This window comes from Agelaius tricolor, unplaced genomic scaffold (assembly GCF_023055355.1).
Source record: "Agelaius tricolor isolate 1412-34295 unplaced genomic scaffold, bAgeTri1.0.p SCAF_2, whole genome shotgun sequence".
In the NCBI taxonomy this organism is placed as follows: domain Eukaryota; kingdom Metazoa; phylum Chordata; class Aves; order Passeriformes; family Icteridae; genus Agelaius; species Agelaius tricolor.
This window is the reverse complement of record NW_027269262.1, coordinates 61,031,327-61,099,637: the sequence shown is the minus strand read 5'-3', so window position 1 is coordinate 61,099,637 and position 68,311 is coordinate 61,031,327. Positions and strand designations below refer to the sequence as shown.

Here is a 68,311-nt window from a genome sequence, read left to right as displayed (position 1 = left end):
GGGGGAGTTTCTCTTCAAGTTCTCCCATCTCATGCATATAGTGAATGGCACTCAGCCATGTGTCCGTAAATAGCTGCAGAATTTGAATCCTCTGGAAATCATGTTCACTAAAACTTTGAGGTTTGGAGCCTCAGTTCAGTTCATGACAGACACTGTCAGCAGTTTTATGGATGGTCCTGTGCAGGGCTGAAAGTTGGAATTAATGATCCTTGTGGGACCCTTTCAACTCAGCATATTCTGTGATTCTGTAATGTTTCCTGCTGGTAAACATTTGCCCAGGAGTCATCAGGGCCTGTGTTTATAACCCAGCATTGTGTTCCTTGCCCTTGGGGAAAGCAGGAGTAAGCGTGCAGGTTTCTCTCTTTTCCAGGTTTAAATGAGCAGGTAACAGCAAGGTAAGAAGAGAAATATTGCCCTGAAGAGAATCAGTGGTTGTAAGCACAATTTCAGGGAAGAAGCACCTGCAGCATCTAATCCTGTTCATCTTTCCCGAGGTTTGGTGCCAGGTTCTGGGATAAGGGAGGTGTGAGCACCCCAGTTCCAGCCCAGCCCCCTGCCCCACAGCAGCTCAGCTCTGCAGGTGGACAGGCACTGGATCTGGCTGTCAGCAGCAGTCCTTGTCTACCTCATCCTTCTACATCCTTTAAACCCTAGTGCTAGACACTGCTTCCATTCATAGCAAAGGCATGGTCTGCAAAGGTGCTTGGAGCCACCTCTGCTAAAACAGTCAAAAATGCAAATAATTAAAAATGTTGGAAAAATTCACCATGATTCTGCACGGTCTGACTATGGCAGGATGGGAGAAAAAGATAATGCTGATTTAGGTAAAATTTGTAGAGCTAAGCAAGCAAGACCAGCTCAGGTGTTGGCACATTTGTTTGTCTACTGAGTGTTAATACTAGGTGTCATGAAATTTGAAGCTGAACCCTCAGGCACACACACTGCTACAGTTCAGGTGGTGGCTGGACCAAAGCACTTCTCGTTGTACCCTGGTAACTTTTTTTTCCTATTAGGCATTATTTTTATTTTTTAATTTCATTTTTAAAATTTTGTTTAATTTTTAATTTAAAATCAGATAAATCATTTGGGAGGTGTTTTTATGTGTAGTGACTGGGGACAGAATATTTTCAGGCAGAGTTTTTTTTCAATTTTTTGTCTCACAAGGAGTGTGATGGCAGGATAGAAATGACTACTTTGTAGCATAATACTTATGGACCACAGTTTTTCTTCTGTGCATAACCCAGAACAAAAAGCCTTTCTGGCTCTTTATAGAGCATGAATGAAGCTATTAGCTATTGATTTACTTAAGCAATATGACAGCTGCAAAGCAGGCAGAACACAGATCTTGGAGGGAAGAAAGAACTTCAGACACCTCAATAGATTTACTCTATAGCAGTGACCTTCATTTGCTCCGTTAGCTGCTGGACTTGTTTCCTTGCTGTGACCTCATACCCAGCAGCAGCCAGCCAGTGATGCTAAAAACTCTGGGTTTGAGTGAGAAAGGAGGGGTTTGAAAGTCTGGTGAAGGTTTGAAATGAGCAGGGAGGTGAGGGACACAGGCACTGCCCTGACTGTGCTGCTCAGTCTGTCCCTGCAGTGCTCAGGGGCACACAGGTGCTCTGACAGACCTGGCCTGGAGCCTGTGCAGGGGGAAACTCAAAAACATTTAGTTTTTACTTTTAAAGTGGCTTAAATCCACACCTGGATGCCTTTTAGCACTGGAAGATGTTGATGCATTTGCAGGAATATTTTTCTTAGCACATTGCACTGTGTGAAGTGTTATCCGTGAGGAATTTTAGTTGCTGGACCACGCACTGAGAACAAGCTGAGGTTTATTGCCACCTAAATGAAACCTAATCAGAGACTCAGAGCTGGCTGCTCACGAGGGTGCAGACACAAGGGCTGTTTGTGGCAAGCTGTCCCTGCCTTGCAGCATGTGGTGCACAAGCAACCCCTGTGTCCTGAGGGGCAGTGCTGCCCACTGTCACAGTGCACAACCAGCCTGGGATCTTGGTGGCAGGCAGCCTCCTCCTCAGCTGTGTGCTGCCCAAGGTGTCCAGCTATCCTGGATGTTTATGGAACAGCAATAGAATAACTTTGCATAATGCTGTTTCCAACATATGATGGAGATCCTTTCGTTTCCCAGTGTGTGACGTCAGCCAGGACTCTGTGCCTGTGCTGGTTATCAAGATGCAGGAACTTGGATAAAGCTGTGTGCATCTACCCTGATTAGATGGACTTTGTGCTGTCTCCTCATGGGAAATGAAAGGAAATAAAGCAGTGCTTCTGCAGTGGGTGATGCAGATGGGCTGTGGTAGAGTTGCTGGCTGGGAGAGGGTGAAGCCAGATGTCCCCTGGCTCAGTGCCCCAGCAGGACACTGCTGAGCTGTCATTTGGGAGCGGGTGCTGAGCCACAGGGAAAGTGTGTGTGTGTGTCAGAGGGTGGTTTTGTACAACACCTACCCTCAGTGCAGCAAGTGTGAGGCAAGAACTCCTGGATCATGTGAAATGTTTCTCTGTAAGGCAGCTGTTGTGTCCTGTGTCGCAGAGGGCTGTTGCAGGGCTCATGCATGTGCTACTTTCTCTCTGAAATAATCTGCTTAAACTAACAGCTCTCCAGCTGGGAGCACAACTAGATGCTGAGGAGGTCACTTGGGAGTTTTCCTTCTGTTGTGGGTTCTGTGGCAGAACTACTAAAAGGGTTTTGGTGCTGACCTGATGATTTCTAGGGACAAAAGTGATTGCTGTAACTGAGTGACTTGACTGTTGCATAAAACTGGCTCCATAATCTCATTTGTCTCTAACTTCACCCCAAACATCTGTTGAATAGTCTGTTATGGTGCATCAAAAAAGAGATTAGAGGACAGAGGGCTTTCTAGCATTTATCAGATCCTGGGAAAAGGAAGTGTTCAAATTTCCTTGAGTTCTTTGCAAAAATATTGCTCCTCGTGGAAAGTATCAGGTCCAAAACTGTGAGCAACTAAACCCAGACTGTGCTGAAGCTTGCACTGCTGGGTCCCTTTTGTGAAGGCAAGTGTTCTCCTCTGGTGTGAAGTGAGCCCCCTCCTCTGGAGCCTGTGTAGAGGGCTTCCATGGCAGCAGGGCACAGTCCCAGAGCTCAGGGCTGGTCAGAGCCTGCTTCAGCATTTTGATGACTGCATCATGTGCTGGCTTTGTGTTTCAGGTGAACTACTGGGAACTGAGCCGTCCATGGGCTTTCAGGAGCTGTGTGCTTTATGCTTGCTCTGTCTGAGTTTTGAAACCTACTTTTCCCCATCTTATATTAACAGTTATTGTTGAAGTTTTCAGCTCAGTGGCTGTGATGCAATTCTGTGGCTTTATAAATACACGTAGGTTTATCACAGCAGAGCAGTTTTGTATCCTATTTTTAGGCACCTGGATTAGCTGGAGTAGATTTTTATTTTGTTGATGTCTGCTATTACTGAGGCTTTAAATGTCTTGCAGAACAGCAATTTGCAAGCTTGCTAATACCAACATTCTCCTGAGAGAACTGCAGGCACCTATGAGTTAGAGGATAATGGTGTCAGCCAGGTTAGCTGGTGGCACAGGGAGAGATGTGAAGATGGAGCCTGTGTCTAAGCAAACCAAAGCATTTACCTCTACACATCTGAGTGCTTGCCTGCCTCTCTTCTCCATTGGAAGATATCCAGAAAGGAAGGGCAGGGATTTCCCACCCTCTGGGAAGAGCATCCACCACCCTCCCACATCAAGTAGTTTCTGAAGGGTGAGGCACTCCCAAAATCTGGTGCTGGACCTGGACAACCCAGTGGGGGGACCTGAAGGCTGAGAAAATCTGTGAAGCTGACTTGGTGTCAGAGCTGTGCTCTGTGTCAGGACAATGCTGGTGTGTGATGTTTGCACTGGTAATTCCTACAACACTCCAGGTGCCTGCTGGGGGCTGCTGTGTAGAGGCAGGGCTGCTGTAAGCCAGCTGTTCATGGCTAAAACCAGCAGTTGTGTTAATAAGACATTTCTCTTGCTTTTGCACAAGGGTTGTTACCAGCTGGAATGTGCAGTCTTCTTTACCTTGCTCTCTGTACAGAGCTGCTGGTGCCAGCTTCAGCAACTGGACTGGGTGGGGAATGGTTTACCTGACCCTTTATTGATGGGGCTGAGGCTGCTGACCCCCACAGTGCTGGGATTCAGAGTGTTTCCACCCTCACTGATTGCTGTATTGCACTGACACACCTATGCCTGACCCAAGTCCCAAATCAATCACACACAAGCACTCCATATCCACCAGAGGTGAGCTGTAATGATTAGGAACCCCAGAGAAGAGTGGCTGCCAGAGATACCCAGAACTGCTCAGGAGCCCCAAGAGTTAGACTGCTGGGCTCCTCCCCTGCACCATACTGCCTACACTTCTTCTTCATCCCACTTTCCAACACCAAACCTTTTAACAACATCACAGAGTATCTAGAGGAATTCACTGCCAGAAGGTGGTGTGAGGTTTTAAACCATGTCACAGCAGATAATCCACATCACTCACATCCCAAAAGCCTCTCTAAAGGTTTGTTTTAATTTGTGGGGATCAGGCATGGGCAGGAATCCCTTCTTGGCTTTTAGTAGGGCCATGTACCATAGGGCAGTTGTCCCTGTTGGCACCCAACCAAACCATGATTGGTGAATAAATTCGAAAGAACAATTCAGTCATTCTAATTTGGTCAAAATTCAAAAGAGAAGCATTGACCATTTGGACCCAAATTGTGATGCAGAAATTTTCTGGGCCAAGTCAAAAAGAGTTGCTGTATCCCTGTTCCTTCTGAGACAATGTCTTACAACTGATCATGCTGGTTAGGCTTTCCTTACACAAGTGTCTCTAGCCCAGAGCAGGAAGGTGTTTGTAACCCTGGGAGCTCAAGCTGAGGGCATGGGCTGCAGAGAGGCCCCTGATGTGTTCAGCTGCTGTGGCTGGTGTGCAAATGGGGCCAGAACCTGTTCCACATGTTTGCTACAACATTTGTGCAAGCATTGACCTGCCCTCCCTGGCCTGAGGAGATGTGGGCACTGGCTGTGACATGGCTGGGAATGTCATGAGCCACAGAGGAAGGCAGAATGGGCTGAGTCCTGCTGCTCCATGGGGTCCCAAGGCAGGGACTGCATGGCTGATTCCCACTCCTCACCCACAGGGAGGGTTGATGTGAGCAGGGTGGGTGCTGGAGCGCTGGTAACCAGAGTTTTGCACAGCTGGGGTGACTCCTCTGTCACCAGAGCTGAGCTGTCTCATTTCTTCAGGTGGTGAAGGGCAGGGAAGGAAGGGCATTCCCTGAGGCACTGCACAGCCATGGAGCATCTCTGCTTTCCACATGGAGACTCTGTGTCTGGGGAGAGCCTCGTGCCTGCCTCCAAAACACAGCCAGAGCTGTGCATCAGCCAGGTGTCAGCTGAGGTGTGTGCAGCACTCACAAACAAATGTCCCCTTGCAGCCCTGCATGAGGGATCACAGCAACCTTCCTTCACAGCCTTGCCTGCACAGACCTTTATCTGTGCTGCATGTGGCTGGTGCACTGAGGCACAAAAAGCCAGTGTGTCAGCCACTGGGAATGTCCACGTCAAAGGGTTTGTCCATGGAGGAAATTATTTGAGGCTTATTTCTTATTCCTTTTTTCCCACTTAGAATATTTGTGTCTCTTCAGCTAAAGGATGACCCACTTGCAGTGTGTTGTTGTCAGCTAAATAACTTGGTACTTCTATCTGTAAATTATTTTTAAAATTTGTTATCCAGGCTTGGATTTTTTAATATATTGCAATTGAGACTAAATGAGTAGACACTGTAAGAACCTGAATGCTGATGAACACAATTTCCAGGAATTCATTATAGATAAGTAATGGGAAAACTGATGTGGACTATAGTGTCCAGTTCTGGGGCCCTGCAACATAAGGAAGATTTGGATGTGCTGAAGCAAGTCCAGAGGAGGGTCATGAAGATGCTCAGAGGGCTGGAGCACCTCTCCTATGGAGAGAGGCTGAGAGAGTTGGGGCTGCTCAGCCTGGAGAAGAGAAGGCTCCTGGGAAACCCTAGAGCAGCATTCTAGTACCAAAAGGGAGCTACAAGAGAGCTGGAGAGGCACTTTTGTCAAGGGTAAGTACAGATAGCACAATGGGGAGTGACTTTAAACTGAAATAGGCTAGGTTTAGATTAGATATTAGGAAGAAATTCTTTGCCATGGGGTAGTGAGGCACAGAACAGGTTGCTCAGAGAGGTTGTGGATGCCCCATCCCTGGAAGAGTTCAAAGTCAGGCTGATTTTTAGCAAGCTGGTCTAGTGGAAAGTGTCCCTGGCCATGATAGGGACTTGGAACTAGGTGATCTTTAAGGTCACTGCTGAAGTGGGCTGTAATTGCTGAAGTTTTTAGTTTTGTGTTTAATGTGGTCCTTGTTACTAAGGACACACCTTTGGTGAGGGGACTGTTGTTTCCTGAGCCCCAGCTCTGCTGGCGCTGGCTCAGCACAGGCAGTGTCTGGTTTCGCAGCATCAGCTCCCGACAGGGCTGCCCCAGGGCTCACTTCACCCAAAAGTGCCTTGTCAGACACAGGGGTGAAGAACTCTGCAGGGGCCTTTGCATGTCTCTTCTGCTTTATGGTCCAGTGAACCCCACCCTCCCCCCAAAAGGAGCATCAGACAAACAGATTGTGTGCCACCTCTTGCTGTTTCGCTGCTATGCAAAACGTGACGGCTCAGTAGGGAAATATCGTCTAAAATAAAGCAGAGTCAGATGTTAGGCAGGTGAATCTGCAGGATAGGAGGTCTGATGTGGTGAAACACCTGGCTGGGACTGGGGGCTGCCAGCAAGTGTCTGCATTGATCTACCTCCTTTAGAACAGCTCTGAGGCCCTGTACTACTCCACAGGGCTTATTAATTAAAGGCTGTTAAATATGATGTCTCTTCTAGTAGGGACTTCAACCTGATGGCTAAGAAGAGATGCATCATTCATACTGCTTCCATTTCATCCTGAATTGTCCCCCTTTGATCTAAATTCCTGGGGTTTTCTGGACCTTCATCTCACTGAATTGAATATTAAAATCTTTTTTTTCCTTCTAAATACTTCAGTTTTTATATTAGTGATATGTGTGCTCATATATTTAAATAAAGAGTTCTGCCACTTAAAAAAAGTCTTGAATACCACATAGTTTAGGGATAGGGTCGAGAGAGTCAAAGAGCTCCAGGAACACTGGGGCTGGAAAAGACATGTCAAGGTGATCCCAGCAGGGTCACAGCATTACATCTTTCTTATCTGGACCACCCATGGGGATGGGGACCTCAGTCCCCTCTCTTGTCCCCAAACAAGATGCCCTGAGGGTTAGGTTTAGGCTTCAGAGATCTACAGAGCCTACAGCTCCAGGGACATTGGCACTTGAAAAGGCATGACAAGGGCATCAGGGCAGAGTGCCACCATTGCCACAGTCTTTAATCTGTGCTCCACAGTCTTTAATCTGTGCCACCTATGGCAGTGAGGACCTCTGGCCCAGGGTCAAGCTGCCATTGGGGTTGGGGTTGGGGTTAGGGTTAAGAGAGGCAAAGAGCCTACACCTCCAGGAGCACTGGGGCTGGAAAAGGCATGCCAAAATGATCATGGCAGTACCTCAATATTGCTGCTCATATTTCTTTCTGATTTATTCTGAGGATTTCCCACAGGATTCTTCCCCGTGCCAATCAGGCTGGGTGGGAGTGCCCACTCATGAGAGGCAATTTGGTCACAAGGCTGGCAGAAGGGAATCTCTAAAGAGTAATGGATGGTTTCCCCTGGACAAGTTGGAAGAGGTGGTGTTACAATGGCTGGACAAAATGTCTGAGAAGCCAAGGGCAGAGAAATGTAATCTGAGCCTGAGCACACCCCCTTTAATCGACACAGGCAGGGAAGAAAATGTGCTAAACAAAATAGGGAAAGCTCCTCTCCCTTGAGGTGTGCAAGGGAAAAGCAGCTGTGTTGATTTATGCTGGACAGCTCACTGGTAATGGAAACTGAGACATCTATTGATGGTAGCTCCTGGACCCCAAAACAAAATGCTAACATTCTTAGTGGACACTGGGGCTCAGCTATCAGCCCTGACTAAACAAGATGTCACTGTCACCACCTGAGGAGCTGTCCCACCCTTGCTTGTAGTGAATGTGCTGGGGTGTCACAACCAGTAACTACCACTGCAGGTATTCTGATGTTACTGGGAGAAGAAGCTACCAAAACTGTTACCATGGCAACAGGGAACTTCCTTTTAAGTTTACTGGGACTGGATGTTTTGGAAGGGAGAGCTTGGCATGACAATGTGGGGTGCCAGTGGTCCTTTGGAACCACCAACCACCAAGTTAGACTTGCTGATGGCCCCAAATCTTCCCCCTTCAAAATTTACAAATGTCAAACCCTAATGACTGCCCTTGGGGGCCTGGGAGGAAATTGCCCCAGCCCTAGAGGATGTGAAAAAATGGGAAATTGTTATCCTCACTCACTCAGCTTCCAGTTCCCAGTATGGCCAGTGAAAACCAAATGGTAAGTGGAGATTAACTGTAGACTGCTGCCAGCTCAGTGCTGACACAGACCCCTTAGCAGCAGAGGTACCAAACATCTCTGAGCTCACAGCCCCCATCCAGGAGCAGGCACACGGGCTCATCACTACCACTGATATTAAAGACATGTTTTGTATGGTGCCATGGCAGCAATGGGGTCAACATCAGTTTGCCTTTGTGTATGGGGCAACCATGTTCCTTCACAGGGCTTCCTCAGGGCTACCTACAAACATTCACCCACCTTAGCTCACCATGTGTTGGCAAAAGAATTGGAAAAGATACCGGTGGAATGAAAGTCTACCAGGACACTGATGATATACTCACAGGAGGTAATCATAAGTAGGAGACTGGGACTACCCAGAATAACTCACCTCAAAAGTTTAGGGTTTAGCTGCTCACTTGTGAATCATCTCTAGAATTAATGCTGAGATTCTGAAAACTTTGCATAGATCATAGTGTCTATTTGACATCTGTATTGTTTGTAGAGTTTCCTATCAGGGGTCTCATCTGAGAAATCTGATTCTTTCAAAAATTCTTTCAATTTTTGTGTGTGCAAGTTCTGACATTGCAACTTTTCTGACTGGGTAACTTGCAGAAGTAAAATTATTCTGCTGACGTCAATGTTTGAGTTTAAATATTTTCTGTATAAAGTGTGTGGTATTCCCTCAAATAGTGATGTGTCTGTGATTGACTCTTCTGGCAATCCTGCTTGCTACAGGACCTGTAAAATGAGAGCAAAAGGGGAAGAAAGGCGAGTAAGGCATATCTGAGGTGGTTTTTTCATGCATCAATAGGAATTATTTTATATATTAGCCCAACCTAAATTCACTACAGTTTATTTAAATAAAGTGGTATGCAAAGTAATTCTGCATCTTTTAGTGAGTAGCTCTATCACAAAGATGGTTTTGAAATGGTGGGGAGAAATTAGAAATCTTTTTTTTGGGGGGGCAAATGAATTATAAATGGCAGTAAATGGGATGGACTGCCATCATGCAGTCTCTTTCTTTCAGATCAGTGCCCTGGTCAGTCTGTAGTTTGGGGAACACCAAATTATAAATTGGCATGAAACAGGTCTGAAAAATGCAACTTCTCACAGATGTTATAAATTATGACAACAGGCTTGTGTCTGGTAGTGCCAGAGGCAATGCCTTTGGCTGCACAGTTAATAGCTTGTGCCTTTGGTGGAAAAATGGTAAAGTTCACTTATTTTTGTAATTACTCTTTCACATTTTTCTGACAGTGTGCTGGAGTCAACCTAATGCAGCTTTCTGTACAACTTCATCTGGAAAATATGTTGCACATCCACATCCTCTTCCATACTCATGCTGGTATTTTTAATGCCCAGCTAAAGATCAGGTATTCCCAGACAAGTTCCCAGCAGAGGCCAGGTCCTGGAAAAAATCTGTGGCAGCTCCTGTGGTGTGGACACTCACCAAGAGGACACTCCCTGGCTGCTCATACTAAACATAGTCTGTAATGGAAGAGCCAGAAATGTGGCAGCTTTTCACCAGAGCTGTGTGCCTATGGGCAGTGTGGCAGGCAGGGAATAAGTCGTCCTCTAACGGGGAGCTGTGAAGTCTGGGTTGATGGACCATTCCCACACCAAAAGCTTTTTTCCTTGTGTCCTGAATTCTTTCCACTTGCAGTCCTGAGTCACCTTCCCTGGGCTGGGCTCCTGTGGTCCTGTGCCACCCACCTCAGGCTGGGCCGTGGTTCAGCAGGGGCTCTCCAAAGCCAGGGTTGTGTTTGAGGTAAGTTCAGTGGCTTTGTTGACAACTCCATTGGCTTTATTCTCTACCAGAGCCTTAAATCCCTTTCAGGAGTCTCTGTCTTGGCACTCTTATTTGAAGGGAGGGATGTAACACCAATGTTGTGTCTGGGATGTGCTTGAGGTCAGGTGTGTAAAGGTGGATCTGATTTCTAGCTGCTGACAATGCCTGGGCTTTTCTCTGCACATCTGATAACAAAATGGCTCTATCACCTGTACAACACTGGAGCTGCTCACAAATACACTTTCAGGCTCTGGAGAACAACCTTCATGTTCTTTGCTATCAGAGATTCACCTTTTTTCAGTATCATACTCCCTCTTTTACTTGCCACTAAATGCTTCCAAAAAACTCCTAAGTCTCTGAGATCTGTATGTAACCACATGCTACTTATTTTATTGTTTGTTTGGTTTTTTTTAAAGAATAGAACATAGTTTTAAATCAAGAAAATAAATACTACAATACAAAAAATCTTCACAGCAGTTCCTGGAATACAAGGAAATTAAATATGCTTCTTGTAAATAGCTCCTTCTCTTGTGGATCCAAATTATAAATAAATAAATAAGAAAAGCATAAATACACATGTCAAAATACAGCAATTATTAAGAAGAAATATTAATAATCTCCACCTCCATCCTCATACTGCTCAAAGCTATTAATTAATAAATTGAATACTACTACTACTACAATGCAACTTCCTCAACAAGCAAAACTCTTGCTGCCCTGGACTGTGTTTGAGTACTTTTTGGGCCATGTTAACTACAAGGACAGGTACCACAAATGTTCACTCTCTTAATTACACCTAATTCAGTAAATGGACTTTTCCCAGTGTCTGTCCATCACCCTTATTTTTCCTTTGTTTAGGAAATGAGACCAAAAAAAAAAGGACTCAGTGATTGGTCTTCTCCCAATTTTTTGAATGTATGTACTGCAATGCAGGGGAGCAGTCCCACTGAATTTACTAGGTTTACCTATGTGTGCAAAAATACATATATGGATTTCTGGCAGGAGTTCTGTGGGCTGGGGAGGGGGCTGAAGTGTGGTTAGTGATATTTGTAAAAAGTGTTTCAGGAAACTCTTGACCATGGCTCCAGCTTGGCTCAGTTGATGTTGGCAGGGTCAGGGGTGCTCAGACTTTTGCACAGGATCGGTGTGCCAGGCTCTAATTGGAAGGTGAGGTGGGCCCCTGTCTCACAGGGACCTGTTCAGGTGAGAGCCTTCAGTGGGTGTCAGCATTGCTCTCCCATGCCAGGGCAGAGAACACATGGTCAGCACTGGGTCACCACTGCCAGCACGTGGTTCACAAGGAATTCTGTTCTCCTTCTTTGCCAGGAGCAAGAAATAAAAGCTGGAGAGCAGATCATCCCTGTCTTAGGCTGCTGGGCCAGAGAAGGACTTTCACCTTTGCTAATGAGGAGGGAGAGTCTGTGTGGTTTTGAGGTGCAAAGTTTTCCTCTGGCCAGTTGAGCAGCTCTGCTGGAGGAGCCTGTGACGGGAGCAGTGACAGAGAGCTGAACGGGAGGGCTAGCAGAGGTATTTCATGAAGGTCTCTCTCCTTGGCACACTCTGGACTGACTTGGCTCTAGCAGTATGAAAAGCCACAGTACCTTTTTAAGTAAGAACTTCCATCCCCATCCTACTACCACTCCCACCGTGTCCAGCCCTCAATAAGTTTTTGCTGTTGCCCTCCTTGCAGCCATCAGGACCATATGCTCTGTAAAGCTACTGGCCTGCTCCATTTGTTTTCCCATTCCATGAACTTTGGTCGCTCAGGCTGTCAAGCTGCAAACCTCTCCTGTGTCCAGCTCCAGCCAAAGCCACAAGTCCTGGCTGTCTTTCCCTCCCACCCAGGTGGTGCCTTGGTACTCCTGAGGTGGTGACCCTGACCAGGGCCAGCTGCCCCTCACTACCATGGCCTTGCCTGTGATGGATCTCAGTGCATTTCACTGCACTGGCTGCAGGCAGGTAAGGTGCAGATGGGAGCTCCTTCCCCCTGCTGCTGTCACAGAGTCAGACCTTTATTTTTAATTTACGCCTCGGTGCATGGGCGGTTAGATCAGAGGTCATCACTACTACAAACAACAGGAGATACGCCTCCTCTGACTTTATATTTAAAGTTCTGTATTTAGGGAAACCAGTGGTTTTTTTATAATAACTAGGAGAACACTCACAGAAGGCAAGTACTGCTCATGGCTAATAATAATATTGTCCATAACAGTGGCAAAAACTTTTTTTATAAAACTGTTTCATTCTTTTTTGAGAGAAAAACTAAAGAGGACCCAATCAGCAATTTCTAAATTGAAAAAAAGAGAGAAAATTTTTTAAAGCAAATCCCATTAAATCCACCTATTCATAAGCACAGGTCTCTTACATGCAAATATCTTATACTTAGTCACTTAGTTGCATGATTTACATATTTTCCTTCCTCCTAGTATTTTGTGCACTTATTAATGTAATATCCTTTCCACATGGGTGGAGGGTAAATTGCTGACTACCATTTCACTTATAAGCAGGTTCTACAGCAAAAAGTATCCCTTGAGGGTATCCTGTTGCTAATAGTTTGATCTGGCAGGACAACTTGAAACACAAATCATTCATCACATAGCAAAGTTTGGTACATATGTTTGCAAACTTGCTCAGTTCTGGCCCATTGTTTTAGAATTTTTGCTATCTTTTATTCCTGCCTTGAAACATCAAAACTGAAGGAAAAGAGATATTTAGCATGTGTCATTCAGCCAAGCATATCGCAAGATGAGGTTTTTATCTCATGATATGAGAGGGGAAGGACGACAGGCAGTGGTGCACGAGCAGATCCTGGGATTTAATGGCACTCTGTAATCAGTCTGCTGCCTTGCAGGAATGCACAAACCTCTTCGTAGGCTTCTCTTGTTGCAAGTCCAAGCTCATTCAGACAGGACATGGGAAATGGTGACCCACAGGTGAGTGGGTCAGCAGTAGTCTCAGCATTGAGTCAAGAGGTAAATTTAGCAGCATAGCTGGGATTTTAGTGTAATGCAACAAGGAAAGGCCATTGAGTTGCATCATATTCACCATTTTTACCTTTGTTAGCCTTTCTCCCACTGTTCTGAGGCAATGGCATCAAGTAATAAAAAAGGATATAATTTTCCTGGATGAGCTGTTCTGTGTCTGTTCCCTCATTGATCCTAAAGCACCTTGTCCTGCTAAAGGACCTTCTGCCTTTCCAAGGGATGCTGAGCCTTATCAGTCCGCCTCAAAGGCACTGTTTGTTGCCCCCAGGTACTCTGACTTCTTCTTGTGCTTCATCCACATCTTCCTCAGGAGGCTGGGTGTCCCACACAGGTTGCCTCCTGTCAGTGGCAGGGAAGCTTCTGCTCCTGGTGGCAGGGACAAGTCATACTCTGTTGTCTTCCTCCAGTGCTGCCTGTGGCTAACAAATAAAACACAAAGTGTGTGCAGAGTGCTTCTCCCTGGCCCTTCCTCCCTTGCTTATGGCAACCAGCCCCTCAGAACCAAGGGCTCCTGGCTGAAAAGGTGGGCCCATGTGTAGAGGAATAGAGTATAGGTAAATAAAGGTAATATAGAAAGTAATCTTATCCCCTAAAGAGTTGCAGCTGGGTTAATTACTAAAGATTAGGACCAGGCCTGATGTTAACAGGCCACAGCTGTAGCCAATCAGGAGAGTGTTATAAAAGAGTGGATTGGGTGGTTGAGGGATCTGGAGTCAGTTGGCTGCTGTGAGGACAAGAAGAGTCAGTGCCTAGAGGAGCTACCTACAAGAAATGTCAAGGAGGTAGGAAACTCTGGCAATATGGAACCCTTGCAATGTAACGACAATAGAACTCTTGCACTAGAATGACAATACCTGTGCCTGGCTGCAAAGGTGTGCCCATGCCTGGCCCATCCCTGGGACCAGCAGGTCTGGAATGAGCAGGGGCTCTGTGGGTCGGGGGGCTGGGATACTGCAGCTGCCACACTCAGCTTGGTGCCCTTGTTCCCTCACTGTCAGAGGGGACACTGACACAAGGGGACAGGCTACAAGTGGGACCACTCCAAGTGCATCCTCTCTAGCAGTTGCCACCCAAAAAGGAGTGGAGAGATTGCCCGAGGAGAGAGCTGGGCCATTCCACCAAAGCCCCAGGGACCACATGGCAGTGATGAGCTCCATTAGAACTGCCATCTCTGTGAATGGAGTGCAAGGACACTGTGACAATGAACTAGTTACTGTCCCTCAGGTGACAACAGTGGCATCTCAAATCCCACCCAGATCCATGTCTGGGTTAACTGCCTGGTGATGAGTGCATTTGTACTATGATCAAGCTGTTCCTTAATTAGACTTTGTGACATAAATTTTTTTCTTCAATTAATTACATTTTCTAATCACATTTTAGTGTAAATATTACAGACTTCTTAGGGGGAAAATACTTTTATTTTGAATTATGATGATTTTTTTCCCAGTGATAAAGTAGAGCTGTAATGGGCACTGAGATAGCTGTATAAATGGCCATGGCTGTTAATAAAATCTGCATAACTTTTAGCAATCTGTCCCTGCCTTTGGGAAGCAAGAGGCATGTCTGGAGGGTGGGAAGTGAGAGGAATGGCAGATTTGTCTTCACACACAAGCTGTGGGTTTGCTGGTAGATAAAACTAGCACTGGGAGATAAAAGAAACGTTGGGAAGGATTCCGTTGATTGATGAATGGAAAAATATATTTGCTTTTACAAATGAATTTTAGGTTTTCTGATAAACAAAATTAGACATTGAAAGATGAAAGTAACAATGGGGAAGAAAAACCCCTAAATTCCATATGAATTAAAAATTAAAAGATATACATTAGAAGAAAATCTCTGATATGAGGTGTCTGTACCTCTCAATACCTCAGCTAATGGGGAAAGAGAGAAGGGAAACAGAGCTGGGAAATTGGGATAAAAAGGGAGGCTGTGTCCTCCAAAAATTGGAGAGATCCCAGGGGAATGCCCCATGGCCTCTCCCTTTATTCTAATAAAGTAAAAGGACTCTTCTGTCTCCTTTTTGGCCATAAACCTCTGGTGTTTGTGGATTAATTTTCCCAACAGAAGGCACTTACTCTTCTGTAGAAGCGCGGTCGCGTGTGGGCGAGCCCGTGACAGCCACAGCTTTCACCGTGATATGGGCAACTGGAGATGGAGGAATCTGGGGGAGGATAGAGCACATCATTAGGAAATGCCACTGATGAGTGGGGACAGCAGTTCATCTGAGGAAAGAGGCTGTTTTAAGAAAATCAGTAAATGCTGTAAGTCTCTTAACAAGAGAAAGCAGGTTAAGGATTTGACGGCCCAACTCTCACCCACACAATCACCAGTTGCTCACGTGAATATTCTCACTGAGCTCAGCACAGGACTTGAGTGAGCCACAGCTACACCTCCCATCCAAGAAGGGGCACTTCAGAGCTTTTTATTCCCTAGTTTTTGTGTTTAGCTTCGTGAGGCAGTGAGGTTTGGTGCAGAGTGAGCAGCCTGCCTCTTGCTGCTCCCCACCTCCAGGGCTGCCTGGGAAGCTGATGTCTCAGCCATCACAGCTCCTTCAGCATTCAGAGGAGTTTCCCTGTTTTGTTGTGAGCTGCTCTGTGGTGTGGGGGCACCCTGGTTATGCTCCAGTTCTGCCATGGCCCCAAAAGTGCTGAATCATCCACTTCCTCCTTGTCTGACTTGACCATAAATTGCCCTCCAGAGCTGAGTCTCTGAGAACAGCATATCCTCCAAGACAGCAAGTTTAAGTGTGAGTTGCCCAGAAATAAAAAAAAAAGTCAAATTGTGAGGTGATCTCATTATTTCAGGCGATAAGCATACTTATTGAGTTTACTGGCAACTCTGAAAAAAAAGTTCATATAATTGTTGCTACCATAACTGGTCTTAAGCTTTCTAGGGCTACTACTGCTAGGATTAATCTGAGACTGGGTACATTTAAATGTGTTTTTCAAGTATCCTAAGACTTAGAGATGTTTGAAATCAGTATTTCAAGCATCCTTTGAAATTTAATTAAGTTAATTATTAGTAGGTTCAATTGTATTCATTACACTGAATAACATTAGTTTTAACCATCTTTAAGTATTGTACTGTCATTTTTCTTAAGTGTAGCCCAGTTATCAGCAAGCAAGCGTGCTTCAGCCATCCAAAAGAGCCTCTGAAACCATAAAGTTTCAACAGCATGGTCTAGTGTTGGCCAGAAAATATTCAAAATATTTTTTTTCTTTGAAAAAAAAATGTATTATTAAATGTAAAGGCTATGAAAATTAGCGGGGCTCTGTAAGACAAAGAAGGGAGGGAGAACATTTTAGTAAAGGTGAGTCATTTTTAACCATAATATTTTTTCTGCCTATTAGAGAACACATTTTGGGGGTTTGTATGATAATTTTCCCATCAACTCTTTATTTATGTTTCTGACTTTGGAGATTATTGTGTCAGGATGGCACTCTGGAGAAAACAAATTATTTGATGCTTGTTCCACTTGAGAAATTATTTTTTTCCCAATTTGTGCAATTCCCTGAGAGACAAGAGGCTGATTTCTCCCAGCCCTTGCAGGTGGCTGAGCATCCAGAGCAGGAGCCTGCCTGTTTCCATCCCACCACTCTTCCTGGTCACTGAGGGGCAGTTCTCTGTCCTGTGCCAGTCTCTGCTCCCAGCTAAGGGATCCTCTGGCATAAGTCATGTTTCAAGCTTTAACCAGGGCTGTGGAATCTGCAGGCTCTGCAGCAGACTGACATGCTGTTACTGTGGGACACGCTGATGGGTACAAGGTTTTAAGATGCATTGGTACTTGGTCTTGCTCTGTTTGCTTACCAAAGATTTTCCATCCAACAGGTGATTATAGGATTTAGATGACTCTTGTTCAGGAATTCCTACTGTAAAGCATAAGAAACATGATATTAGGTGCAATTATTCCATTGGCACAGCTTCTATGAAAAACCTCCTTCTGTGCAGTGAAACCCAGATATGGACAGAGCCCAGACACAGGTTACAGTCCCACCAGATTTGATTATAGCCAAAAGAGCAGAGTGATCATCTATTGTGATGTCATCTATAAGTGATTGTGGAGCTGCTTAAGTCATTCTGGAAAGTCTCTCAGCTTGCTCCTGGACTTGTCAAATGAGACGACAAGCTGCCCTTAGCAGACCAAGCTAAGTGGGAACCTTTCCCCCTCTGTAAACACTCACATATTTCTACAAGCAAAGAGCCCAAATGCTGCTCCTCAGCCCCCACTGCAGCTTTGTCCTGCCTAGGAGATCATTCTCTCCTTTCTGTATTGCTCTGGGGAGTTATTTTAACCTGGGCAGAGATGTGTGCTATGTCAACCCTGTCACAGGGAGGGATTTCCACCTTTCTGCCTGTGGCTGAGTGACATCTCTCTCTCTGCTGTCCTCAGCTCTGAAGGTTACCCTTCAGTTTCAAGTAATTGCTCATCCGATAGCTTATCCATGGATAAATGCTCACTGACATTCCTGCCCACTGTGCCAAGGAAATCTATGAGTGAGGGATGACAGATTTTTTTCATGTGGCCAAATCCTCCTATTTGGCTGGGGGAACATGGACCTCTCTACTGCTTTGACCAATGGAATATAAATAACAACAGCAAATTTGGAAATAGCCAGGGTGCTGCTTACAGTGCTGTCTCCAGCATGACTTAGCAACTGGAGCTGTCTCCTTCTGGGGGCAATATTTGACTGTGATAAATATCCTAACCAGCTTCCTTCTTCCTGCTCCACCCCCCTCCACTAATTCCATTAGGTACCTTACTGTATCCCCTCACGTCAAAGTTAATGCAATTACCTCCTCTCATCATGCATATTAGGTACTGACAGTATCCAGCAAGTGGATCAGCAGTGCTTCAGCTCGTGCCCATGGTTTTTCTTTTTATTTGGTTTTGTTTCTCTTATTTTGCCTGATTCTTCCCTTCAGCCCGTCCCTCTTATTAGATACAGAAAATACTCTTGCAAACTTTTAGCAAAATATGTAAGCAAAGGAAAGTCCTCCTGGCTTCATAAGGTTTGTAGCTGCTGCCCTCAGGGCAGTGGTGGGTGGATGCAATGTGAATTCCTTCCAGAATGCTGGAATGGACTGTCCTTCTGCTTTGCTGTTTGTGCAGGATTTCTGATGGTAGCAATAAACATGCTAATGGCCTCATCTCTGTTCTTTTGTTTGTTTGGTGGTGGTTCTAATTTAAGCTTAATTTCTAAGTTTTGCCTACTCATTTCCCTTTCTCCCTTTATGAGACCTTCCTCCTCCTCCTTCCTCCTTTCCTGCCCTTGTTTTAGATTCCTACAGCTTTTCTCTTGCTTGCATCTATGTGTCATCCTTCACTCTCATCTCCCCTAACAGCAGAGACCAGCAGTCCCTCCTTTCTGCCTCTCTGCCATCCTTTACCCTGAGCCAGTCCCAGCCACTCCTCCTGTCCCTGCTCTAGTCCTGAAGCTCCTGTTCTTTTTTCATCCACATCTTGGCTCTGGTCATGAGATCTTTTTGAGGTCCTTTCCTATGGTCCCAGGCTTAGTTTCTTCCTTTCCAGTTTCCCAGGCCCCACTCTTGTCTGGTTTGTTTCTTAATGGGATGGCTTATGTGCAGTGTGGTTGCAGACCAGGGATGTGAGGAACATGCACCTTTGTGGACCTACTTTAGAGATTTAGCGCATTTTAACACCCAAATGTCCAATTTATCTTGGAAAAACATGCCTTGTGGGAGGTCTTTAAAGAACTACAACTTGACTGCATCTTGGTGATTTTTCATAGCAGAGCAAAAGATGTGGTTTTGGATAGAAGGCCATCCTATATGAAACTGCACAGCCCTGCTCCAGCTTCAGTTCTCCAAACATAACACACCAGTGTTGGAGGAGCTGAACGGCCACTCTGTTTGTGTTTACTCATCTCCTTGGTTTTGTATTGGCAAGCTCTATTTTTCCTTCACGGTTTCTCACAAATATGCTGAACAAGCTTTGGTTGCCAAAAAATCAGGTCTGTGGCTGACATCCAGCATCTGAAAATCCATCCCTGATGATTACCTTCTAGCTGATCCAAAGCAACTGAATCTTCTATAATAAGATGACTCAGGCAAACTCAGTAATTCAAAATTTATCATCTCTAAAACATTGTCAGGGACTGTTACGACTCTGAATTGTTTATGATTCTGAATAAATTGAGCAATGCCATGGTCATTATCTCATTAATTCCACTGGATATTTTAAGTGTGAAAAATGTGTATTTTATGATTGGCTTTTTGCAAATATTAAAATGAATGCTATATGTGTTATGTTAGAAAGTTATGCTGTATTAATTTTCTTAAGTAGTGTGTTAAATATACTTTTAGGTTATAACATAATGTTAAAATAGAAACTATGCTATGTAAGATACTTTTTTTAAAGAGAGAACTCACATTGAGATAGCAGCCACAGGACACCTAAATCTTTCAGAGAAAATGAATTAATTGCTCCATTATCAGAAGAAATGAACTTCTTCCCACCTTGCTTAGCCCTGAGGATGCCATTAGGATTAATAGGAAGAAGTTGACGCTCACCAGACAGAATCCTTTGTTTGAATGGAATTTATGCATCATGTATGAGGTGTTTGAATATGCAACAGGCTATTGCTTTTAAGGGTTAATCCTCTGTTAATGTGTGTCCTTTTTCGGGCTTATTTTACCCAGAAAGAGGTACCTGGACTGTCCGTAACTCTTTGTTTTTATTGTCTCGTGTTGTTCTAAATCCTAATTGTCCAAATGTTTATTACTCTAATTAAATTCCTATCTTTATAACCATTTTATTACTATTCAACTTTTAAAATTTTAAAAATGAGTGATTGGCATTTTTCACATCAGCACGGAATTATCCTCCAGGTACACGATAAAGAGCCTGCTTCTCTGCGCAAGCGGCAGACTGTGATATCCAAAAACATTCTGGAGCCAGGGAGGAACGAAGGGCTTTGGTTCTGGTTCTGGCCAGCCTCAAGAGTCCATGTCTGGATGGGCTGTTTGGGTCCAGTCTGGCTAGCTATGAACCCCAGCCCACACAATCTTACATGGACAAAGGCAAAAGACCAGAAGGGCTCTTCTCCCTGTGGGGACCAACGTCCCATGTTTATTTCCAAGGTGGGAAGGAGACCATCCCCTTCTTGTGGGGGACTTTTATACCCAGGGAGTGGGGGGTGGAGGAAGAGGACCACATCCAGTGGGATACAAGTAAGGAGGGGCGAGGGGAGGGACTGACCAGGGAGACACCACCACCACTGCCAGGGGTACTGGGGTTGTAGTGGGATAGAATATAAGAAAATAAAGATAGTGTAGAAAGTAATCTTACCCCTAAGGAGTTGCAGCTGGGCCAATTATCAAAGATTAGGAATAGGCCTGACTTTAACAGGCCACAGCTGTAGCCAATGAGAAGAAGAGTGCTATAAAAGAGTGGGGTGGCTGGGTGAGTGGGGAACTGGAGTCAGTTGGCTGCTTTGTGAAGAAGAAAGGGTCAGTGCTCTGAGGAGATGCCCATGAGAAAACACCAAGAAGGTGTGAAACTTTTGCAATAAGGAGATAACAGTATGGAACCCCTGTAATAAGATGACAACAGGGAGTGAGGGAAAAACCATGCAATGGCAGAGTGGAATAACAAACCATGTGATGCAACATAAACTATTCATTGTGCTATAAAGACTACTCAGTGCAAACCTTCAATCACCAAGTGCAAAACAACAGCTAGGTAAACTGTTTAGTGCCATACAGCATTTGTGGACTCACCAGGGTGCTGGGCAGTGCCTTTGCTGGGGCCGGTTCTGCGCTGCCCGGGGCTGCCCCGCGCCTCCTCCTCGTACAGCACACGCAGGAGATGCTCACCCTGCTGGGGCCGGCGCTCCGAGAGGGCCACCACCTGCAGGGGACAGGCAAACACCCCGTCACACCTGGCCCCGGGGATCAGGTGTGACAGGAATGGCAGATTTGGCTTTACAAATGAGCTGGGCTGGTGGATAAAACTAGCACTGGGAGATAAAAGAAACAATGAGAAGGATTCCACTGATTGATGAATGGAAAAAGATATTTGCTTTTTACGAATGAACTTTAGGTTTGCTGATAAATGAAATTAGACATTGAGAGATGAAAGAAACAATGGGGAAGAAAAACCCCCTAAATTCCATATCAATTAAAAATTAAAAGGGAGGGTTATACAGTAGAAGGAAATCTCTGGTATGAGGTGTATCGGGGAGTCTGTACCTCTCAAGTACCTCAGCCAATGGGGAAAGAGAGAAGGGAAACAGAGCTGGGAAATTAGGATAAAAAGGGAGGCTGTGTCCTCCAAAAATTGGAGAGATCCCAGGGGAATGCCCCATGGCCTCTCCCTTTATTCGAATAAAGCCAGAAAGGACTCTTCTGTCTCTTTTTTGGCCATAAACCTCTGGTGTTTGTGGATTAATTTTCCTAACAGGTGCTCTCTCAAGGTCATGGGGGAGCTGAAAGGCTGCTTGTTCTTCTTGCTGCTTTGCTGTCATCCAAAGGGGATTTTGTCAGGTGGGGACTGTGGGATTTGTGGGATTTTGTTTGGCTCCAGCTTCTGTGCTGTGTACAGAAGTATGGGAAAATCCTGCTGGGTCTTTCTGGGACCCAGCTACTTAGTTGTACCTTTCTGTACTCTCCTCAGGAGGCTGAAATGTGCTCTTCTCCAAGCTCTACTGAATAGGATTTGCCTCTGATAGAGCCCAGATTTATTATTGCATCACATCTTGGGCAACCAGTCAAACTTATGCCATGCGAGCTACAAATGTTGTTTCCTTATGGTCTCTCCTGTCTTTTGAACTTACTTACATATTGTACCTGATTAAAAACTACAGAGACTATGAGGCAGAGGGGAATTGTGCTGCTAGAGATTAATTTTCACAAACATTGGCTCACACAGACAAAACTCACTGACAGCTGCAACTTTGCGGATCACCCCCCACTCCCTCCATCTCCCACAGTCCCTGAAAACAAGCATGAACAAAATCAAGCTCTTTTCTAACCAGTTATGACTAAGCCATGGCACTCACTGTCCTGCCACAGGCAGCTGGGGATGCCAGAGCTAATGTGAGTTTGGAAAAACAGGGATACACCTCAAAAAAGTGGATTGGTCAGGACTGGTTCCTGGATGGTCTGGAAAGAGTTTTCTCAAGAAGATCAAAGTTCCAACAGCAGGGACAGAGTGTTTCATACTTTGTTGTTTTTTTTAGTCTTCCCTAAAGACTTGCTGCTGTCATACAGAGAGCCACTTAATGAGGGTGAAGATCCAAACCAGCCAGGAAACAAGACATGTGGCAACTATTCAGACTATTTCCTATTAGACTAACTTATGTTGGAAGCCCATGAGAAAAGCAGTTAGTTGCATCTAGCTGATGACTGGCAGCTGCTGTCTACGTGTTTTAGATATAAATATAGTTATTTTGCCTCAAGACTGAGACCAAAAACTGGCAGCTCAGTATTGACATAGAAATAGCCTTAATTCTGTCTATTGCTCTGCCTTCTAACACACACTCAGGATAAAAACAAGAACCTATTCAAGCATGTCCCCTCACACTAAATTGTTCATTTCCTCTAATTATGTTTTAATTCAATTTGCCAATAATCTGCAATGTTCTGTGTATATGATTTTTTACACAGACTTAACAACATATGCAAACCCATGTTTTCCAAAACAGGAAAGAAGAAAAATCCCAATCTAACCACTTTTAATTCTTTTGTCTCCATGTACCCTCAGGAGTCTGGACAAGCCTACATTACCTGAATCCTACTGACTAGTAGGATGAGGAGCAGAAACTGCCCAACTGTCACATTAGGACATGAAAGAACACAGGCTCACACTGCTGTTCTCAAGGTGAAGAAAAAAGGGAAGTTTACTTTCTGACTCTAACATTTATAGTTTTCTAAAAGTGACAGCGGATTGGAGGGTGACAGTGACACCTCTCCAATGACACTGGTTAAACCAACAGTTTATCAACTCTTTCTTCTTCCATAAAGGAATGCAAAACAATGAGTTATTTACAGAAAGTGTGTGAGAAAGTTCATTACAAGAATGTTAACATCAGAAGGTTTAGAAAATCTTAAAAAACCAAGGTAACACGCAACAACTGGCAAAAATACTTCTGGAAAAGGCAGGTAAGGCAACCAAAGCCTTATCCACAGCTGGATAGGGGTTTCCCCCTATTTCTGCAGATTTTGACACACAGCCTATCATGCTCCATGTGCTGTAAAACTACCTTAAGACATGCCCAGTGTTCAGTTAAAGGAACTACTGATGTCCTTGAAGACAAGCACATGCTAAAGGAGGCTGCCGCTGGCTCCCAGCTCCACAAATTTGGAGCTGCCAACAGAGCTGAGCCTCAGCATTGCTCCGATGCTTCAGAACGGGGGTGATGCTGGTTGTGAGAGGCCTCCTGTTGTTGTTTAAGCCGTTGGCACTGTCTCCCTCCCTCCCTGCTGCCCCTGGAGCAGCTCCAGCACCTCCCCATCCCTCTGCAGCAGCTCCTGCAGGCTCCTGTGTCCACACACCCCCTGACCACACAAACCTTACAAGCTGCTCACCAGGGCATCACCCCCTGCACCACGGGCACACCAGTGGAGACTCCCATCCCCGGGACTAATATGATGGACTGTGGCCGGCAGGGGTCTCTAATGACAGCCCTTGGAGTCTGCCTCGTGTGAACCAAGCTCTTCCAGCTTTCAAGGAATGCCACAAAGCTCAGCTTTTCCCACCATCTCTGGAAAAATGTCCAGTGCTCTTGGTCGCACTCCGTCTTTGCAGGTGTGTGACAGAAAATGTCATCAACCCTCTGCTCCTGAGACAGCTGCGGTCACTTGTTTTGCATTGTCATGGAAAGAGCATTTTTGGTAAGTAGGATGCTGGCTGCAGTCACCTCTGACCCTGAAAGTGGCTTATTTGATCAGTGTAAACCACCATGGACTTGAAACTTAACATTCTGCCTACGTGTTGCACAGTTTGGGGAAAAGAAGAGGGTTTTTATCTTGATTAATAGCAAGAATTATTTAGGTACATTGTCTGTGTTTTTGAGATTCCTTGTTGCGTATGATATCAGTAATGCCAAAACACCTTAAAGCAGCAGAACCTGTATAAATAAGTTACAGTGCCATTTTCCATTACAGCTGGGGACAACAGTGCAATATCTAGAACATATTTCCAGCAGCATTTTTTTGGCAGCATTTGTTTGTAGCACATTTTGGGAGTTCCTTATCTCCTAATTCAAGATTTCACAGTGACTTTGGCTACCTCACCCATTACTGTAATATGTAAAGACTTATCTAGGTCAGGAAACTAAACCTGCTGTAGCTTGGTTTTGATCTAAAGTGGAGCTGACATTTCTCTAGGGTACCTAGGGTAAAGCAGAAGGATCAACTTGGAGTCACTTTTCTTTTCTAGACATACCAGGAAATTTAAATCTGTGCAAATGGCAGAGTCAGCCAAACTATGCAGAATTAGCAAGCTGCTCTCTAAAAACCTACTGTTTTTAGAATCTGTAAATCCTTTGGCTGGACCAGTCTGTTTGCAGGACTCTGACTCTGAAATCAGAGCCTAGCAAACTCTCTTTTTCTGGACTTTGCCATGCACATGAGAGGACTGAGGCCTGCCATACCCCCTGCTGGAATTAGCTGTGTTCAGAGGGAAGGGGCACAGAGGACACAGGGCAGTCACAGAGAGGCTCTTCCAACCATCCTGATCCTGGACTTAAAATCCCACTGCCAACCAACAACCATCCAGAAAAGGTGAGAATTAAATACCTGGCTTTGGATAAAACTTTGAAAGTTAGAGTCTGAACAACAATGTGCTTGTTAGTGGAGAAAATTCCAGATTTGTAGAGTTAAGTTATTTTGATGGCCTAATGCTGAGCTGATTTTTAATGTGGCAGCTCTAGCATGCACAGGGGTATTTTCTACTTTCTTGCAAAGTAGACAGGTACTGGTGTCCAGACAGTTCTACCCAGGGGATTTTGGGGCTAGAAGAAGAAGAGAAGGGAAGGATCTACTACCACTGGAAATAACTCTTAGTAGGGCAATAGGAACTGCAAATATACATATTGGTGAAACACTCAGCTGAAAAAGAAAAGGTGCTTCCTCCTTTCTGTCACCCTTCCACAGTCATTATCATGCTTTTGGGATGAATTCTTGTATGCGATGGAAGCTACCCCCCACAGTCAGTAATTTGAATGTTAAATCACCTAATGCTACACTGCTTGAGTATTTCTGCTGTGAAAAAAAGGTCTGGCAGATGTCCACGTTGGTTGCTATTTTTGTCCTTGCTGAGGATTAAAGTTGTGCATCCACTGCAATCACCAGAGCAGAAGATTTCATGTTAGCTGAGGCATTTCTACAGCTCTGACTGCAGGTGCAGATGTAAAAGTGAAAAATAAACAATCATTCTGCGACTCTTCTGTGGGTCCAGAAATTGGCAATCACGGCTTCCTCACAAGCACGTCTATTCCAGTACGTGCAATTTCCTTCAATGCTTGCTTACCAGCTGCTAGCAGCTGCATCCCACTGGGGAAGGGGAATGTCTAAGAGTTGGCTGTGCTCAGTCAAACACTTTGGTTTGAGAGCCATCCTTGTTTTTGTAGCTGGAGCTGCAGACCATTCCTCAGGCTTGGTGTTCCCACTGCTAATATGATGCTGCCTGCATCATGACTAAGAGCCAATCAAAGGACATCCTTAATTGGGGTCAGGAAAGCCCCAAAGGGAAAAAAACCCCAATCCTCTTAAAATATACCAACAAAACAGGGACTTTCTTATCTTATTTTCTTAGGCTTTTATGAGTACAGTGCTGCCACAGCAGCTGATCCAATCCAAATTAAATATTAGGTGCTTCCATTTAGTAGAAACAACTGTCTTCTGAGATTTGGGACAAGATAACAGGCATAGAACTTCCTTTGATTTTGATGTAAACCAGCTGAATTTTTTCAGCTGAATAGTTCTATGAGAAATATTGTCCAAAAAAAAAGGGTAAATTATCCAAGTATTTTATTTCATCAATTCAGAATTGTTCACTTTTGGTTTGGACTTACCTCTTTTTATATGGCATGGAAAACAAAACATACCAAAGGTTTAACAAATGAAAGTGGAGTATCTCAAAATGGCTTATTTTGAGTAACACTCCAGCAGTCTGACTCATCTTTCTTTTGGAATGAAGAGTAATTTTGAAATCTCAGCCTGAGCTATGGGACAAGACCAACCAAACCAAGACTGTCACAGTTTGGGAAAATATACACATGCAGAGTTTTTACCCAAAAAATGACAGACATGTTTCTGACTCTTCCTGGGGACCACTTCAGGTGTCCTGTGATGCACTGGGATCCTGTGATCTGCTTTGATAACCAAAAGAAAGGGTGGGAGTGAATGTGAGGTTTTTTTCCAGTGCACAGGTAAGTGTGGTAAGCAGGAGGACCTACAGTTCTGTGGGGAGATCAGGGAATCAGGAATACAAAGAAAAGGCTCTTGGAAAATGAGGATGGATCTGGGAAGCAGGAAAGGGCATGGAAAAAGGGAAGGTCATGGAGCAAAATACTTCAGCAAAGTGCTAGATAAGAGACAGGTCTGTGGTGAGAAGAAATGCTTTGGCAGAAGAGTCTCAAACTTGTAAGAAGTGCTTTGATATGCAGAAGAGACTGTCATTCCTGCAGATCAGCTAAAAGGATTGTGCAAGGGGTTGTGAATGGGTCAAGTGGATTTCAGGAGTGAAAACTGTCTCTGAAGACAAGAAACCTCACACCCATGTGTGAAAGCAGCTGAACTTGCAAGACATTTACTCAGAGCATGAAAAATGCTCAGTTATTTTAATATGGGGGGTTCCTCTGTGCCCTCTGCACCGAGGCTGAGGCAAGGGCAGGCAAGAACTGCTGGGACCAGGGGACAAACATGAATATTATTATTATTACTACTTGATTAACACTGCTATGATTTGGTGTGATTTGCTTACTTTTCATTCCTGCAGGTGTCTCTGGGCTTACTGTGAAGGCTCTGTGGACAATAATGAAGTCTGTGATTCCCTCAGATGGCCAGTGTTAGTAAGCCACTATGTTCATTTTGACTGGCTCTGCATGGCAAGGCCTTTTTTGAGTTGTTTTTTTGTTTGTTTGGTTTTTGCTGGTTTTGTTTGTTTGTTTTTTGGTATTTTTTTTCAAAGCCCTTCTGTAAATAAACTGCAGCTTTACAGGAACTCCCCCTTCTGTTTCCCACCCCACTCCCTGCATCAGACATGGATGCACTTCTTTACCCTGGAAGATCTGCTTCCCATTTACCCACAGCACTTTTGAGGGTATGGATAGCCAACTAGAATGTGAAAAAAATAAAATAGGGAGAGGAAAGGAGATTTTTCTTACGCTCTTTGCAAGGATGTGCTGTGAAGCTTTGGCTCGTCTTCGGGCAGGACTACATGCTGCAAAGAAGAACAGAACATGGTCAGGATGCTGTGGAGATGCACATGTGCCCCCCAAAGTCCTCTGTAAGAATTCATGGTGGGCATGGTGGGAAGAGGGGGGAGAAGAAAGGGTTTAAGGAAGATTCCAGCTGAAACAATTGGAAAGTCCCTTTTGATGAGATCCCAGAGACCATGCTCTGGCTGCACAATACAGAAATCCATGGCCACAGGACCACAGCCCATCCCAAGTTTCTGCACCTCTCCCACAGGCTTCCAGAAGGAGCAATCCTCCTCCTTTCTCAGTTTTGATCTGGCCTCCCACCTGCCAGTACTTCAGGAGGAAATGAGTAGTGTATACATCAACTTGGAGATGATGATTTTATCTAGTTAGAGACTTTATCAATAAGCTCAAGCTCCCACATGACATTGTTTCACTTTCACTGCATGATGTCCAAAGCACAACATTTGCACTGAGCCTAATATTTTCTTTTTCAATTCTCAAAATTACCTGTTCTGTTCTTTGGCTTGGGACAATTTCCTTAAAGTCTTTGTCTCACTTTTTATTTCTTAGACCCACAAGGACACCAAAAGCATAGAACCACTAACCAATAGACACACAGGGTGCCAGGGCCACAAGCCAAGCTTTCGTCTGGACTGAAAGAGCTGGTTTTGGGTGATGGTTTTACTGGACTAAGTGAAGGCTCTTTAAACTGTTGTTGTTTGAATTAGGCTTGAAACTGGCCAGAAAGACTCTGTGATCCTCCCAGCTCCTCCTCTCATCATATCTACCCTGCCTTGTGTTCAGGCTACCAGAGCTACAGGATTTAACCACCAGTGACAGAAACAGGCTTGCAGAAAGCTGCCAAATGTGGAGAATTAACTCCAATTCTAAAGGCTGACCCTGGGGCAAGGCATGTGAATGGGGGTTTCCTATTCAGGCTGTGTGTATAATCCCAAGGCTTTGAGGAGCCAGGAAGGTTTGTCACAGGATGATGGGTGATTCCTACTCCCCAGGTGAGCTTTCCTTTACGTTGTTGGCATACATTTCACTTGCAGTGCTTATTACTGCTGTGTATTACTATGTGCAGAGTTTTGGAGCTGTGGAAGCAGCTGGAGGTCATCCAAGGCTGCTCCTTGCTGGAGCCAAACTCCTCTCCTCAGATGGCAGCAATAACAAGTGCCTGGGCTTTCCAGGGCTCTGGTACAAGCAGAGCTGGCACTGAGACCAAAGTCACTCTTCCTAGACAGCTTGTGAGTGTCTAACAGCCATCCCTCCACTTCCCCACTGAGGATGTAAGTCCTGAGCATGGGGAGCACACTGGAGAGGAAATTCTGGCCTGTGCTCTGCTGTAGTGAAACAGGACAGGAAAAAGGGAGGGTCCCTGTGAGCTGTGAGCTGCCCATTGCAGTGCAGGGCACTTCCACACTGAGCTTGTCACAAGGAAGTTGTCTGCCTACCTGGAGTGTGCTAAGCTGTCAGTGTGATTACAGTCTGCTCTGCACAGTGTGATATCCTCAGGGATCCTCACTGTCTTCTCCTGCAGGACATGTTTTATATTTTAAACCATGTTGAGTGTGGGATGAAAGCCAGACAAACATAATGAAGGTGGTTTGGGTTTTTTTAAACCTAGGAATACGCTGTAAGTTGTTTTTGAAGCTGCATCCATCACCTTTACTTCTGGAATTTCACTGTCTGAGGACTAAACTAATTGCTTCTAAGCAAAACACTCAAGTGCAGAAAAGTTTAGTGATGCAAGGAATTATCTTCTTGTCTCTCTGGCACTTTAAGTATTTTACCACACAGTGTAAGGAGTACAGATTTTTAGAGATTTCTACCAGAAGCAAGTGCTCTCGTACTGTTATAGCTGCTACCCAGGCTAGTGCAAAAGGAAAAACACATAAATGTGCCTAACAGTAATAAATTTGCCTACTTTCAGAATACATATGATCCACAGTCCCTCATCCCCTGTTGTCTGCCAGAATGAGTGGCAAAAGGTTTACAGGGCTGAAGAAAGGCAAGGCATGAAAGGAAAATCACAGCACCAGCAAACATGCAATTACTTGAATAGGCATTGAAAGGAGGGTGAATCACAGAAGTAGCCAGAAGTGACCCACTTGGGTGGGAATACAATGGCAGCAATGCAAACAGTGGGGCTGCAAGGCTGTCCCTGCAAACACCAATTTCTGCAGAGCTGGAGAAGGGAGAGAAGAAGGAATCCTTGCAGATGATTTATGTGGATTTGCCTGCAAAAGGATGTTTGTACGTATTTGCTGCCCAGATTTCGGGCAGCAAATACAATTACAGTGATGGTTCACTTTGTCATTTCCACTTATATTCCAAAATGAAGCAGCTGAGAGCTCATGCTCGCAGCTTGCAAGTAAAGATCTGATCTGGCCCCACAATTTGTTTTCCCTGCTTTTCCCTGCTTTCTTGTTGCTGAAATATGCAGCCATTGAGTTTAAACTAATTTGTTCAATCAAATGCAGGCTGGGCTTTGTCCGGTTCTTACTCTTCATTAGAAGCAATTAATGTTAATCATGCATTCATTTCCAGGGCATGGCTTTGGAAATGTTCCACTTATTGAGCCAGCAGACTTAAATTCAACATTCATGCACTTCACCCACTTCTAACTGCTCGCAGAACTTCATTCTCTTTTCTATTACACAGAAAAGCCACACAGTTGCAAGCTGTCACTTTAGCAGTTACCTCATAGGTACAGCAACACCGATTCCAGAGCTCCCAATTTTGCCAGAGTAAAGATTTTACAGAGCCACAATATTGAAGCACCTGCAGGGATTAGGTCGAGAAAGCAGCAGCAAGGGCTGGGCTGCAGGCAGAGCGCGGCACAGCAGAGCAGATGAGCTGCTCCCTTCAAATATTTCCCCGTTGCTAAACATCCCACCCCTCTAAAAGACAACACCACAGCCGTTGTTAGATTTGGATGTACTCACATTTGGAAGAAATCACAGTGAAAACTTCTAAATTTTCATCGCTGCAGCTGTAAATCTGGTGCATTTTCCACCTCTCCCTACTGACTGCCTTTCAGCTTCATGCAACCGCTCTGAACTTCTGGTAAATAGGTTTCACTAATCCAATCTGGCTCTGTGATCATTGTCCAGATCTACAAAGGACAGACTGATGCTGTGATCTCATCTCATTCCATATTCTTCATTGCAACATTTTCTGCTCCCATCTGCCTTTCTATGAATAATATTAACACAAAGATTTAATTTAGCTCTTGCTTAAGCCTCTACTCAGATAGGAGCATTTTATTTTACATTTGCTTTTACCAGTGTAGAGAATCCTCTGCAATAAATAGCTAATAATTAAACTCTAACCTATTGGCAAATGTTCACAGAAGTACTGCAAAGATATTTGAAATAAGTTGGGTTAAATGTGTACTTTAACACATTTACCATAAAAATTTGCTCCTTACACATAATGAGAAGATGACTCTAGTATATTAAGAAAAGCATTTTGTGCTTTATGCTTTACCTTTTAATTTCATAAACAAATACTGAAATCTTGTGTTTTTCAAAGTAAAATTTCAAAAGCAGATGCCTAAGAAAGGCAGATGTGCATAGATCTCCATGTCCCCTGCACATCTGTGGTTGCAAGGGGAGGAAAGGTGGCTCAGTCATGGATGGGTTCCTGACTTGATGGCTCTGGGGTCTAATCCCATATTTATGCATTTCAATAAAGTGTCTTCTTGCCAAAGCTTTTAATTTCTTAATACTCTCATCAGAAATTGTTCCTTTCCACCTCTATAAATATCAGCCCCCTCAACTTCTGGTGACTCAATGCTGCCATGGACACCCAAGACAGAAAATTTTGGCTTGCAGGCTCCAACAACTGATGTAGTTGGAGCACTTTCAAGTGTGAATAATGATATTAAATTATATCAGTCTAATGAATAGCCTTCATTACTACCACGTGTATGTCTAATTAGCACAAAAACAAGTGCTGTCTTCTCCTATAGATGTCTGCCACCAACAGTCCCAGATGGAAAGTGCCAGTGAACATGGGATGTCACTGTCATATTGATGAACGTTTCTTATTGGAAATAATAAATATTGGTCAGATAGACACCCTGAGCCTGGAAGCCTTTTGGTTGAGTGGAAGGTGTCGCTGTTTCAAGAGAGCAGCGAGCGAAGAGAAGCTGCTGTCACTTGTCACCTCCCAGGGCAGGCTCCTGCTGTCCAGGGGCAGCAAAGCCTTTGCAGGGCTGGGGGCATTGTCCCAGGAAACCGTGCCGTGCTCGAAGCAGGCAGTGGGACGGCAATATAATCAACCAAAAGTTCAATTAGTTTTTGATTTATTGCGCCACATGTTCTGCTTGTATGACTGATGTCATTAACATCAGGCTGGGCTGGCGCATTCATCTGTGCCCGCCCGGCTGCCTCTGAAGGCGCAGGCACTCAACAGATGGGGAGCTGCACGGGTGCGAGGCAATTGTTTACCCCCCTATTGTCCCCGTGTCAAGCAATCAACCCAAATCCATTACCCACCGAGAAAAAGATCAGCGCACCGTCCATTCAGCACTGAATGGGGCAGAGGCGGTTATGCAGGAGGCTCTAAAAGCTTTCAAAAGGATAAAAAAAAATAATGAAGACCAACACTGAATAGTCCATTAAAAAAAAAAAAAGCTATAACAAATCTAACCCACCCTTTATTTCACCTTCAGATAGTCAGAGTCCGATGAGAAGACAGGCACTTTTGGACATAAGTCATTGTTTCCCAAATTCTAGGTATGACCTACAGATATTTTAAAATCATAGATGGGGTTTAACATTAGAACAAGAATTGGATTCTTCATCCTTTGAGGATTGGTGGGATGTGGAGACTGAAGTGAGACTCTAGAGCTGGTCACCAGCTGGCATTCACAAGGCAGGTAGGACTTGGACACACCTTTACAAGGCACAGGATGTTCTGGGGACAAATCACTGTACATAGAGCTGCTGAAAGGCACTCACATCACTTTCAGACAGAAAAATAGGGCTCAGGAGGACAGATACAATATGTCTGGGATTGAATGAAAAGGAGTGTCCTTGTCCATGAAAAGGAGTTTCCTTCATTTTGTCCAGATCTTGCAGAGCAGTTGAGCACTATGAATGCTCAGGGTTTTGTATGAAATCTTAATGTGGCTTCAAGAGAAGACCTGCACATATTGGGCTACTTTTTTCTACCTCTGTGGGAGATATTTTGGGCAAATGTCCAATGTTGGGATTAGCTATGAAATAAGTGTAATTATATCTGCAGGAAGTGTAGTGCAAAAGCTTTACTGCATGCTACCTGATAAAGAAATGTAGGCAGTAATTTTAGACTTGGAGGAGAAACTCTCCACAATGTCCAACCCAGGAACTGCAGAGCCACATCAGACAATCTCACATGGTATCTCCTTCCAGCTCCCTACTCACCTAGTAAGAGTCCACTCTGTGGTGGGAGGAGAAAACCAAACAGTTTTTGAGTCTGTGAATCTTTTTTGGGGTTTTTTTTTTGTCTCCCAAACTCCATAAAATGTCTGGAGACCAGGCTCAAATTTCTTCTTCTCTACTAAAGGGAGGAATAAGGTATTAACTTAGTTCACATGGTGCCACTGCAGCCATGAGAAGGCCCTAAGAAGTTTTTGCCCTGGGGTAAAGCTTTGACCTAAGACTCCCAAGTGAACACCTTGAATCCAAATTCCTCCCTGTGGGCTGTGATACAGCAGTTTGCCAAACACCCACTCTCAGTGTTGATTGTAAAGGATCAAAACGTTTCCTAGTGCCAGAACAAGGTTACCAAAGGTGAACAGGGACAACTGAGAAGGAGGAGGAGGAGGTGGAGAAGGAGGAGGAGAACTCCAGACACAAGAACTGACACATGCTGTCTGACAAAACACACATCTAACCTTATCTGCAGGCCTGGGACAGGGAAACTATTTGAGTCTTGGGAGCGGAGGTAGAAAGGAGGGAAAGGCAGAGAAGAAAGAATGCTTGCTGAGGCTGAAAGGAAAAAAAAAAACAAACTTCAAAACTGCAGAAGACTCAGCAAACCTTATAAAAATGGCAGAAAAATCCAATAAACTGGTGAGATGTCCCTCTGGGGAGTTGGCAAGGGTGCTTGTTCCAAAGCCTGAATCTGTTAAGACATATTTTGAAGAAACAAATGTAGATGCTTGTCCTGTTTACCAAGTATGCCAGAGCTGGTAAACTTGAAAGGAATCCAATTTTCAAAATATGGTTACAAAAACTGTAATTAAAACTTTGAGTTATTTAAGATAAGAATCAGAAACCTCTAGACCTTATTTATCCTGGCTTCTGTGAACAAAGGAATCCCTTTTCAGTGCAGATTTCTTCCAGTGAAGTTGCTGGGAAGCAATCTGATACTCTCAACATGTGCAAGGGGTATTGCCAAGGGATTCCCTGGCCCACAGAGGACAAAGCTCTTCCCAAGACAGGTCTCTGGCTTCTCCCTGGATCTTGTACCTTGTTGCATAAGAGGTAAATCTACTCTGTACTGAGCCACTTGAGCCTATTTCTTACTGTTAGCTGGGCAATATGATAAGGATAAACCCCAGGTATTTTTGGAATAGGATTGTGAACCAGAGGGATGCACAGATAACCATTTAAAAATAAGATGGGATAAAACTGCACATGCATACTGCAGGCATCTACTCTAAACCACTTCTGCATGATGCAATGCCAGCAGCCTTTTTTGTGGAAGGAAAATCACTTTGTTTTGGTTTAGGGCCACAGAATTACAACTGCAAATAACTGAAAAGGAAAACCAACCAAAAAATGCAAACTATACAGTGAGTTTCTCATACATAATCTGTTGTTTTTCTCTGAATGAAAGGAATAGAGAGACAGATACACTGTCAGTAACTTCACCTCACACTTGTAGCAGACAGCAAAACTCCTTCAAAATTGAAGTAGCACTGCACAGCTTAAAGGTGAATTTTCAAAAGTAATGTGTGAATTTGCATCTGTCTAGAAGCTGCTGTAACAGATTTTTTCTTAATTGGAATAAGATTGAGGCATTCAAAAAACATTTTGAACTTTAAATTCTCTACAGGGAACCAGGAGAGAGAGATGCAAGAGCTCTGCAGTTTGAAAAGATGAGTGCACAGGCTTCTCTGCTAATCAGGAAAGGAAATACCAGCCAGACCTGGAAGCCAGGCTGAAAGCACCCCCCTCTAGTTACAGAAAGTTAATGCAGAATTCTGGAAAAAAAGAAGAGAAAGACAGAAAAAGGGAAAAAAAAAATCACCCCTGGTTGGCTTCTCTTATAAAAGTTACATATAGATAATTGGGCATTCACAAATTTGCCCTAAGCTTGTAAAACACACTTGAGTAGGTCCATATGATGATTAGGTAGAAACACAATGCCCAGCACCACAAGGTTCCAGTCCCACAGAGCTTGTGCCAACAGCAGGGATTGCACTAAGCCAGTATTAAAGCTAGGGCCAGGTTGAGCACGTGGAGGCTTAACAAGCTTTCATATACTGGTCATGTACTGGTAATCCACAGAAAGCATTAAAAATGTCAACAAAGGAGCGATATGTCCAAACCAGGCTGGGACAACAATAGCTCATTAAGATGCTAATCTGGAACTACATTTGTCCTGGATTTATTAATTTTTCAAGCTAATTGATCACTGAGGTCTTTATTCCCCTGATAAGCCACAATGATTTTTAGACAGGGTTTTTTCACTCCCAGTTTTTTCCTTTAAAACATTTAAGGATTATCTTGACTATTGGCTCCGGCTAGAAATATAACCAGTTTTGGGCAAACAAGCACATTAATCAAAGCTTGTCCTGTGGTTCCTGGATTTAGGCAGTGGTAACCCTCTTGCTGCAACTGCATCCTGAGTCCTGCACCATATGCAGTACAATCCACTCTTGGGTAACCAGGCACAAAATACTTAGGATTTCTCCAATGGATAAGTCTAAAGAGTAAGGCAAGCTGAACTGTCACCTTACATATCTCGTGTGTCCTTACACAGCCATCAAGCTCCTTTTGCCACATGCAATACATGTGCTCCAGTGGGGATGAAAGGTCTTTGGAGGGTATCAGATGGCATTGCCTCCTCTGGCTTAAGCTCTGTGTGAAAATGAGATTAAATTTTAAACAAGGACCATCGTTATTTGGGCTAGAGACCATAGAACTAGCAACTTAGAAAACAGGAAGTAGAAGCTGCACTAAAAGCTCAAAAGCAGATCAGTTTTATGAGTCCCTTTTTGATTCAGACTCAAGTTATCTGAGTCAAGAAGTAAAGTAGCACAGGAGCTGGCACTGTGACAGACGAGGCTTCAGAATTGCTGTGCCTTTGAAATGTGATTATTTTGAGGTACCTTTTGTTCAACCAGTACATCAAATGACCATAGAGCATACAGGTGAGAGCCTGGAGGGGGGGAACTCTGATGCCAATTATCCTGAAACAGTTTTTGCTGAGATGAGGCGATTGATCTGATCTCCCTGCTGGTTTGGTCTTTGTCCTCTCCACTGATGCTGCCAGTAGGGGTGTCAAAGATCTTCTGCTGTAAGCACTCGACTTGTTTGTAGGAATCTGATTAAAGTAGATCACCTCAGATAACAAGGGGAATTAATGCTGCAAATACATAGGAGAGGATTTTCAAGCTTATAAGCTACAGAGAGGTCAGTACTTTTAAAGTCACGCAGCAGCCTCTGAGTTCTTTGATTTTCGGAGAACTCATGATCTTTACATGTCCTTTTCCTTTATCCTGTTAGCCTTTACACTTAAGCACTTCCCTTTATTACTTCAGTTTTATCTGTAATCTGTTCATTTGCTCTGTCCACTACTAGGAAAATACTGTACAGAGCTTACCCCAGGAGAAAATCTCAAAAGAGAACAGGAAAGAGTTTTTGTGGGCCTTGCTGTGGACATGGCACCTAATAACTACACAAGTCTAGATTCCTCATCCTTCAAGTTTTTACAATATTTTTAAAATGCTTATTCTTGTTGTCTTAGATGTCCCCCTGAAGTGTGATCCTCTCAACTCCTAGACTCCTACATCCTAGCACTCCAACTTTTTCTCTCTGCAATGTGTAACCACGTTATATACTCAGGCTCAACATCTCAGCTGTGAACAACTGCACTCATATGTCTGTCAGTTTTTCCCAAAGCCTGCTTTGCTGTGTGCATGCTGATGTCCCTGCTGAAGGACACACTCAGACCTTTAGTGCCTGTCAGCCAAACCCCTGCTGCCTCTGTTGGGCACCTTGGTGTTTTTAGCTCATCTCTGCTGGGTAGGCCCCTGAATTGGGCTTTAGGGTTGGTGACATTATAATTTCTGACATGAGAAGTCACAAAGAATTACTTTACAATCAGAACCTGCCTGCCAGCTCTCTGCTCAGTTTTACTAACTGAGGAGTCCTAACCTCAGGTCTTCCATTTAAAATACAAGTACAGTAGGTGTGAAGTGCATCAGCTTGACCATACCAAGAACTAAACCTGGGAGATGACTACAGGAAAGCTGTGGGACATGGCATTCCAGGACGTCCTAAATGCAAGTGGTGACACTGTGGGTGTGCCTGAATGAGACCTGTGTGCTCCAGAGGCTGCCTCCAGAAGGGAACACAGAGGTGCCCCCACTCACAGAACAGCACCAGCCAGCTTCAACCCTTCCTGGAGAGAGCCTGATCCCCTGAAACACAGAGGTTCTGAGATTTTAGCAGTGCAAGGCAAATGTAATGCAGGCTGTTGATGTTAATTCACATTTTTTGCTGCTTGGATAAGCACACAGTGACAGCTTTCACAAGGCAGGAACTTGGCCATTGGAAAATGGATTATGACCACCAACTCCTGCCCATGAATTACTGAGCAATCATCCAGTGGCCACTGGTGAGACACCATAGGTCTGTGCTGGTGACCTAGGGGTGAAATGACTTTCTTTGTCTGTCTGAATCCCCAAAGCTTTCAGACTCTGATCAGGGGGGATGCTCTGATCTAAACCGCCATTAATCTTCTTTAAGGTGAAAAGGTCAGAAGAGCAAGTTATTCAATGTTAATTGTAGCCTTTTTTTTTTTTAATGCCAGCAAAAGGGCTTTTTTATTCCCAATGCTGTCTTAAAACATACAGCCACACTTAAACATCCAAATTTTCACAGTCATTTTCTGAAAGTGATGTCAGCTTTTAGATAAATGACAAAGACCATACCCAGTGTCAGCCCCCCACAGCTGTGTCCATAGCCATAACAACAATGCCACACAATGTTGTCCTTAAATCCCATAAAAGGAAGAAACAATGCCAGAGAATGAAGCCACAGCGTATTGGAGCTGCTGACAATCAGTCTTTAACATGTGTTATCCATTTGACTGCAGGTGTAAATCAGCATTTCAATGTCAACTTGCTAATTTAAGGCTCTATGGTCAAACACCCAGAAAAAGCACAAGTGCACTGTTAAAGTAGGTCAAAGTCACTGCAAGTCAGGGAACACAGAGGAAAGGCTCCCCTTCAAGAAACCATTCTGGGCTATGAGATATATATTTCATGATGAAGTAGTGTTAGATTAAATTAAACATTTAATGGGAGCTCAGACTACAGTGTCAGCACACCCAATATTCCTTTGCTGCTCAGTTGACCTTGGTGGTGAATGTGCTGCCAGTGTTTGTGGCTGAGGAGCCAAGCTGTGTGGCTCTACAGGGTGACACAAATTGACACCTGAATTATCTCCAGAGGATACAAGTCTCATTTCCTCTGCCTTCACTTAACTATGCCACCACATGGATGTAAATTAATTTTCCCCTTTAGCTTCCATGTTCAGAGAAATAAGGAAAATATCTGCTGCCATTTGTTGTACTTAGGAGTTCTCTGAAAATGAGGTACATGTGATTTTTCAATAGAAACCAAAGTCTGAAAGTATTTTTTTCATCTTCCTCACTATTACTAGGAAAGCAGTTAACTTAAGAACCTGATTAACATTCTATTGAGCTGTGTCAAATGGTTCTTCCTCTTTTTTTTTGGCTGGACAGCATTTTCTACCCACTCATTTGTGGCAGCTGTTTCAATACTCTGGGGAAAAAAAGAAACTGAATGACATTTTAGTGGGTTAGTGGAAGGCTGGATCTGGCAAAGTATAAAACTGCATTCAGAAATGTTGCATCTACGGGAATTGTAGCCTCCTAATGATGACCCAGGTGTGGAGCTTTTCTTTGGTCTCACTTTCTTTGAGATATTCAGAGCAAAAAGTAGAAGCTTCTGCTTATTTTCATGGACCATTACACTTAAAAATTCTGCACTAAGCATTTTTTGACCCACTGACCCTGTGTGGTTTCTCATACATACAGTGCAGGTAAACAGGCTGAAAAACAGACATGTGCAAAGAGAGCTGAGACCTCTGCAAATTTCGTTGCTGACAGTCTCTGAACACCATTGTTCAGAGGAATCTCTTCTCCTACAGGTGGCCAGGTGGTGTGTCAGAGATTAACTCAGATCTTGAGGCAGGATTAGCAGAGATGGCTAGGTGTGGGAGACCCTCTCCTCACTGCAGCAGGCAAGCAGCTTGTGCAACACTGTGTGAGCCAGGGCTGCTGGAGACATCAGGAAAATGGTGGCATCACTTCCTGCATTCACTAGCTGGTGCTTGGATTTAAATCAAGTTCATTTTTATTTAGGAAGCACACAGGGATGGTTTGAGGAAAAATGGAGACCCTACCTTTAGGTCCTCTGCACAGAGATGTTTAATGTGGCAATGGATTTATTTGGTTGGAGCTGTTGAATCCCAGGCACACTGCACGTGTCCTGGAGTGCAGTGATGCCTAAGCAGATTTACTCAGGGGTTATGGAAAGGACCTAGACAGAGCTTGGCTGTGTCCCTTAACCATTGCTCTTCTCATCCATTTTTTCAGGTCTCAGGGAGATGGAAAGCCAACCACAAGACAGAAGATGACAGCCACGGCACAAGACAGTGCAACAGGAATGATCATACAGCCTAACCTACATGTAGTTTCTTCCAAGTTTATTCACACAGGATGATGGTGAGAGTTTTTGAAGATTTAGCTATGTTAAGTACTTTTTTTTTTTCTCTTTTTAACTGCTGAGAAAATCAGCCTGGTATGGAAAGAGGCAAGGCAAATGAGGGGATGGACCAATGACTGTAACTACTGTAAATCCCAAGCAGCAATCCTGCAGGCTCTGCTTGTGAAATGAGTGAGTTTTTCATTTGGTACTCCAGATAACACTACACCTGCTGGTAAACTATTTTCACCAGCACTACATATGCACTTGTTCATACTTGCTCTCCAAAACTAATCTAATAAATGCAAATGGACTGAGTGAGTGATCACAAGGGCCAGGTTTTGGGTTGTGTTTACCTGCACAGAGCTCAGAGAATACAGAGTTAAATGCTGCTCTAAAACAAGCTTTATTTTTGTTATTTGCCTTTCAGCACAATCTAAACTAACAGATCCATCACAGAAGGTTTGAGTAGCACAGCAGTAACAGAAGCCACAAGAACAAGCCTCCCAGATTTCACACACATGCCCAACCACCACTGGGCACTCACAATTACAGTGTCACCCCAACTCCCTACAGAAATACCAGTACAGAGTAATTTGGTGAGATAATACATGAAAAACCCCATGTAGCTCTTTAGCTGTGAAAACTACCACTGCCCAGGAGCCAGGATGTGACACCCTGTCACATCATCACTATTTGAATGACAGCATTCTGGGGTAACCTGAGCTCTCTTGATTTTTCCTCAGAAAATCCCTACTAGTAACCAATAATTGGTGGTGGAGACTGAGACAGATTTTCACATGTAGCTGATGTCTGTGGGAGAGATTCCACAACCAGTTTAAGGCAGTTGAAGACCTTGATGCAGCCAAAAGGTGAGGAAAACAGAAATGTCCCTTCTTACAGCACCATCTGCTTATGTTAGGTATAACATAAACCTCTTTGTCTCATCTGTAAAAATATGGGTATCAAGGGGGGTAGGAGGTTTATTTTATAAACCACCAGGAGCTGCAGGTTATCTGGTATAGGAAGTTGTGTGAGCTTCTGTCAGTTGAAAATGCAACCTGACAACTGCCATACTGGCATAAAAGGCAGATAAAAAGTGTCCTGGAAGAAGTTATCCTACTTCCCAAAGAATTCCCATCAAAGTGCTCTGCTGCAGTGATGAAATCACATGCTGCTCAGTTCCCCAGAGAGTATATTCCCCCCAAAACATCAGGACTGCCATGAGTTAGGCTCCTGGACAAAAAGATTGTCTCTTCATGAATCTGTATTGCTACCACAGATTGGAGAGAGGCAGGAGTGGAAAGACAAAACAGGCCAAAAGTTTATACAGAAACATAGAATGGTTTGGGCTGGAAGAGATCTTCAAGATCTAGTTCTAACCTCCCTGCCATGGGCAGGAACATCTTTCACTAGACTGGGTTCAGAGCCTCATCCAGCCTGACTCTGAACAACAGGGTAGGACAAAAGGTTTTGACAATTTTTTTTTCTAAATATGTCAGCTTTGCACAATATAATGAAATAAATCCCTTGCTATTACAATATCAGCCTTCATGACAGAGGTACTTGTGGGCAATTTCAGCAGAGGGGAAGGTTCAGAAGGACATGGAAATGACATGTGTATCACACAGTGGCAGTGCAGTCCCATGGCTGCCAAACCCCTTCTGATGCTAAAAACAGCCAGTATCCATCCACCTGCTTTAACAGCCCTGGAATGGATCCAGTGTCAATATCCAGCACACATCTGTCCTCAGATGCTAGGACAGCACTAGTTTGATCTGACAAATACACAAATGCAAAGGTGCAAGCATAGAGCCTCCTACTTCAACAGGGTGACTGAAAAGTTCTCCCTCCCCAGCAGAAAGAAATATGCACCCTAGAAGTCACAGGGCTCTTCCCTCATTTGTCTTGTGCTGTGGTAGCAGCATGAAATCATATGCTGAAAGAGTCCAACATGAAGCAGAATCTGATTTAAACAAACTGTACACACAACCACGTGGACTTTTTAAATAAAGGAAAATACTATTAAAATATAGTTTCCTTTCTCCCTGCCCCACTTCCCTTTCTCAGTTGACAGCCAACCAGCTGGTTAACTGCTCGGAAGGTGCACGCTCCTTCCCACATTTAACCAGTGCTCCCCGTGGGGCTCTGTGCAGCCAAATGCTCACCACCTCTTTTTAATACTGAACCACAGCACACAGCCACTTCCTCAAGCTGGTGGCTGCACTCTGAGGGACAGCACCTGCAGGAGCTCAGCAGAAGCAATTGATGCTCAGCAGAAGCAACTGATTCACAGCAAAGCAAGATACAGTTGAGAGCTTCCTTCCACAGAACACAGCAGGAAAGGGGGGATGTTGCCTTCAGATAGACAGAATGACCATGATGGATGCTGTCTTGCTATTATATGGTTCCTGTTGAGTGTGTGACCACGCTTTACTCTGGTTTTGCTCCTCTGATGAGCACCTCATATAAAGCATAACAGGAAAGATAAATATATGACAATTATAGAGATTATAAGAGGAAAGATAAATGTATGACAATATCTGTCAGAATTTTAACCCAAACCAAATTTCCAAGCAGTCTTTTACAGACAGCTATGAAGTGTCCAGATTTTTCCTAATCAAACAATGAAAAAGCACCCCAGTTCAACAGCCTTCTTAGCAACGCCAGATGGTAAAAAGATGATAAAGCAGAACAGAATACAGTAAGCTGATATTTTCTGCAGGGGACATCCCCTCCCTAATTAAAAATGACCTTCATTATTTCTTAGCTAGCATGACTTTTTAAAACAAAACATGGATAATTTAAATAGAAGCATAATTTGCAAAATGGCTTGCAATATCCCTTAGAACATTTTTCCACCTTTGACCACCTCTGAAGCACAAAAAAGCCTTCAGTAATGCAAGAAATCTGCTCCAACTTTTATGCAAGTCAATGTCACTGACAACTGAGCAAGAAAGAAACCACAGTCAAGTCCTCACTTCAAAGCAGTGTTTAGTTAAAGATGAATTATGTGACCTTTTGGCAGTGTACAATGGAACAGAAGTCAAAGTTACCCAAATTCTTCCATGCTCTAAACAAATTCAGTCCCGTATCTATGAGAAACTACCTCTGTGTTAGAATAGACCACATTTTCCAAAACATGTTTAAGCTAATAAAGTTTCATGGAAGCCTCAAAGAGAGCAGATAAGTCTTCTTCTGTTTGGGGACGTGGTGATAGTTTAGTCACTCTCTCCTGCAAGATGAAAGAAAAACTGGATTATAAAAGGATACCAATAAAATTAATCAAACAGTAGGTGAACTATGTGTCTCTGTACTAATATCCTTCACAGAGAATAACAAAGTTTTGCAAAATAAGTCATCAAGTAATTAAATTGAAGCATCATCAACTGTACAGTACTTTCAAGAATATATAAGCTAAAATTCCCTGTAATTAAATACACAGAAGCAAGATCAGAATGCTGTTCAGTTTCTGAGACAAGCACAGCAAACATGGGCCTTCTCCATCACAGATGTCAGTACACCGGAGGACATTATCCTGAGAATATAGTCCATTTTAAAATTAATTTGCCAGCACTGAACTAGGAGTTGGAGTTTTAGGGACCAAGACTCAAAATACTACACCTCTCAAGGCCCAAGAGCTGCTGTAAATGGGGAGAATAAACTGCACCTGTAAGTCAGACTCTGAAAAAGAGACACAGCAAAGGCAAAGTATGAAACTGCTTAATAAACAGCCCCACACCTCAGAGTCAGAATACAAAGGAATTGTGGTCAGTCTTCATTTGGACACTGATTCAACAGAATGTTCAGGTGCTAAAGCCCCAGTGACTGCAATGAAACTCAGGTATGTGCTTTAGTGCTCTGCTTGACAAAATAAGCACAAAGGCAGGGGATGCAATTCAGAAAAGCCCTGTGCTACTGAGGATGAGGAGCTGCATTAGTGTAGGTACCCAGTTACTGCAGGAACATTCAGCTGAAAGGGCTCAACATCAGTGTACTCATCCTGGTCATGATTAGAACTTTCATGTTTTCAACAACCAATGATTTTAACTTTTACTGAAATACTGGGGAGAGTTAGAGATGTCTGCAAAGACAGAGTCCAGGCCCACACTAGGAACACATTATCTTTAGATGAGGTCTGTTTGGGCAAGAAAGAGTTTCTTCTGCTGCAGCCTGTTTCAACATCTCCCTTGTGGAAGATGCTGCCCTCCAGCTGTAAGTTCCCCCTTTTTTCACATGTGAACAGTGGCTATCATTTGCTGAGGTCCTTGCCTGAGGCATGGAGTGGGATGCAGGGGAAGGGGCTCCCCAGTGCCCTGCCTGGGCAGGAGGCTCAGCTGAGGCCCCTGGAAGCAGGGTGATGCCACAGTACAGGTTCGCACCCGCGCGCTTCCCCTGGCACGCGGGACGCAACTGTGGATGTGGTCACACGGCAAGCCAGGCCACCACACTGCCAAATCAACGTGAAACAGTGGTGAGAAGTCAGCTGTGAGGTATTCACAGCTCATAATCATGGTTAGCATGGCTTGTGAGAAGTCTGAGAAGTGCAGCTCTGTGTGCATAATTTTACCTGCAGAAGATTCACTGGTGCATAAGTGGCAATCAAATGGTACCTCTCTCCCCAATGCTGACACCAGTGCTGCTACTCACAGAGATACAGCCAAAGAGAAGACTAAGATTCTTCTATGCAGTTTTGAAACCAAATGGAAAATTCAAACAGCACTAGGGCAATAGTGTGTTGTTTTTTTCAGACTCATAATATGCAAAATATGACAACACAGTGCTCAAACATTCATAAATTCATCATATTAGGACTGTCTGGGCCAAAGCCAGTTTTGCAGCTCTGAGCACTGAGATGTCCAGATTTATCTGTAAAATCACACTGGGTGACAGGAGACAGCCAGCCTGACAGCCTGACCGACTGGAACATTTCCCAGCTCTGGAGACAGAAGGCTGCAAACGGGTGCTCCTCCCGTGTGCCTGGACACAGAGGCACCATCACTACCTCTGCACAAGCTTGCTGATCTTTGCTGCTGCCCAGACAGCGAGGCCCTGGCTCCCTCAGTCTGACTCAGTGCATCCTGGTCCCGTGCCAAACCCAGCAGCTCCGGACTCATCACTGCCTCAGCCCCACTGTAGCTGCCTCTGGGATGTCTGCATGGGGTGGGTGGACGGAGAACAGCCCTTCCACAATCTCTTCTTTTCAGTGCCCCCATCTCCTCTCAAACACCACCACCCAGCCACCTTGAACTTTGAGACAGCATCTTCTTTGCTAGAATAACTGCTGTCTGTAAACAAGATCAATTTCAACAGCCTCACTTAGGAAGGGAAATAAAATTCTGTTTGAACTTCAAGTCTGTCCCAACAGAGCTCCCACCCCAAATCCCAACAGTCAGATTACATTCTGCCCTGCAGCCTGCACTTCATGGTGTGGAATATACTTGGCAAACTTTTTAGTGCTATCACCACTGCACCACATTGTTTTCTTGATGTGAATGGGCCATTGCTGTATTACAAAGCAAACCTACTGCAAGATGAAAAGCAAAAGAATTATACCAAAAAAACCACTATGGATTAACCCATGGGTACTAACAGATTGTTAAGGAACACTGATACATTTGCATCATGTTACATCTCATACAAAAAAATAAGGGCTGAGAAACTATTAGGTCATCTCATTTTACACAGTACAATGAATCACCAATGCTATAAGAAGACAGGAAAAACCCTTCGACATCTTTTGGTGAAGAACCCTTCTCCAGCTATGCAAAACTTGCATTCAATGTTTGTTTTAAAGGAATATGTTTATCAAAACAAACCCTCCAAATGCCCCATAACAATGCACATGCATAACCTACTTCATGGGTGCTTAGTTTTCTTCCTGGCTTTGCCACTGCTGTTGAGTGTGATCCTCAATAGTTGCACCTTTGTGTCACTTTCTCAGGTATAAAATAGGAATATTAATATTTACTGTTAATGCAACTGTTCTAAGGTGCTCTGAGATTTATGAGTGAGAAGAACTATACAGGATCTGCTGTAAAAAGTGAATAACCTTTTGGCCTAAAAAATTTTCACTTTCTCCATAGTAATATTTCCCTTGCAACTTGGTGGGAACAAATACTAGGTCCACAGCATATGAATCAAACTGGTTTTTTACAAGGAAGACTCTGGATTTTGCTTTAAGAGTGGTGTGTTGCTTTTTGCAGTGTCTTTGTGGGCACTGAAACAATAAAGGGTACTACAAGTTTAATCTATATCATCCCAGGGGACCTTATTTCAAATTCTGATGGGGGTCAATGGAACAAAAAAGCCATCTGCGAAGAAAAATGCAACTTCTCAATATGGAAAGTTTAATGCAAAGTGAGTTTGACCATTCTTACCAGATAGCACTTGGTATTAAGGCTTTATCTATAGACCACCTGCACACATAATTAAGAGAGGTAGTTATGAAAAAAGCAGTATCTACTACAAAGATCACAGGCCTATGAAAAACATCCTCTTTTTAAAAACTGTAACATTAAAAAAAACCCAAACCAAACACTTAGCCCTTTTTTTCTGTATCCATGTGAAAACTGCAGCATGCACTCCATCCCACTGAAAAGAAAAATCTAAGCTGTGGAGTGAAACAATATATAGTTGACTATCCATAATTTTCTCCATTTAAATAGTTTTCATGCAGGAATAGAAATAAAACTTGCTGGAAAAGAAGCACTTCTGATTTTTTTCCAAAATCTGTTCTATTTTATTTTGACAAGAAAAACTGTTTTGCTCTCTGTCTTACCTGAGGCAGAGTGCCTTTGACTAATGCAGGGATGTCTGCTTTGGAATAACCAATTGCAGCCAAGCCATCATCAACATTCAGATCAAATAGGAATTTCCGGAGTGTGTCTGCCAAAATAAGCCCAGCATCTTTGATTCTGGCAGTGCGGATGTCAGCTCCTAAAATAAGACATAATGCCTTGACTGTAGGGTGGAGAGAGCAGAGGAAGCCTGTCCTGGACTTAATTTAATCATAATATCAGCTGAATACATATCCATACATAACAGCCACTGCCCTAAAAGCAACAAGAAGTAAAAAGAGGAATCAGTCCTCATTTTACAGTTGGAATGGTTTGTGAAAGGTGGAATAAAACAAGATCAGAGGCACGTTCACTGCTGCCAGAAAGACTAACTGCCACATGAGGTTAACTTCCTTTCCCTCTGTGCTCACAGGGAGAAGCACTTTTTAGTCTGACTAACTGCTGGGAGGAAAGCAGCTAATGCATGAACATCAGTGGTATTTATTTGTATGGACAGTGTGCCAAATGCTAACTTCATTTTAAGGCCTTGAGTTTGCTGACATCTAGAGGACTGTTCTGTTCAATTACACATTAACAGAGAGGACTACAGCATGTGGGCTGAAAAAGGCAGAAGACAGCAGGGCAGTGTTCAGCACGTTGAGTAAATTCTAAATTTATTGCTGTTTGAATATGTGCTGACTTGTGTAGGGTACTGTAGAGCTGAAGAGGAGGAACTGCTCTCTTTGAAACAACTACTGAACAGTAATGAAAACACCAATACAAAATGAAAGATGATAAATATTTCTTACAGAATAGCTTGTGTTCCCTTCTTCAATGAATGTTCAGGACTTACTTAAAAGTAATAATAAAAGTATGTCCAAACAGGAGACCCAAGTTCCTCCATATGATTTCTTTCAAAGTAACCCAAGCTAAATTGGTTCTCTGTGTGACCTCAGTGATGTTACAGCAGAACTATTTAAGGTCTAAGTGCCACACTGAGAGATGAGTAAGAGCAAGACATAGCTACAGGAAAAATATCTTCTGTGATCCTCACACAGCTCAGCGTAACATTCAAAAGGAGTTAAGGGAATAGGAAACCTGCAAGCTCACTTGAAGAGCTCAGATATTCAGGTAGTAAGGCTGGCAGTAATGTAGTAAATAATGTCTGGGAAAAAAAGATAAATAAGATATGAGAGTCTTGTACAAAGTCTTGTGCTATTGGGGCCATTCCATGAAGTCTAAGTTTATCCGGGTTTTGCTGTGGAGGGGTAAGTCCACAGCAAAAAGACATAAACCCTCTATTCAGATGGTAAAGTAAAAGGGAAATGCAGGAGGATAAAATATGACAGTAAATGTGGTTGGCAGTTTTAAAATATTACCATAGTTCTAGTACTTTCTTTTTGCTCAGCTTAAAAGATTCATCAGTCTTTAATTGCTCTTAGAAAATCTCTGGCCACATGCACACCTATTTCAACTGTCTAAGAATCCATCCAGGGAGGTATTAGATTTTTTCTGGCTGTACCCAAATTCACAGCTGTACATACACACAACATAACTATTTAGTAATCTGCTTCATGTCATAAAATACCTTCTTAGTCATTGCATTTGGCAACATGACAGATTTGAATCAGCTACTGTAGTCAGTTGGACTCTGGAGTGGACTCAGAAGTAAACACCCCAGATGGGAATTAATAAATTCAATCCCACGTGACATGTTTTCAGCAGAATCCCTTTCCAGCAAGGCACACAATGACGTAGTTAAACTTCTACTGAGAAAATTAACAGAACTTCTAGAGACAGAATTTATGGCAGAAGTTAATACCACAAAACCTAAGGGAACAGCTTTTCAGTCACTTGCTCTAAAATCAAGAGCCAGAGATGAAAGTTTCTGATATGCTGTGCTGACCAGTTATCCAGACACATTTTGTTTCATTTTAGTTGTGTGTAATTGCTGTAGGAACACAGATATTTATTAGCTCAGTATATGACTCCAGCTGAGTTTGTGTTTTGGTTTTGACCATAAGCAGGACAGCATATGTTAGAGGAAGCCTGAACAACCTCACAGACCATTTATGAAATAAATAGAACTTTAACCCAATGTAGTTTTTCTGACCATGTTGTTTTACACCCTCTATAAAATACTATAAAAGATATAAAATACCATAAAATAATATAGGATATATAAAATATTTATACTATATATAAAATACTATAAAATGTCTATATTAAAGTCCTATTCTTCTTGAGATCTCCAATGCTTTGAGATTGCTTACACAAGCAAGTCATACATGTGACTGGACTGCTGTGACTTGCAAACAGAAGGCTGACCATACAAGGGACTGAACACAAATTTTCCAAATAACAGGAGAGTTGACCTAACGACTTTTTCTCCACTCCCTGCACTGCTGTGGCCAGCATGTGTTTTAGCAGCAGTGTAGCCACAACACAAAACCTAGTGCAGGCAAACCCCCTGACCTTAGACAAATAAATTAGCTCAGTGCAGAGCCATGCTGTCACAGCTAGAAGCTCTGAGACTACATCACTGGAAGCTGGTTTATTACACACAGTCATGCTGGAGGTATAATAAAGAGCTATCCTTTCTCTAAGGACACCCTTTGATGATGGGCTGTAACATAACAAGGCACTATATGGCAAAATAACCTTTAAATGAGCTGTCAGCTTGCAACTGTCACTTTTATTCTGCTAAAAAGCAGAAAAGGCCATTTTGTTAATTAATCTCTTTTTAGCCATTACATATGTGTCCACAGAAAAGCAACTCCAGGAAAAGCTTTCCCTTGGCATCAGCCACTGAGAAATTCCAACACCTACAAACAAGCTTAGGCCTACATTAGAAAGACCAAAACCCACAGCTGTGTGCCATGGAAAAAAGAGCAGGAGTGATTCAAAATATCACTGTTCTAAATCACTGCCACAGCAGGGAATTTGTTAGGGAAAATACTTCCTTTTAGCCAACAAATGCCCCTGAGTACTGGTTCACTTTGTGGTAACTACTCTTCATAAAGTGACAAGAGTTGTGCCAATCACAGCTACTCCTTTTTGATTTGCAACAGACCTCCAGTTAATTTCAGCTGTCCACTTTTCTAGCCAAGAATCAGATTTCTCCAGCTTGCTCCTCTAATCACATCATACAATATCAAAATTCAGCATTATTCCATCTAATTTGAATGATATCTAATTCCACAATCTTGTTTTCTAAACTTAAACCCCTCCCAACAACCAATGACAATTGCTTGCACACAGTGTTTTTCAGTCCCGAAATGTCATTTTGGAAAGAATTCCATTTGTACACAAGAACTGTACCCACAGATGTTCCTACCTAGAATCTCTGCAGCTTCTAAATGCCGCTCAGGATGTATCTGTGCTGTGAAAGCAAACACTGCTGGGGATGTCAGCACCACAGAAAGGCCATGAGGCTGGGAAAAAAAAAAAAAAAAAAACAACAAGAAAAAAAGAATAAAACACATCAACAGGACATGTACTTTTAACTTCAATGGACTTTAATGCTCATTAATGACAGATAACAGATATTCGAAATGTACATTAAAAACCGAAAAATAAACAAGTTTTACCACTAAAGAGTGATCCACATTATAATCCTTTGGTTTGTAAGTTTTCACCAAACCAGAAATAGGGTAAGACATTCCATGGCTGGAACAGAGAGCAGAGAGAGAGTGGTTAGGGCAGCTCTCCTGGTATTTGGAAAATTTGTGTTCAGTCCCTTCTGTGGTCAGTTTTCGGTATGCAAGTCTCTTCAGTACAGATTCTCAGAAGGCATTGACAGGTATGATGTGGATATTAGGTACAGAAAACCCTCATCCCTCTGCACCTCAGGGACCTAGCTGGAAAAAACAGTACCTCCTTACTTTGTGAGTGTGAAGTTATATTACTTCACTGACTGAACTGAAAGATCTTCAGTTCCTAAAGTAATGTAAATATGCCAAAAATATCATAGTCTGCATACCTATGTGTTCACACTGTCTGAGAAAAAGAAAGTTTAATTTTGAGATATAATTATAAAAGTAGACTTGCTCACAGAAAAGGAATGAAAGGAAGGTCTCTGAAGAGAATGACTGCTAATAACTTCTGTACACAATTCACTTTTAGGCTTTGCTTCTTTGAGCTCATTTCAGACTGCTGATTGCCTATCCCACAGACAAACTTACAGATAATTGCATCAGTTCAGGAAAAACTCAAGATTACATCATTGCTGTCTCACTGTGGAACAGCTGGCATGGAATCTAACATTTTAAGTGTCATTGACTTTTTTACTCTTGTTTTTACTACCAAGGAAGGTAAAGACGGCTGTGTTTTGTAATTTTCACATGACTGGTTTTGAGTATCACAACCCAAGAATACACAATCCTTACACACATAGATGACAAAAGCCCATCAGTTTGTCACAACACACAGGTCCTTCAGCATCACAGGCCAGGCTACAATCCCTTACTCTATGTTCAGCAACAAGGGCAGCAACATCTTTGACAATCTGAAACAAACACTAGCTGTAAGCTGACCTCAGATGGAGTTACTATTTCTCTGTACTCACCAGAGATGAACACCAGCATTGCCAAAGCCAATCCCAGCAAAAGCACTTGCCAGGTGCATGTTGGCTCTTGCTTCACGGTCTTCAGGGTTTCTGATGGCTCTGTGCACCATGGAGGCAAATGGTACCAATGAATTTTCACAAACAGATTGGTGATTCAGGAGGGAGAAGGGAGAGAGGACTTCTTTATGGACAGATATATAAAAAATCTAAAAGATAAACTGAGATTAAAATGGTGGAAATGGAATCAAGCCATGCTTCGGTAAAAGAACAAGGCTGCATCTGGATCACTTATGTAGATCATACTGGTTCACTGAAGGGTAAGCTTCCTTTCACTTTTCCGAAAACCAAGTAAATAGAGTGGATTTAACCATATTCAATTCAGTGGTGAATCAAAAAATTCTAGTTAGAATGTTTGGTAATTCTGTGTATGGCTCCAGGATCACTCCAGCTTTCTCACCATCTCCTTTGGTGGTGCTCTAGACCCCACCACCTGCGTGGGATGAAGACAAGATTCCCTGGCTTCCTGTGCCTCAGGATCCTTTTGAAGTTTGACAGTAAGGAGAAAATGTCTCAAGAATAGATTCCAAAGGAACAAAAACCATTTTGACTCACTAGGTACTGTGAAAAATTTTTTCAAAAAAACCCCACATTGATCTTTAATAGAAGTGCAAATGGTATGCAAAAGCTGTAAAGAGGCTAAAACTTTATTGACAGGGATCAACACCAATTCCCAGCTAAGGCAATACCTATTCTAAACTGAAGGTCTTTAAGAATGAGAACGCTTGCAATAAATGCATACTTTTGCACATTCATAAGTGCATATCTTAATTTACACTAAAGGCCACAGAAGTAACATCAGCAGTATTCTATTCAGTTTGTTACATATACCCCTTATTCTGTCTTAGAAAGGAGGTTCTTGAAAAAAAGAAAAGTAAATTCTGCTCCCATATTAACTGAACAACTTGAAATACCTTTAACTGAGGACTTCAAGAATAGATTCACAGAGGCATTAAAAAGCTACCTCCTCAAAACAAACTACTAATCCAAATTTTATCTGAAAAATATTTTGCTTTATTTAATAAAAATCCAGGGTAGAAAACAAAAGCTTAATGTTGCAGCTTGCCTCATTCTAGCCTAAAATTTCCATTCTTGCAGGCCCCCGCTTTGGGGCATTGTGTACTGAGCACCCTGCAGGGGGGATGGCTGTTAAGTGTGTTACCTTTTCAGGTACTTAGCGACAATTCTCAGAGCGTGCAGAGCCCAGACGTCGCTGATGGGGTTGCTGCCTTGGTAGGCCGGGCGCTCGATGGGGTTGGAGGGGCAGGGGCTGCGCTGGTGGTAAGGGAGAGCAGTGTACGACTCCAGGGCATGGCTAACAGAAAGATGGAGAAATCAATTACTTAAGGGAGAGAGCTCCCTTTCACTGCCCTGCTGTCCTTTGAATGCAGGTTCTTTTTTATTTCTGGTGTCCAATGGTTGCTGAAACAAGAAATACAATCTCACAGACAGTGGAAGAATGCTGGGCCAGCATCTCCACAGCACTTCCTCTCCAACACACACACAGAAGGCAATCTAAACACAGTCCCTTTCTATCAGCTCACACCTGCTAAAAGCCTGGTTGGATGCACCAGCACCTGTAGTGTTTCTCACTGAAGAGGGCTGTGCATGTGCAATGAGTGCATTTCCTTTCTGTAGGACAGGAACCATAAGAGACTTTAGCACTGAAACTTCATAGGGTACTTTTCTTCTAGAAGTACTGACCTTAAAAAAATTATGGGTGATATTTAAGGTAAGTGGAATTGCCAAGAGTCTCATCTCCCACACACTCATGAATCTGACCACATAAAGAAGAGGCACTGCCTATATGACTCTATTAAGATGAACAAAACTACAGACAAACCAGTTTTATTAATGAACAAATGCCTTTTTTCCATTACAGACATTGCAGGCCAGGGTCCTTCACCACACTTGAGAAGTCACAGTTTCATTACATATCTATTACTTTAATATACATAGCACCCAGAAGCAAAGTAAACTGTGGCTCTCCAAATAGAAATGCCAATGTATTTTATGCAGTTAAGCTGTTGGTTTGAGATGAATAAAATTTTGTGCCAAGTAAAAAGCAAACTATGAGATTGGTTCTGAAGATGACCATAGCTGGATGAAGACCTGCTGGTATCTCACAAGCTTTTATGGATTTTTATTGACACATCATGGCTTTTGTTAGAAAATTCTTATTCTTTATTCCCTGCAATGTCTGTGATTTATGATAAATGCTATTACAAATGTGATTAATCATCTATCTCCATGATCCCTTAAAAAGGGACACCTGGACTCTCTTCCCTGACAAGAGCTATTCTGGAAGCAAAGAGTTTCTCTGGTGCACTGCAAAAACATTCAAATTTCTGCAAAAGCAGGATTTGTTTCCATACATTCTGAAGGAGGCAGTGAGACCAAGGAAGAGGAAAGTCTGACAGAGCTCACCTTAACAAGAACAGCAAACAGAAAAAAAGATAATCCTCTTGTGCTCTCAAAATACATTTTTCTACAATCATCATAGTAAAAATACAAAATTTAAATAAATTCATGTAGCAGCCTATGCAGAAAACTCACCAAAGCACATCAAAGCCACTGTTGGCCACTATTCGTTCAGGCATAGACAGTGTGTGTAAAGGATCAATGATCCCTAACGTGGGCTTAATGGCTCTTGAAGCAATACCTGCAATGTGCAAAGGGAGGAAGATCAGTTAAAGATGTTTTGTAACAAATATAAAAATAGGACAAGTTAAGCTTAATGTTCAAAACATGACAATGAGGAGAGAAAAAATATTTGAAACTATGAACATAAAAGCAAAGAGAAAGAAGGGGGGGTTGAGAGTATTTATGAATGTAAACTGATGATGAAGTCTCTCTAAAAGAGTTACATGATTTGAGACTCTGCCTGAAGTGGATTATACCAGACAATGTTCTCTCCCTGTTTGCAACCCTCCCTGAGCAGCCTTGCAAGATGTCTGTGGCATCTGCAGTATTCTTAGATTTGCATCTTCTGTGGACAGGCAGAAGGCAAAACTGGTTTGTATCTGCAATCAATTGTTATTGCCAGTTGCTGTCTTCAGCATCTGTAATAACCATGCCCTTGTATTTCGGTTAAGGGCACAAAGATGTAGCTCTGAGAGAGACAGACAGACAGACAGACTGATTGATTACGTATAGACTAGAAAACTCTTGATCTATTGTCTCCTTAGCACACCCATCTGGGTCCTGAGTTCTGCAGACTGTGTGGTGTATAAAATCCACATGTTTAGAAGCAAAACCTTAAACAGCTGTGAAGCTCAAGATGACATTTTAGCCTTAATCTTTATTTGCCAGGGATGAAAAGGCCAAAGGAAGACACTGTCCCTCACTTGCACAGCATCCCATGCCTGAGGTTTCCAAAGTCAGGAAAAGGAACATTTGGTTGCAATTACACAACAAAGAAACAGAAGTCTTAAAAGTAGAAAGAAAAATACAGAGGAAATAAGGAACAGTTGGTTGACCCTGAATATAAGTGGAAATTTCCTTTGCAATTAACATTTTCTGCCATTTAAGGACTTGAAAGATTTTAGTTTCCTGTTTTGCCTTCAAACTATAATCCACTGTATTACATAGGTATTTGATTATGTTAATAAGATATAAATTTAATTCAATGAGGAAACCTTTAAGCTTTTAAAATCTGCCTGTGGCTGTTGAATCAAACGAAATGACACCTGAAATGACATGCAGCATCCTTTCCTTTCAAGGCAGGGAAATAACAAAGACATGGGAAAAGCAATTGTCTTGAATAACACACAGAAACCTCCACAAAACAAGCAAAAAAACCCCAAAACAAAGCACCAAAACCTCACCGGTTTTAACTTTTAGTTCTTTGAAGTCAAAAATGGCAACACCAGTGGTTTCACTTCCAGTGCCAGATGTTGTAGGAACTTAAAAGGAAGAATGGAGATAACAACAAATAATAAGAAATATATAATACTGCAATTTAAATAATAAAACCACAATAGTAACACCACCCAAAATACAGGGCCCAGGAAATCTTGGAGGTATCCCTGATCCAAAGCCAAGAGATCAAAGGGAAACTGCTACTTTGATCTCATTTCTCAGTAAAGGAGTCTAGCTGAGCTAAACAAGACAAAGTAAGGATAAAACCTCTGATTTTACCTCCACTAAATTAAACAGCAAAATGACTTCTGAATACAACTAGAGTAGAAGTTAGCCCAAATGAAGCTGAAACAGCCACAGTAAACTGATTTCAGTAGAAATATCAGGGAGTGTAGAATGCCTCACCTTCCCCTTGCCCCAACTCTCCAGGCACTCTCCTCATCCTTTACCTGCAATGAGTGGCTTGAGGGGCACAGTGACCGGCTTCCCTTTCCCAATAGGAGCATTGACATAATCCAGGAATTCTGATGAAGGGCTGGCTGCATACAGGTTGGCAGCTTTGCAGGTGTCTATCACAGACCCACCTCCAACAGCAACATAGGCATCAAACTCTCCCTTTTTAGCAAATTGGATGGCATCCAGGAAACTTAGGACACAAGAAAGATTTTCCAATTAGTCATGGTAAAACCAGTACAGAGGGAAACTAACTATTAAGGCCAGCATGCAGGCCACAAGGAGGTGTTTAAAAAGCCATATGAAGTCCTGTAAAGGCCTAGTTGGAGAAATGCACTGTCAGAAGCAAATTGTACCTTTGGTCTGTCGGCTCCACACGGACATTATCATATATTTGAAAGTTTATACCATATTTTGCCAAGGAGTTCAATACTGCATTTACAGGAGGGAGTTTGGAGAGGTTTTTATCTGTCATCAAACAAATTCTTCTAGCACCAAGATTCTGCAGGTCCTATAATAATGAATAAAAAAAACCAAACAACTGGTATAAAATCACACACTTCACTATTTAAGCACTAATCCAAATCAACTGAACCATTTGATAATAATAAAACCCTGACTTAAAAATAATTGGTTATTGCAACATTTTTCAAACCATATCCACTGAAAAAAAAGAGCATTAACCACACACATGTAGAATAGAGAAAGCAGAATAAAATTTTAAAATATTTTTTCCTAAGTTCCTGTGAGAATGAAAAAGGCCTTTTCACAGATTGCCTCCATTAACTGCCTACCAAAGCACAGCATTAAAATATTAAAAATGCAATACTGGATATTTATTTATTATTGATGAAAAATCAAAATGAGGTGGCAAAAGGAAGAAAAACAATGCTACATCCTAACCTTTGCTAAGTTGTCACAATAGCTATACAATACGTATAAATTATTCTAGTGGTGTTTAAAGTGGTGGTCATTTCATTTACAGTCTGACTATAATTTTACTTCACAAATTTTCAAATATAAAAGAGATCTATTAATGCTAGAAATGCCAAAAATGAGGAAAAATGATAAATGACAAAAGCCAGTGATAAAAGCACACTGGAACAATGTACTCAGGTAAACCATCTCCCACTGCTGAAACAAAAATTCTACACTTACACAGGGCAAGGTGAGAGCTGAATGAATATCTAGCTAATTTAATAGAGTCTCTGATTGAGTTAATGAGAGATAGAAAGATGAAAGCAGTCTTGAGAAAATACTGGTGAGTCAGCAGGATTCAAAATTTTTTCTGAAATAAATTCCTGGTCAGAGAAAAACATTGTTGCATACTTGTAGCAAAGTACCAATGACTCAATTATCCCCTGAGCTGCATTTCATATACCAGAGCACCACTGATGCACCAGGCTTCTGTTCTTCAACCAACAGTATGCTCTGACCTTTGTGCACTGATACATTGGACCACACCATATATAAGCTTTCCTTTATTAAGTGGATTTATAGCACTGGCAGCCCTTCAGAAAATAACTTTTTACCAGGGATGGACTCACACCATAGCAGCTTACCATGCCAATCTCTTTTGTGACTCCTTCTCCATATCGGATGTTTGAAATGGCCATCTATAAAAAAAAGAACATTTCTTTTTCTCAACAAAAATGGCATCTGGCCCTACTCATTCAAATATTTACATTGATAATGTAAATATTTGTTAAGTGCCATATTTGTCAAGAAGTATTGTTTGTACAGCTTTTAAATGAAACATATTTTATTATTAAATCTACCTCAAATGCATAGTCTGTACTCCCCAGGGTGGGCCGTTCAGGAACTGGAATGGAAATAAAACAGTAGAATTAAGAAAAAATAACTTATTTCATTCTGTTTCTCAGGTCTAGAGCTGACAGATTCCCTTGCTTTTAGCATCACTAACATATTTCCACAGGTCATCTCAGCTTGTCTGGATAACAGTCACCCATTTCACTCCTTGCTGTTCATGAGATTAATGATCCAAGTACTTTATCTGACTCATATAATTCAACAAAACAAGTGTGTTTTTCAAGAATTAAGTATTTTTAATAAAAACTGAATGAATTAGCAGGAAGGTTGCATGAGAGTTTGTTTGCAGTCTACAAAGAGCAGAACATCACATAAAAAAGTAGAACTGAGTATGTGTGGAGCATTCAGGCTGCTACATACAAGCTGAGACGTGCTAGAAATGCAGCCCCTATCATGCAGGGGCTACATGATAACCTTTGGAACAAAGACAAATTCATGAGACATCCTCTTTATTACGTGGATAGAGAACACCTTATGTATGCATGGGAGCAATACTAACAGGTGTTTACACTTCTTTTTACTTCTGCCTGGTCCTGAATGTGCAGGTGAAACAGAATTATTTGCTATAAAATTACCACGTGCACTGCTAATAATAAATAAGAGTCAGTGTGTTAATATTAACTTTAATTAGGAAATATTTATAAGGACAGTATTTCAGTCATAGCTTCTCTCTGCCATGTCATTTTTGCATGGATTATCACAAAACTCAATTTCTGGTGTATTCTGATTTTGCCATAGAGTGAAGCAAACTGCATCAACTGAAATCGCCCATTCTTCTCCAAGAAAAGACCAGAAGAAGCACTCTGCTCTTCCTGCTGTAGGCATGCCTTATGTCTGCTATATTAATTGAAAATACGCAATTTGGATTCTGATCCAAGGAGTGAAACCATGATAATGAGGCTTGCAGACATGCTGGGGTGCACTGAAGCACTGACCCACAACAGTAACAGATAGATGTATTAAAGCCCTTTATGTACTTTCTATTCAAGCACAGGCCAGCTGCTATCAGCTCCTTCATTGCCACCTCTTGTCAGGCTGTACATGTTTGACCTCTCCTGGAGCTGGAGTCTGCTGTACTTTCAGTCATTAATTTGACAGGCTAAGGACATGTCCAAACCATTTACTTTCTTGCTTTCTCATAGTACAATAGACACCCTGCTGTAACATTCTTGAAACAAACTTAACTTTCAAGATGAATTTTACTGAGTTCAAAAATTGGCAGTGTTCAAGGAAATAGTACAATTTTTGTACTAAAAAAACCCAAAGAAGTTTGGGTTTTTTCAGCTCTAGTCACTGTTCAATCATTTCCCACTATTTAGAGATTTACTGAATTGATATCATCTTGCTACGCTATAGACTCTATTGCTGCCTAAAACTTTCAGAGAGGGTTCTTAACTCAGGCTTCAGTTTGGCAAGAGCTTAGTTTAAATTGACTGAGTAGGTCACCAAGCAGACAAGCAAAAGAACAAAATTCTATTTCTCAGCTGCACTGTCTTGCTGTATGGATCATCTTGGGCAAAACAAGTATCTGAACATAGAAATAGTTTTTCCATGTGTAAAATGACAATGTCAATTCCTTAGGAAGTGTTCTAAGCATGTGAAATCATGCTACTTAGAGTTACACATTACTGAAATTATTGCCCAAACCAGTAATATTTAGTGGATCTGGAGACTTACCAACAATCTGGAGACTGACAGATACTTATTCTCCTAGCCTCCCTACAGCCCATGCAAACAGAAGCTCCTCCTAGGGTGACTGGGGTAAGTCAGCGCAGCTCCCCTGCTCACAGTCCACAATCCTGGCCTAAGTGAGCTGCGTTTTTGAGACTGACTGTATAAAAACCCTGTGGAGATTTTATTCCCCAGGCCAACACACACCTTTGTGAAAGGCTACTTTTTATCCATATCTTCCTGTTTCTTTTCTGGTGCAACACGTGTGCATCCAAAAGCAGATTGAAAGTTGAGATGGTTCAGGTGATGACAGCCAGAGCAAAGTTCAGATCAAAGAACTGGCCCCACAGTATGGGGAGGGAGGGGACAGGAGGCAGTAACCGTGGTTTATGTGTGTGAAAAATGTGTATTTTATGATTGGCTTTTTGCAAATATTAAAGTGAATATTATATATGTTGTGTTAGAAAGTGATGCTGTATTAATTCTCTTAAGTAGTGTGTTAAATATTGTTTTAGGTTATAAAAAAAAGTTAAAATAGAAACTATGCTATGTAGGATACTTTTTTTAAAGAAAGGACTTGCAGCAAGGTAGCAGCCACAGGACACCTAAATCTTTCAGAGAAAAAGAATTTATTGCCCTCTTATCAGAAGAAATGAACTTCTTCCCACCTTGAAGGTGCTGTTAGGATTCAGAGGAAGAAGTTGATGATGACCAGACAGAATCCTGTCTTTGAATGGAATTTATGCATCATGTATGAAGTGTATGAATATGTAACAGGCTATTGCTTTTAAGGGTTAATCCTTTGTTAAAGGGAGTCCTTCTTCAGGCTCATGCTGCCTAGAAAAGGATACCCGGATGTCTGTAACTCTTTGTCTCTATTGTCTCATATTGTCCTAATTCAATTTGTCCAAATTATTATTGGTTTAATTATATTACTATTTTTATAACCATTTTATGACTATTAAACTTTTAAAATTTTAAAAACAAGTGATTGGCGTTTTTTACATGTGGGAGCAGTGACTCTCTCCAACAATAACCACTAGCACTGTACAGCTGCAAAATAACAGGTTGTTTACCTTCTCCTTTAGATTGTTCCTTCCCAGCTGTTGCCTGCACCCTCTGCCCAGGTTGCACGGATACATACAGCCCTCTGCAGGGCCACGGCCTACAGAATTATTTTGGAGAAACAAATTAAGTCTTACCTTGGGAATAAGTGTGGCCATGGCTCGGGCACCGACAACTAGTTAAAATGTTAAAAAAAAAGTTATGGTTAAAAGGGGAAAACTAAAGCAGAAAACTAAAGCTTTACGTCCTAGAAGTCTCCTGTAAGCACCCCTTCCAAGGGCCTGCAGCTGAGCCCGCCGGTGTGCAGCGGGAGCGGGCACGGAGGGTTCGCAGGGGCGGAGCGGCCGCTGCTTTTCGCGTCCCGGCCGCGGGCGGGCCCGGCCCCGGGAGGGACCCCCGTGAGGGACCCCGTGAAGGACCCCGTGAGGGACCCGGGAGGGCCCCCGGCGGTACCCCCGCGCCCCGTGCCGCCGCACTCACGCCGCCCGCTCCAGCTGCCGCAGCAGGCGGGACACCCGCGCCCGCCCCGCTGCCATCGCCCGGATCTGGGACGGCCGGGAACGGGGAACGGGGCCCGGGACGGGGCCGGGCCGGCGGCAGCGCCTCCTCCCGGGAAAGCCCGGGACAGTCCAGCACACAGCTGTCCCAAACAGGGACTCGCAGGGTCAGGGGAAAAGTGTCCGCATTCAGCACCCCCAGCCCACGGCCCTAAGGTCAGCGTGGTCGACACCCAACTCAGGCCTGTTTTAAGGCAAGCAGAATCTGCTTGCTAAAACGGCACAGAATGCCAGTGAAGAGCGACTAAAATCTAATTAGGACTGAGTGCTTGTTGTGTATTTGTCACAGAAAAATACTGAAAGTAATGGAATTGCAAAGTGAAAATAATAAAAAACCCCCCCATGGTCCTGAAATTAGGTGAACTACTTTTCTGACTCTTCAGTTGTGCCCAGTGACAGGACAAGGAGGAATGGTCTAAACTAAAACACAAGAAGCTGCACCTCAGCATGAGGAATTTCTTCACACTGAGGGTGGCAGAGCACTGGAACAGGCTGCCCAGGGAGGTCGTGGAGTCTCCTGTCAACCTGTTCCTGTAAGTTCTTCTAAGCCTTCTGATGTTTACATTTTTGTAATGGAGTTTCTCGGGCACTTTTCATGCAAATAATGATTGTTTTGCATTCCTTTCTGGAGAAGGAGAGAATTGATGGATTGTTGGTTTGACCAGTGTGGTTGGAGAGGTGGCAATTTCATCCTCCAATCCATTGTCACGTTTGAAGTCCTATTAATATCGGAGTTCGGAAATAAACTGCCACTTTTTTGCCTTGGACATCTCAAGAGTGTGTCATTAATTTCGTGTTCTATTGCGAGTCTCCCTCTCTGGAGACATTCAAAATCCACTTAGAAATGTTCCTGTGCCACCTGCTCTAGGCAACCCTGACTTGGCAGGGGCCTTGGACAAGATGATCTCTAGAGGTCCCTTCCAACCATGACAATTCTGTAATTCTATGAAATCACAGTAAATTACAGTGCAGGATGGATCAAAATTTTGTAACCAAATTTTTAAGCTTTAAGCTATGTTGCTTAGCTGCCAGCAGTCATATACCACTACTGAGCAAAGGAAATATTGGATTCTGACAAAAAAGTATAATTTTTCTAATGTAACAGATATAAGTATTTTGCCTTTGCATATTCTTTGTGTCTTACTAGATGATCTTTAAGGTCCCTTCCATCCCACATCATTCAATGATTCTATGAGCAGATCAGATGAGCCTAAACTCAGGATTTTGTAAGGTGCTGAGCTTGGGAAAGCAGGTTAGTGATCTGCTCAGGCCCCTATACAGGAAGCTGCAAAACCTTTATTCACTTGTGAGAGCTAGAAAGTGGCAACAGCACTGGAGCACCTGCAGCTCTGCTCAGATGACCACTTTGCTGCTGGAGATGAACACACTTCATGGGATTTTAGTGGAGAAAACTGACCAGTAGCCTTGTGAGCAGCACAGAATTCTCATCAGATATTTGTATGGGAAAAAGAGCCCTTCTCTGTGGCTGAGCGTGTACAAGGTGTGCCCTATGGAAATGCCTGGAAGATCAGAGGTCTGCAATGTCTCTCTGTTGATAACAGAGGGTTGTGCCCACAAGACCATTCCTGCCACTGACAGAACCAAAGCATCCTGCAGTGCTGCAGACAGCTCAGCACATGGGCAGGAAGCACTAGAGAGGCAAAGAACACACCTTGTGCAAGGCCTATAGGCTGGGCAGTGGTCAGTCCATCAATGCTACTCAAGCTCCAAGGTGTACACACCCCTTCTGCCCACAGCAGCTCCCCTACACAAAGGATTTGCTTTCTGATGCTTTTTACTGAAGCTGCCATCCTAACTGAAGTGCTACAGAACAAGAAGAAAACTGTTTAAGTCACCCAGCTTTTTCAAAAACTTGCAGTGAGGCATTACAATATCATTAACCACTAAAAACATCAAAGTTTGAAAACATTATTTAACTGAGATTACTGAAACTTGTTATACTAACTTTTTTTACTAGGGAACAGCATCTTCCCTGTAGCTAAGCCACACATTGAGACAGTTGATTTTTCTTTTTTCTATTTCAAGTGTACATGTGACACTACAAAGTTCAAGAGTAATGGGAAGAAGTTTGAGAGAATTTCTACTACCTGCTCTCAAACTGCTAGGTAAGCACTGTAAGATTATTTCTATAAAATGATGGATTACTGTTACTACAAGGAGAAATTTAGGTTTTAACCTGTACAATACAAACATTTTTCTGCTGAACTCAGTGGCTGGTCAGCAGCATTGACTTCCTTTTTTCATCGACAAAATGCTGTAGAAAATATGTACAATTTCTTAGGCCCTGCAATAAATCTTTCAGTAAGTTTCCATGTTCCTTGTGTAACTGAACCTGAATACCACAGAGCTGAGCGGCTTAAGCTGACTCACAGAGCAAGAGCTCCACCGTCAGGCCACTTTCTCAGGGCAGAGAGCAGCAGCCACATCCTTTAACTGCTATTCCATCAAAACTCCAGGTCACATCTGCGGTCCAGTTCCAGCTACCTGAAAACAGCTTTGCTCAGCTTTTGTCCTGGCAGAAATGCTGCAACTGCGAAGCAACATCACCTGTGAAACAAGTCACTGTGACACCCTCAGATTGGGAGGAACCGGGACACCCTTCTCCCTTCACAGGACACCGATTTCCCTTGGATGGAGAACACAGCCCTCCTTCTCTACCAGCTAAGAGCCAAACGCAGGATGTTTTAGAAATGTCAGAACGCATTTATTGACAGATACGTGTGTGAACAGAGCACCGGGCAGGAGGCTGGCAGCGACAGTCCCTTCCCACGCCTCGGTGGGCATCCCCAGCCCGTGCCGCACACTGTCCCTCACGCCTTCTTTCTCCTGCCCCCGCCGGTGCCCCCGCCCGCAGGCTTCTGCTGCTGCGGCTGCCGCCGGGCTCCGCTCTTCTTGCCGCTGCGCCCGGGCCGCTGCTGCCGCCGACCGCGCTTGCCGCGCTTCGACTGCTTCTTGCCCTTGTTGGCAGCGGCCGCCTCGGCTTCCTCCGCCCGCAGCTGCTTGTTGACGGCGCGGGTGATGTCGAGCACCGGCTTCTTGCTGCCCATGTCCCGCAGCAGCTCCAGCTGCCGGCTGCGCTCGGCCGCCAGGTTGCCCAGCAGCGGCTGGAAGCGGCGCTTCTTGCCGCCGCTGCGGGATGGCGGCTCCGCCGGCTCCTTGGGCAGGCGCGGCTGGAAGCGGCCGAGCGAGGCGGTGGAGACGCGGGCCACGCGGGCCACCCGCCGCAGCTCGTCGCGGTCCTGGTGGCCGGTGGGGTGCAGGGGCGCGGCGGGCACGGCGCTGCCGGCGCGGTGGGCTCGGGCCAGGTTGCGCAGCCGGTTCAGCTCGTTCCGAGCCACCCGCTCCCGCTTCTCCCGCCGCAGCCGGGCGAACTGGTCCTCCTCGGGGTCGGCGTCGGCCGGCACCTCCGCCAGCCAGGCGCGGGACGGGTCTCCGCCCGCCCGCTTGTAGCCCCAGCGCCGCCGCCACTCCTTGGCCTGCTCGTCCCACACCAGCGAGGTTTTCTTCTTGCGCCGGATGCCCTTCAGCCGCGCGAACTGCTCCCAGCGCGTCGGCGGCCGCGGCTTCGGCGCCGGCTTCTCCCGCGGCAGGCGGAACGTGGGCTCGGGCAGCTGCGCCACCAGCGGGCCCCCGGCGCCGCCGGCGCGCTCGGCCGGCAGCTCCCAGAGCCGGGACACGAGCAGCTGCGTGTTGTCGCGGGCCAGCGCCCGCAGCAGCGCCTCCCGCCGCGGGCCGGCCCCGCGCAGCGCCGCCGCCGGAGGGGGGTTGCGGTCCACGGCCAGCAAATTGCCCAGGTCGTACTCCAGCTCCAGCTCCTTTTCCACCGTGATGCTCCGCCGCTTCTCCGCCTCCTGCTCCTCGGCGGCCGCCAGCACCGCCTCCACCCGCACGGCCGCCATGGTAGCGGCTCCACGTGCGAGCGGCGCCGCCGCTGCCCCGGAGCGCGGCAAAGCTCCGCCGGGTCAGCGCGCCGGAACCACCGCGCCCGGAACCGCTGTGCCCCGGGGGCGGGACGGGCGCAAGGCCCGCCGGGAGATGTAGTCCCGTCGCGCCGGCCCGCCAGGGGGAGCCGTGGTTCCCCGCAACCCGCCCCGCGGCTGCCGGACCCGCGGTGTGTCAGGGGAGCCCTGGTCTGCCAGGGGATCCCCGGCCTGCCAGGAGACCCGCCGCCGTGGCTTATGGGCATGCGCTTCCAGTCATAGAATCACAGAATCAATTCGGCACGAAAAGCCCTCTGAGGACATTAGGTCCAAACTGTGACCAAACATCACCATGTCTACTAGACCAGGAAACTGAAGCAACGTCCAGTCTTTCATGAAAAACCTTTAGGGACAGTGACTCCACCACCGCCCTAGGCAGCCCATTCCAGTATTTAATCATCCTTTCTGTGAAAAAATTATTTCTAATACTCAACCCAAACCTCCCCTGGTGCAGTTCAAGATTATAACCTCTTGTCTTGTCACTATTGTCTGGCAGAAGAGGCCAAACCCTACGTGGCTACAACCCCCTTTCTCCTAGCTGTAGAGAAGGATGAGATCACTCCTGAGCCTCTTCTTCTCCAGGCAAAACAGCCCTGGCTCCCTTGGCCATTCCTCATGGGACTTAATTTTCCGGACCCTTCACCTATGATACTGATGATCACCAATGATACTGATGAAATCCCCAGTGACCCCCAGGCTGGGGTTGTGTGGGCTTCAGGGTGGCCCCAAATCTGTCTCCTGCTGCCACCATGAGGTGCTGAGGTGGAGGTTATGTGGGAAGACTCAGGGCATGAGGGGAGGCAAATGCCAAAATCTGAGTGGTAGGACCATCATAGAGTCAATGGGACCCTGCAGCTTCCCTTGCCTTTGCCTGCACTAGGGATGTGTGGTGGCATCCAGACACTGAGACTGTGACAGAAATTTTTTTTTTTTTTTGTGTGTGTGTGACTTTTTGTTTGTGATCTTTTTTTTGTTTGTTTGTTTTTGATTTTTTTTTTTTAGCATACGATCCTCTCTGGTGCTCCTTGCTGTAGAGCAGTCCCACTGAGTGCTCCTTGCAGGATCAAAATTCAAGTGCTGTATTGCAGCTCCACCGAGGCTGGCACAGGTGTTGTGGGTAAATGTGCCTGCAGAGGAGGGAGGGGAGGAACAGCATTTGGGAAGCAGTATCGTCTGGCAGATGTCTCCACAGACATAATTATAAGTGAGGTGATTGGGGTGATATGGTGTGCTCCTAAAGGTCAGCTGGGTCACAGATATCTCCATGCTATTTTTAAACAAATGGGCTACAGAAGAACCCTTTTATAGCTATACAGTGATTTGGCTTGTGTGGCCATGATATTTTGAGCTGATCCCTGGTGCCCTGAAAACAAGCTCATGATAGCACTTAGCTGTAGTGCAGGGCAATGAGGGGTGTTTTTATACAAGGTACAGTTCTATTCCAAGTTATTGTCCCATCTTTGCCTTTACATTAGTTTTGGAGTGATGGAAATGATTCTGAGTGTAATGCCACAGCAGTGCTGTTGAAATGAAACAAAATGCCATTTTTATAAGGTGAGGACAAATAGCCGATTCTCAAATTCTAATGGCTAGCATAACACCAGTTACCCACAGTCTAACCAGGATTTTTTTTTCCTCAAGTCAGCTGTTTTGAGCATGATTTGTATACTATGGAGCAACAGAATCCCTATGCATTTAAATCCATGGACTATTTTCTTGTTTACCACAAGATGGCATTGGATAATATTTTGTGCCGTGTGTAGCTCATACTTTCACCTGGAATAGCAGATAAAACTAATTTTAAAGACAGTTCTTTGAAGAGGTGCATAGGCACTATCTAGATTTAGGCACTATATAGATTTAGGCATAAATTTGAACTTTTGAACTGCAAGGCCCACTGTTTTGTTAAAGTCTGGTTAATACCCAGGTACCCTCCTGTTTTATCCTTATGCAGCTAACTCTCAGAGTTCTTTTGGTCTGTATTTTACAAAGTCCAGAATGCTTCAGGTAGATGCCTTGGGCTGAGAGGACATCATCTCTTGCACTTCCAAAGTTGCTTGAACTGTTAGTGCTTACCACTGGAATAGCAGGAGTGCATGCCAGGAATTGATCTCCTTGCTTTACCTGAAACCATATAGAGGAATCTCAGAAGGTAAAAATTACATTCTGGAAACTGCTCTGTTGATCTGAATTCCAGCCTTTTTTACGTATTCCAGGAATCTGCACCTCAGAGCACGACCCTGCTTCTGGATTTTGCAGTTTGTGATTTCATGGTGTGGTTGGAAAGTGGTGGTTGGAAGAATACTGGAAAAGATTTGTAAACAGTCATGGATATTTTGGGAAACTATCCCATTTTGAGGAGGGGCTTCTGAGCTGACTGTAGTAATCACAGCCATGTTTTGAGCTTGTACTCCCAGCTTAGAGCTGGGGATTGTAGCCAGGTACATGGCTTCTGTCAAGGGAATAGATGAGTACTTCTGCAAATCTGGGCCTTCCAAAAGATGAAATGCTAATACCAACGTCCAATTATAGAAACAGCTTTAATAAATGAATGTTTTTATTATCTCATGTTTAATTCAGATTTTAAAAAGACTTTCCCAGCAATTTTTAAAAGAATGATTTTTTAGAAGTGTTTATTCATTCTGATCATCTCTGTTCTGGGGTTCCTGTGTTCCTTTTGGCATATCAAATATCACATTTCACAGACTGCCTGTTGGTTGTGCTCAGCTATAGGGCTTGACAATCCATAGATAATTAAACAATTCCATCATTGCTCTCCCTTTCCCTGAGGTACTTTACCTCTTCAGTGTGAACAATAGCAATACATGTCACAGTATGTGCATATATGTGCTTAATGCTGTACTTTTTGCTTGCTCTCTTTACTGGGAGGTGACCAGTCAGGGTTTGGATTCTCTTGCAAAGTGCAGTTTTTATTTAAGATGAAGAAGGCTGTAGAGTTGGGTCTTTTTTTTTTTGTTGGTTTTTTTTTGTTGTTTTTTTTTAACCACATGAAAAATTTAGCTGCATGAGAAACATAATATGGCAGAGTATAATTTTCAGAAACACTCGTCCAAAAGATTATTTGAAAGCAAAATGCAGGATATATGTGATGCACCAAAAGAACTACAGCATCAATGTGACAAACCATCAGGTTTGTTTTTCTTGTGAGAAAGAATAAAGAATTATCCTACTTACCTTTTATTTCTGTGATTTCTGTTCAGCTGGGCTGCAGCTTGAAGTTTGTGTTTGATAGGAGCTGCTGTAATGTACAGGATTCATGTCTCACTGTTAGTGATACCATTAACTTAGATTTACTCTTCAAACTTTTGCCAATTACCTCTGGATGGCAGTAGATGTAGTTACAAGATGATTCAATCAATTCATAAGCCTGCTGTGAGGATTGTTATGAAGAACACTTTTATCAGGCAAACTCAAAGTGCTGATAATTTTGGAAAATAGTAGAAAGTGCCCTTAAAATATCCACACTATCTCCGAATAATTCTCTTCCACTGACTTTGTTCAGTACATTTTGAAGTAAAAATCTGTGCTGTAGGATTTTTTTGTAAAAGGGAGAGGTTGTTTGCTCACTGAAGCTATATTAAGTACAACAATTTATGGATCCAATTCTACTTCCTGATACATTTTTTTTTACCCCTGTAACTTACATTTAATGTATTTCAGCCTGTGTCCTATTTCCTGGGACATATAAGTGCATTTTCAGTTCAAATAACAAAACACAGGAATGCAAATTTGGCTAAACAGACTCTTTCCTAGTCCATATAATGTTAAAAATTGCCTGTAAGGAATAAAAAAAACCCCTACAAAACCCCTGCAAGTATT

General features: G+C 43.6%; 3 protein-coding genes across 3 annotated transcripts; all 3 read right to left on the bottom strand.

Annotated features, from left to right (window-relative positions):
* Positions 1 to 10,664: 10,664 nt before the first annotated feature.
* Positions 10,665 to 30,948, bottom strand: VXN (vexin). Its single transcript, XM_071420397.1, has 6 exons — positions 30,620 to 30,948; positions 27,630 to 27,685; positions 21,019 to 21,148; positions 17,086 to 17,147; positions 15,354 to 15,439; positions 10,665 to 13,697 (listed from the first exon to the last, which is right to left on the bottom strand). Exons 1-6 carry the CDS (start codon positions 30,681 to 30,683, stop codon positions 13,511 to 13,513), a joined length of 585 nt encoding a protein of 194 aa, XP_071276498.1. The 5' UTR covers positions 30,684 to 30,948; the 3' UTR covers positions 10,665 to 13,510.
* A 9,069-nt stretch (positions 30,949 to 40,017) lies between these two features.
* Positions 40,018 to 60,514, bottom strand: ADHFE1 (alcohol dehydrogenase iron containing 1). The gene is made up of 14 exons (XM_071420386.1): positions 60,394 to 60,514; positions 60,051 to 60,088; positions 57,126 to 57,169; positions 56,910 to 56,963; positions 55,704 to 55,858; positions 55,344 to 55,540; positions 54,861 to 54,938; positions 53,590 to 53,695; positions 52,196 to 52,348; positions 50,977 to 51,075; positions 50,000 to 50,078; positions 49,747 to 49,843; positions 46,412 to 46,569; positions 40,018 to 42,865 (listed from the first exon to the last, which is right to left on the bottom strand). The coding sequence occupies exons 1-14, from the start codon at positions 60,447 to 60,449 to the stop codon at positions 42,782 to 42,784; spliced, it is 1,398 nt and encodes a 465-aa protein (XP_071276487.1). The 5' UTR covers positions 60,450 to 60,514; the 3' UTR covers positions 40,018 to 42,781.
* A 2,659-nt stretch (positions 60,515 to 63,173) lies between these two features.
* On the bottom strand, positions 63,174 to 64,484 carry RRS1 (ribosome biogenesis regulator 1 homolog). Its single transcript, XM_071420376.1, has one exon. It carries the CDS (start codon positions 64,388 to 64,390, stop codon positions 63,302 to 63,304), a length of 1,089 nt encoding a protein of 362 aa, XP_071276477.1. The 5' UTR covers positions 64,391 to 64,484; the 3' UTR covers positions 63,174 to 63,301.
* Positions 64,485 to 68,311: the final 3,827 nt, after the last annotated feature.

Excerpts from the sequence above, each read along its gene's own strand:
- VXN (XM_071420397.1), bottom strand. The coding sequence starts at position 30,683 with ATGCACCAGATTTACAGCTGCAGCGATGAAAATTTAGAAGTTTTCACT. Across the intron at positions 21,149-27,629 it reads AGCACATCCTTGCAAAGAGC|GTGGTGGCCCTCTCGGAGCG; the intron begins GTAAGAAAAATC and ends TGTCCCCTGCAG. Across the intron at positions 13,698-15,353 it reads GACCGCGCTTCTACAGAAGA|CCACAGGCAGCACTGGAGGA; the intron begins GTAAGTGCCTTC and ends TTTATTTGTTAG.
- ADHFE1 (XM_071420386.1), bottom strand. The coding sequence starts at position 60,449 with ATGGCAGCGGGGCGGGCGCGGGTGTCCCGCCTGCTGCGGCAGCTGGAG. Across the intron at positions 60,089-60,393 it reads CGGCAGCTGGAGCGGGCGGC|TTGTCGGTGCCCGAGCCATG; the intron begins GTGAGTGCGGCG and ends CATTTTAACTAG. Across the intron at positions 51,076-52,195 it reads GTCGCTAAGTACCTGAAAAG|AGCCATCAGAAACCCTGAAG; the intron begins GTAACACACTTA and ends CATGGTGCACAG.
- RRS1 (XM_071420376.1), bottom strand. The coding sequence starts at position 64,390 with ATGGCGGCCGTGCGGGTGGAGGCGGTGCTGGCGGCCGCCGAGGAGCAG.